This window comes from Megascapheus bottae, chromosome 23 (genome assembly GCF_031878675.1).
Source record: "Megascapheus bottae isolate mThoBot1 chromosome 23, mThoBot2.hap1, whole genome shotgun sequence".
Classification (NCBI taxonomy): domain Eukaryota; kingdom Metazoa; phylum Chordata; class Mammalia; order Rodentia; family Geomyidae; genus Megascapheus; species Megascapheus bottae.
The window spans coordinates 25,807,068-25,877,960 of NC_143531.1; the positions used below are offsets into that span (position 1 = coordinate 25,807,068).

Sequence of the window (70,893 nt, forward strand, 5' to 3'; positions counted from 1 at the left end):
GTCATCTTGGTTTTGATTTGGTTTGTCCATTTCTTTTTTTCATAGACAGGGTCTTGCAATGTCTTCCAGGTTGGCCTTGAACTTTTAGTCCTCCTGCTTCAACTTCCCAAATGCTGAAATTATTACAGGTAGACAGGTAACACTACATCAATTGTATTTCTTATTCTGAGATCTTTGTTTCATATAGAAAGACAATTTTTAATGTACTTTTTATCCCACCATCATTCTATCCAGGCTTTGTATGCAGTGCCTAGTTGCAAAGGGACTAACTTCCCGTACTGTCCCATCCCATGAGAGAGCAAAAACAGCCCCGGTAATTGGGTGAACGTAAATAAGAGACAGTTGTGTAACGGTGACTCTTCTCTAACACACAGGGGACCATCTTTTGGTAAGATTTTTTTTTTTTAAGATTAAAGGGTAATTAAGCCTACACTAGACAGGAACACACACACACCAAAGACCATGTTCAATTCGTGCACACAATCGGCGTGCACACAAGGCCCCTGTGACCATGGGAAGCCGGATTATCTGCAGCAGCTGGGCCGCACACACAGCATTCACTGCGAGTCTCTCAGAGACTTGTGGGGTCACTTATCTTGGTCCCTGGCCACTGGCCTTTGGTTCCCCCTGCTAATGAGCCCTTGACTCGACACATCAAAGCCAAGCCTAATGAAGATGCTTTGGTTTACAACGGACCTAAATCCACTTTAAAGCAACTTCCGAGAAGGGAGACGTTGGCCGGAAGGCCTCTGGGACCTCACAGATTCCAGGAGTCAGGAGGGGTGGGAAGCCACAGGCAGTGTGCTGCTGCATGCCCAGCGCTCCCTGGTGACAGGGACTCCCTGACTCCCCGTCTTCCTGGATGTACAAGCAGCACCATGGGAAGCGCCTTCTCCACCTCCAGTTCACAGTACTCTTCTGGGGACCAAATCCAAAGCCCATCTCCCTCCTGTACCTCCAGTTCTGGGCTTCAGAGAAACCAAAAATTCAGCCACACACCAGTGTCTCCCACCGACAATCCCAGCTCCTTAGGACGCTGAGGTCTGAGGGTCACAGTCTGAAACCAGCCTGGGTAGGAAAGCCTGTGAAACTCTTATCTCCAGAAAATGGAGGTGACCCTGGGCTCCAGTGGTAGAGTACTAGCCCTGAGCACCCAGAGGCCCAGGGACAGACCCCAGAGCCTGAGTTCAAGCTTCAGAGCTGGCAGGAAAGAGAACTCGGGGCCTGGGTGCTTCTTTCTGCTCAAGGCTAGCGATCTGCCGCTTGAACCACAGTGCCACCTTTTTTTTTTTTTTTCTCAGTAGCTTCTTGGAGATGAGCATCTCCTAGACTTTCCTGTGCAGGCTGGCTTTGAACTGTGGTCCTCAGATCTAGTCTCATGTGTAGCTAGGCTGACAGGCATGAGCTACCAGTCCCCAGTTCTGTTCTCTGTTTCTCTGACTCTGTCTCTCACATACCCGCCAAGAGGAAGCTACCTTTTCCTTTAATCTCTTGATTTTTTTTGCCAGTCCTGGACTTGAGCTCAGGGCCTGAGCACTGTCCTTGGACTTTCTCAAGGCCAGAGCTCTACCACTTGAGCCTCAGCACCATTTCCGGCTTTTTTTCTATGTATGTGGTACCGAGGAATCGAACCCTGGTCTTCGTGCATGCTAGGCAAGCACTCTACCACTAGGCCAAACTCCCGGCCCCTAAGCTCTTGATTTTTAATCAAAATATGCCTCTTTTTAAACACTGACAATGTTTGGCAGCAACAACAAACTTGGAAATAAATCTAATCAAAATCAAGCTTGATGTACTCGTGCATAAAACAAGTGTGACAGGTAGTCTCTGAGTGTTTGATATATCTACACTTAGGGGTCGTGTGTTTTTAGTTACGTGTAAAATCTGAAATGAGAAGCTCATGGACAAAATCAAGAGCAGTAGTTAGAACACTTGGAAAGAATCTAGGAAGAGTCTAGATTAGACTGGAGAAGGGTCTGGCTGCAGTCTCACACTCTTCCTCTGTTGTGGTCTACTCTGCAGTTATGCCACCAGAGGGCGCCCCAGAGCCCACTTCCCCCTGCATCCTGGATGAGATGGATTACTGTTTCACTGTCATCCCTTTCATTTTATTTTAATTTTTATTGTTAGTGTAAAGGTGATACACTGAGGGGTTACAGTTACATAAGCCAGGTAGAGAGTACATTTCCTTTTGGACAGCGTCTCCCTTTCCTACCATCTCTCTCTCCCAGCTTTTTCCTATCCACTGGTTGTCGAGTCCATTTCAACAGTGTTCCAGCAGGACCACTCCTGCATTTGTCCCGCTCCTCCTCCACTTCTGTGCCTCCCCCTTCCCTCCCAAAGACAGGTACACAAACAAGACCAAAAGAAAAACATTTTAATGAAGAAAAAAAAAGCTTTTGTTTCCATTTTCCGTTTGTTATCCCCTTAGAGCTTTTTTCCAACCCCCCAACACTAAAATGGCAATTAACCTTTTCCAGTGTGTTTATTTCACCTGTGTGTTTCTTTCTCTCCCACCATCAGTGAGAAGTTTCATATTCCACAGCAACCCAGGGGTGCCCCAACCTCAGACCCCCCCCAGTCCAATTCTCTATGTGGTGGGGGCTCCTGTTAGGACTTTCCATAGCCAGTGATGGCGCCAGTTCCTCAGAGGGAGGCTTGTGTTACCACCGCCCGCATTCTGATTAGAGGGACTACACTGCCTATCTTGAGCAGCAGGCACCTCATGGCTTGTATCCCTTTAGACACCTCCCAAATCTACCAACAGAAGGTGGCCTGGGCCCCAAAGATATCAGCATGTAGGTGGGGTCACAGGGAGATGCCTGCAGCCCTGCCTGGTGGTTTTCATGTGAGTTTTCTGTGAAGCAGCGAGCTCACAGCCCAAGGATGCGTGCGGAGATGCGAGTTGTGTTACTGTTGTGTGGTAAGTGACGCTTTTACATTGGATTTGACCTTATGGATTTGATGATGATGATGATGATGATGATGATGATGATGATGACAGTAATAGTACTGAGACATGAATATACAGAAGAGGCAAGGATGAGGGAGAGGAGGAATGGGAATAGGATAGAGAGGGTGAGTTTGTTCCGAGTGCAGTGTGTGCTTTGTATGGAGATAGCACGATGGAGCCCCCCATACTAAAAATGTACCCCAATTGAGAAATCAAACACTAAATTATGAACAAACCCCACTTCGGGTGTCTAAGTGAATAAACAGATAATGTCTCAAATGCTAGCCTGTGATCAGTGTGGTGGGCACAGTAAAGAGGGGAAGGTACTTGGGGTGTGTCAATACTTGGGGCTCCATCACAATTTCCGGGGGGGGGGGAATTCCCTTTGTTCCTAAGCATTTCTTGGAACTAAAACAATGTTTGCCAAATATGGGAAATATTTCAGCTTGAGTTATCAGGAGAGTCATTTCCAAATTAAAGACTCGCTGGCGAAGGTGATGGTAGATCTACAGCCCTTGGTTTTCAAAGGCTACGACCTACTTTGCCCGCTGGACGGGTAAGATAGAGACTTGAACTCTGAAGGCACAGGGAGAAGTTGGCTCTCTCTGTGTGGGTCTCCGGATTGAGGTCCAATGCAGAAAAACAACAACCACAAAACCTCTGGCATTGTCTTGGATGTCACACAGATTGGGGAGAAACTTAAATCAGCTCACTACAAGAAAGACATTGCATCGAGTTATAATTAAATAGTACTGAAATGAGCTTGGTTTAGTCTTCTTTCTGAGGGCACCCTGGCCTTGTGCCCCAGTGCACAGCTTCTGTGTTAGGAACAAGAAGCTGGCAAAGACCTGAAGTGACCCAGGTTAGAGGATCGAAGACCAGGAAACACATCTGTCACCGCAGGGAAGAGATGCAGCAAAAAAAACTAATATGTACACAGACAGAACTGGGTTCAAGTGTGTTGCCACTGCTCAAAGTCTTGGTGACACCACGATCCACGTCTGTGAAATGTCGGCAGCGTTGGCACTCAGCACCCAGTAACAGTGGAAAGTCTAAACTAGTGTTTAGTGCTGCAGTCTTGCCTAAGGCAAGGGTAATAGCTATAATAATGTTCATCATTACCAAGTACGAATAACATACTCTTAAAGTGTGTACTGGCCATGTTCATGAATGGTAAGCAAGAAAGAGACCTGGCTCTGTGGCTGCGGAGCACTGTATTTCTGTGCTACGTTATTTCTCTATTCATAGGGTGTTTTTCTAAGTTGATGCCATAGGCTAGCAGCCATATAGAGCTGAGGCAAACCCAGGCATGAGGGCATCTGTTTGATTTCATTTTCCTGCACTGTATACCCAGAATCGTATGAGATTGATAAACCATATAACACAGCACTCATTTTGGTGGTGGTGGTGGTGGTTTGCTTTTGGTTCTGGTTTTTAAGCACCCTCCACAAGCAGCTGTTGCTAATTTACATTCCTACCAGCAGGACGTGAGTCCCTGCTCTTGTATGCATTCTCCCGAGCCTTTTCCTTGTTTTTGATAGTCCTCATTCTAACCAGGGTGCCGCCCCTTGTCTTGATTGGTGTTCCTTTGATGACTGCCCCAGCTGTAGTTCTTCTTTTGAAATGTGTCCACTCAGACCAGTTTCCCATTTTAAAAGTGGATGCCTGGTTGTAGGATCGTGCAGTTTTCCAAATTGTTTATATACTCTGAATGTCCACCCTCTGTCGGAGGACTAGGCTGTACTGTCTCCTACTTCCTTCAATGCAGGCTGGTAGTGCATGTTGAAGTCATTCTCGCCCTTGTCTTTACAGGTTATATTCTTCCATTAGTCATTGCCCAAGGTGAGGAGTCTTCATCTATAGCAGGTAGGATCTATTGTTTTTATATAAAACAGATTTATAGCGATTACCATATCCACATATTTAATAAGTACTTATCTGGCAGGGTTGTGTGTGTGTATGTATATAGGTGTGTGACTAATGAACTACACTAAAACCAAAACTAAAGCTAAAAGACTGAAGAGAAACACCTTGTGTCACTTTGGACCATGGAATTGTGGGTAACCTTTCCCCTGCTTTTTAATCCTTCCTAAGCTTTCTGAAATTTTTGATGTAAATTTTTAAGAAATAACTAGATAGATCTGGGCACCAGCTAGAACTGCCTGCCCTCTGTAATCCTAGCTACTCAGGAGGCAAAGATTTTGAGAGGACCCCTCCCCCATCTCAACCAATAAGCAACAGTACCGTGGGGTGTACCTGTCCTCTCAGCAGTGAGGAAATGATAATAAGAGGATTGTAGTCTAAGCCAGATCAGTGCAGGGACGAGGCAAAATCCTACTCAGAATACAACGAAAGCAAAAAGGGATCTGATCATAGCTTGTGTGGTAAAGTGCAGTGCCTAGTCAGCAGGTGCAAGGGCCTGAGTTCACTCAAGTACCACCAAAAACAGAAAAAAGAGCTATATAGACAAGAGTAACAGTCGTTCGCTTGTCCCAGGAAGAAAGCTTTGGACTTCTTACAGTAAGTGTGTGAGAGGATTAAGTTCAGGTGCTGTGCTCAGTAGTATCTCTTTCCGTCCAGATGGAAAACCAGACCTGATATGAATAACAGAGAACTGTGTCCTCTTGACCTTCTGTGACCTTGACTTGTCAAGCTCCCTTTTCTATATCCACGCATGGAGCAAATTTAGCCCTTCCACCTTCCTATCTGTGACTTTAGGCATTAGGTAATGCATAATATTTAAAAATCCACTAATAAAGAACATGAGTTCAAGAGCTAGGAATTTGGCCTAGTGGTAGAGTGCTTGCCTAGCATGCAGGAAGACCCAGGTTCAATTCCTCAGTACCACATGCATGGAAAAAAGCTAGAAGTGGTGCTGAGGCTCAAGTGGTAGACCTCTAGTCTTGAGAAAGTCCAAGGACAGTGCTCAGGCCATGAGTTCAAGGCCCAGGACTGGCAAAAAAAGGAAGGAAGGAAGGAAGGAAGGAAGGAAGAAAGAAAGAAAGAAAGAAAGAAAGAAAGAAAGAAAGAAAGAAAGAGAGAAAGAAAGAAAGAGAGAAAGAAAGAAAGAGAGAGAGAAAATGAGTTCTGCATTTCACAAAACTGTCTGTCAGGAGAAAGCTTGCTTTCTTTTTGTTTTTGGTGTAATAGGGTTATAGCATATAATTTAAGATTTTATATATTTCTTTTAGAAAAATGAAAATTTGTAAAATCAGCCAGAAGTAGACTTGTGACTTAACTGATAGAGCTCTAGCCTTAAGGAACAAACAAACAAGCTCAAGGACAGTACCCAAGCTTTGAATTCAAGCCCCAGGACCGACACATACAAAAAACAGCATTGGAGTTCGTTCTGCAGTCAGTGTCCTCAGAGAATACTGTACAATGCCGGGTCTGTGTGCTTGCTGTTGTGGGCAGGTTTGGGCCAAGCGGTTGCTCTGTCTCCATGGACAAGTTTGCCCCCAAGGGGGAAGGGTGCCAAAATGAAGGCAAATAGGCACGTGCATATCTGTTTATGAATATGTGTACACGGGGAGAGTGTTCTGAAACAATCATAAGGTGTCCTAACCCTCAGGATGGTAGGGGGTGGAGTCTTTTGTGGGGAGGGGGTCATGGGGCCTGGGCACTGCCCTGAGCTCTTCAGCTCAAGGCTACCATCCTACCCTTCAGCCACAGCACCACTCCCCATTTTCTAGAGGTTAATTGGAGATAAGAGTCTCAGGTCCTTTTGTGCCCAGGCTGGCTTTGAACCTTGATCCTCAGATCTCAGCCTCCTGAGTAGCGAGGATTGCAGGCGTGAGCCACCGCGCCCGGCTGATGGTGGAGTCTTGTGGGGTTTTTCCTAAGCAACTCAGGTTAATTTCCCATTGTTCTCCAAAGCTGTCACAAGTCCTATAGATGATGCTCAGCAGTTCAAAGCCCAGGAAAGCCCTGCTCCCGTGTCACGTGCAGCAGCAGACCCCGGCGCCAGGACAAGCACAGGTGACTGGCAGCGGGCGTGAGAGGCGCGGGCTGTCAGCGTGCTGAGCCTGCGTCTGTGTGGGCTTGTTGAACCGGCACAGGGAGTGCCAGCGCGGGGAGCTGGGGACCAAGTTTCCAGGTCTAGACAGAATCCTTGCCATCCTGCCCGGCTTCGTCAAGCTGGTGCTCACAGTGTAGACCTCAGAGGCAGAGGCGCTCAGATCCTGAGGCAAACACGCCTGGCCTGTGCGTGTGAATTCACACGCGTGTGACGCCCCTTTGGCTGGGAGGATTTGTTAGGTGGCAGGAGGAAGCCACCGAAGCATGCTTGGCTGGTGAAGAACAGAAGTCCTGCTCACATGGCCGGGCTCTGTGTTGACAGGCCCACCCTCCAATCTCTCCCCACGCTGGGGGGAGAGGGTGTCCCCTCGGGAGGACAGCTTCTTGGGTGGGGATGGAATGGGTCCTGCTTTAATCCCAGCTCTCGGGGAGTGCAGTGGGAGGCTTGTCTGGTGGATCTGAACCCCAACCCAGCCAAGCCCCTCCACAACCACTGAACCTGGGACAGCTTTCGCAGCCACCATTCCCACCTTCGTTTCTCCCTCTACAAGTGCTACACACCACTGCTCGGCCCTGTGTGATGTGAGAATGAGAGTGACATTCCCCCGGCACACCCAGGGGTGAATCATACATAGTGTGTGACACACTTGCCTCTCTGGGGTCTGGGGAGGTGAGGGCCTTTCGTGGCTGCCGTCCTGTGACTCTCATGTTCCAGGAATCAGTTCAGTGACCTGAGCACAGCCTCCGGGCGCTTGGTGGTCACAGCACATCTGGACAGGGGGACAAAGCGTGACCAGGCTGTGTGGCTGCTTTCCTTCTGTCCCATGGCCTGAGCTCCTGGCCACCCCTCCCAGGCTCTTCTCACCTCACCCAGGGAAGGGTGGGCAGGGCCAGCAGGAGCTGCCAGAGCCTGCCATGGCACAGATAAGCAGAAACCAGGCAGCATCTGGATCGCTAACTGCAGCCATGGGTGGGCTGTGCTCTCATGGAGAAGCTCCTGCCTGGAGAAGGCCTCTGCACCAAGGCCTCCGAGAGAGAGAGAGAGAGAGAGAGAGAGAGAGAGAGAGAGAGAGAGAGAGAGAGAGAGAGAGACAGAGAGAGACAGAGAGAGACAGAGAGAGAGACAGAGAGAGAGAGAGAGAGAGACAGAGAGAGAGAGAGAGACAGAGAGACAGAGAGACAGAGAGACAGAGAGAGAGAGACAGAGAGAGAGAGAGAGACAGAGAGACAGAGAGACAGAGAGACAGAGAGACAGAGAGAGAGACAGAGAGAGACAGAGAGAGACAGAGAGAGACAGAGAGAGACAGAGAGAGACAGAGAGAGACAGAGAGAGACAGAGAGACAGAGACAGAGAGAGAGACAGAGAGAGAGAGAGAGAGAGGCAGAGAGAGACAGAGAGACAGAGAGACATGCATCTGACTCCACTGACCCAAACTGACCTCGTCTATCTTTTTGGTTCCATAGTAAATCCAAAATTATTCCTTTAAAGCAGTGCTTTCTGGTAACCATTTTCAAACATCTTCTGGCACTGGCAAGGTTCCCTTTTAGTAGAAAACAACATGAAGATGTGGCAGAAAATGTCCTGTGCAGGAAGCCAGTGGTGAGGTTTTATCCCAGCTCTGTTGTAAATCAACTGTCTCAGTTTTCTGCAAATTCACTTACCAGTTTTCAGGAGAATGCCAATGCCAGAAGAACTAACTGTACCACTTAGAAACGGTCATTTTCTCACGTGGCTGCTCCTGCAGGCATTTCCCCGTGGCCGGGTGTATCAGATGCCAGTCAGAAGCTGTGCCAGCTGAGCTTATCGCGTGCAGGCGGGCTTTCCCAGCTCTTGTTTTCCTTTCATTCTTTCTGTGTCCACTGTGTGTTCGAAATGGTGGCAGTGAGGGAAAGCCATGTGGTGTCCGGATCTCCACCCCTTCTCGTGCCCCTGACATACTGGAGGCCCACAAGTCACCCCCTCATCACCACACCACAGGAAGGGACAGCAAAGCCCTGTTAAGTCTCTGTCACCCCACGCTCAGGGTGGGGATGGGGAAGATGGGGGAGGGAGAGGGGGGAGAGGACGCTGATCCTCAGGCATTGGGGTCACCAACTGTGCTTTTGTCTTTCTGCATCAGGCTTAGCCTCACTCCATCTGCACCCAGACATCCATTTCTATCCACTTTCCTGTCAACAGGAAAACTTGGTCCTTCTTGAGGCCTAATTTTTATATGTGCTATGTTTTTGTTATCCAATGATGGGCTCTCGGGCATCTGATTCTGTAACGTGGCTACTGTAAACAGTGCTGCAAAGACATGGGCGTGCAGGACTCTGTGATGCTGGCACACTTACACTGCTCTGGATAAAGGTCTGGGAGGGATATAGCACGAGTTTATGGCAGTCACGTTTTGAAGAACCTCCATACCGATTTCCACAGTGGCAGCAGAACTTTCTCCATCCCTGCTCACAGGGTAGGGTTCCTTTGTCCCTGCATCCAGGCTAGCATTTATGCTCGGTTGTTTTCTTGATGGCAGCCATTCTGACTCAGGTGAGATGGAATTCATATGGGAAATATTTCAGGGTCACTGTCAGAATCTACGTCCTGCTCTTTAAATGTGGGTATATATGTTTTTATCTTTAAGGATTTAGCTTCAACTTCTGAATACTAGGTGTTCTTTCCCCAACAGGTAAAGAAAGTATTTTTTTTTCTTTTTCTGCCAGTCATGGGGCTTAAGCTCAGGGCCTGAGCACTGTCCGTGGGCTTTCCTCAAGGCTAGAGCTTTGCCACTTGAGCCATAGCATCACTTCTGGCCTTTTCTGTGCATGTGGTACCCAGGAATTGAATCCAGGGCTCCATGCATGCTAGGCAAGCGCTCTACCACTAGGCCAAACTCCCGGCCTCTACACATGAGCATTTTATAACTGAGTATGTGACCCCCAGGTATAAATATGCCTGTATAATTATGCCCAAGTATCTGACCCCTGGGTACACCTCCCCTCAGTGCTTTCTGGTACCTTCAGTTCCCCGAACTTGCCTGTCTCTTAGATGCTGGCATGCTGACGAGACAAGGGGAAACTGGTGAACAGAACGAGACTTCAGCATCTCCTGTGCCAGGTTTGTTCTCTCATTTTTACATAGTTGATCTACAGTCCAATTGTGATGCAGTTTTACACCCCAGAACCCCTGATTGAGGGAAAGAGGAACTAACTGCTTTGGGATAAGGAAGGATTTATAAAGTTTTACCTTAAACTGGTTTCTTTTCAAGATGGAAGCAAGACACACCTTAGATTATTGAAGAAATAGCAGAGGATGTGGGTTTACTTTGAGGCTGCTAGTGTACTGTTAACATAATTTCAAAGTCCCTTTAAGTGCATTTTATCCCGATTTGAACTAGCCAACCACTAGCAGATTGTAGGGGCAGGGCCTGCTGCCTTCCAAATCTAAAGGGCCTGGCCCTGATGCAGACAGAATCAATCAATTGCCTTATACAACCTCTGCTCTTTAATTTAAAAATGAAGCCAGTAGCTGGTCACTGGGTGGCTCCCGCCTCTCATCCTAGCTACTCAGGACGATCGCAGTTCAAAGCCAGCCAGGGTACTAAAGTCCATGAGCCTCTTACCTCCAATTAACCACCAGAAAACTGGAAGTGACGCTGTGGCTCCAGTGGTAGATCGGTAGTCTAGAGCTGAAAAGCTCAGGGACAGCTTCCAGGCCCAGAGTTCAAGCCCCAGGACAGACCAAAAACGAAGAACTGAAGCCAGTAAGTCTTTCCTCCAGTGTTCCTGTAAAGATTACAAAGAGACACTTGCACAAGAGCACAGCCCAGAGCCCCACACGTCCCTAGGGCCTCCATGAGCCCTGCTGCGGAGGGAGATAAGAGACAGACTGTCTTTCTAGAGAGATGGTGACTTTACCAGACCTGTTTAATAGTAACAAGGGGAGAAGGGCTTCTTAGGAGGGCTTAGGAAAGATACTTCAGAGTTAAATTAACCTGAGGGAAGACTTAAGAGTAGAGATAGAACGAACCATTGAGAAATGCAGGGAGATAAATGAACGTAATGTTTTTCTGTTTTTTTTTGTTTTTTTTTTGTTTTTTTTTTTTGTGGGTCATGAGGCTTGAACTTGGCCTGGGCACTGTCCCTGAGCTCTTCAGCTCAAGGCTACCACTTCTACCCTTGAGCCAAGCCCCACTTCCCGTTTTCTATAGGTTAATTGGAGATAAGACTCTCAGGTCCTTTTGTGCCTAAGCTGGCTTTGAGCTTTGATCCTCACATATCAGCCTCCTGAGTAGTAGTTAGGATTACAGGCGTGAGCCACCGTGCTGGGGGTGGATTTTAAGAAGACCCAGTGGCTAAAGGAGACAAGTTATGCCAAGTACTTAACAACTCATTACCTGGATTCTGGGTCCAGCACAATCTTACCTTGAAATGACCTCAGTGTGAAGCCAGGGAGAAGGTACCAGATTTGAAAGACCTAACGTACCTAACCACCCTGCACTGTATTGGCAGGCGAACAGAGTACATCACTACACTAACGCTTCCTGCATTCCTTCCTTCTCACAAGAACCTAGAGAAATCCACTTCATATCACACACAAAAATATGAACAGGCTCAGTAAATACATAATCTCTGAAGAATGACAGAAGCATAACCAAGCATCACCACATATATAATGCAGCATGCCTTATTATGTGTAATTAACACTTTTAAATAGCTATGTGTTGAAGACAAGTTTCGATATAGTTTGTTCATACTGACTTACTTTGAACTTTTGTCTTCTTTGAAGGGAGGAAACAAATGCAGCACAGTTTCTCAGAACCAGGTATGTGAATAGTTGTGGCAGATGCCAAGGGATAAACGTCCCATTTCAAATCGCATGTTCTGTGTTTCAGATCCCCAAGAATTAAGAAGTGTCTGTTTCCGTTTTAAGACAGAAAAACACGTGTCGTTAACTTCAGCCTCCTGAAGTTTTGAAATAATCATTTCTTTCCTTTTTAAAAACACTTTGGAAGTAGTAGTGCATAGTTTGATCTTTTTCCAACTCATTTTTTAGCTTTCTAATCAATCATGAGATCTTGAGAAAACATCACTTAGTTGATAAAATGAATTTTTCTTTTCCCTAATATTAAGCGAACAAGGAGCTTGCCTACAAACCATACAATTAAGTAGCATCATCTAAAAAAATTAGAGACTACTCACGTTCTCTCTCTCCCCCTCCCTCCCTCTCTCCTTCCCTCCCTCCTCCCATTCCTGTTTGGCCTGTGCATCCACTAGGGGGCGATATCACTTCCTGCTCCCCTCTAGGGCTGCCGGGGATGAGACAGCATGATAATTCCAGGAGGGGGGAAAGACTTTTCTAAAAGCTATTTTAGCTTTTGAAATCAAGAATGGGTCTTTCAGACCTAAAGTGACCAAGCAAATGTGTCCTTTTGTTGCCTCCTGTCCTTCAGTTCTGTGGACTTGGGATGCCAAGGTACCATGAGAATAGCACTTCCTCTCCGTCATTAAGTTTTCTTACTCACTTGTCAAGCAGATCAGTTTCCTTGCAAACCTGTGATATTCTATGATCTGTATGATTCCCCTGGATATACTACAATATATATTTTTTTTCATATTCAAATATCAGAGCCCTGAGATCTTGGTTCTTGCGAGGTGCTGGTGTTTCAAAACTGTAATCCTAGCTACTCAGGAGGCTAAGATCTGAGGACCACGTTTCAAAGCCAGCCTGGGCAGCAAAGTCCATGAGTCTCTTATCTGCAAGTAACCACCACAGAACTGGAGTGGCGCTACGGTTCAAGGGGTAGGGTGCTAGTCTTGAGCTGAATTGCTCAGGGACAACACCCAGGCCCTGAGTTCCAGCCCCACCACTGATGAAGAAAAAGAAAAAGAAAATGTTAGCTGGCACAGTGGCTCACACCTATAATCCTAGCTACTCAGGAGGCTGAGATCTGAGGATCAGGGTTCAAAGGCAGCCCAGGCACAAAAGGACCTGAGACTCTTATCTCCAAATAACCTTCTAGAAAACAGGAAGTGAGGCTTGGCTCCAGGGGTAGGGCCATAACCTTGAACTGAAGAGCTCAGGGACAACTCCCAGGCCCCTGGGAAGGGCCATAGCTTGAGCTGAAGAGCTCAGAGACAGTGCCCAGGCCCAGAGTTCAAGCCCCATGACTCCCCCCCCCCAAAAAAAATCTTGATTCTATCAATAAGTAGTTCTGTGTCCCTGAGTAAAAGACTTTTATCATTCAGAGTTGCAGTTTCTCATAAATTCATTGTTAAAATACCAGTGTCTAGAGATGACTATTGTACAGCACTCATGTATGTTCTATGATGTGGTGTTTGCCTCCTTTCACCTGTTAGAGTTTTCAACTGACGGGGGATGATTCCCGGCACAGGTGTGTGACTTGGCTTTTCCCTCTCCTCTCACAGTGATGATTGCCGTTGTTTTTGGAGTGATGGCTGGTATTATTGGGACCATCCTTTTACTTTTTCTTTGTATCAAAAAGCTGACAACAAAGGTGAGAGTTCAGTTTTGTGGGCGTTTCAGGCTTCCTGTGTGTGTGTGTGTGTGTGTGTGTGTGTGTGTGTGTGTGTGTGTGTGTGTAAACTTCAACTAAAATAAACTTTGCCAGGCACTAGTGGCTCATGCTTGTAATCCCAGCTATTTAGGAGGCTAAAATCTGAGAATCTTGGTTCAAAGCCAGCTCAGGAAAGAAAATCCATGAGATTCTTATTAACAATTGACTACCAAAAAGCTGGAGATGGAGCTGTGGCCCAAATGGTAAGAGTGTTAGGCTTGAGTGACGGTGCACAGGCCCTGAGTTCAAGCCCAAGGATTAGGACAAAAGAGAAAAGGAAGGCAGGCAGGCAGGCAGGCAGGCAGGCAGGAAGGAAGGGAATGGAAAAGAGGTGGTAGAGGGAGAAAGGAAATGAAACTTTAGATTTAGTCTTCACTTTAGAAAATTGTGGTGCTGATTATGTTCTGGGTTTTATTCACAGAAAAGTTCAGTGGATATGCAACCTACCTTCCAGCCTGACACAGATGTACCTTTGAATTCGGTTGTAACAGTTTTGGCAGGTGAGTGTGAATACTTGTCTGACTTTATGCCTCAGGGGATGGGAAATGGCTTAAACAGTTACTCTTCTTCCTGAGTTAGGACTAGAACTAACCAATCAGTATTTATCTTTTCTGAGTCTGGCTTATTTAACATTACCACCTCCAGTTCCATCCATCTTCCTACAAATGACATCATTTATTCATCTTTATGGCTGAATAATATTCCACGTTGTACTTTTCTGTATGCAGAAGGCACTAGAGTGGGTATGGTTTAATAATTCCAGATGTGGAACCAGGATGTATTTAAATACAAGAGCGAGCCTTGGCTAGCTATGTAATCTTGAGCAATGCACCACACCACTTTTGATATAATAATGGTAGTGTCAACATCACAGAGTTTAATGTGAATTAAATGTGCAATTATTGTTGTATTTGAGTATAACCGTATCTTCTACTGTTTTGTGTATCCCCTTTCAATTCTTACAGAAGAGTAGTGGGAGAGAATGTGTTTATCAAGAGCAACTACAAAGGAACAAAACTCAAAGAAGATTCAAAATTAAGTAAACTAAAAATAAACATGTCAACTGGGAGCCTCACTGAATTATCATTCCAAGAAGGAAATCTCAGCATAAAAACTTACAGAAGATAATTATCAAACACAAGTATCTGCTCATGAAACCTTCCATACTTTCATGCTTCCTTTTTTTTTGGGGGGGGGGGGGGGGTCATGGGGTTTGAACTTGGCCTGGGCACTGTCTGTCCCTGAACTCTTCAGCTCAAGGCTACCGCCCTACCCTTGAGCCAAGCCCTACTTCCTGTTTTCTAGAGGTTAATTGGAGATAAGAGTCTCAGGTCCTTTTGTGCCGGGCTGGCTTTGAACCCTGATCCTCAGATCTCAGCCTCCTGAGTAGTTAGGATTACAGGCATGAGCCACCACACCTGGCTCACTCTTGCTTTTGCATGAGCATAATTAATTGGAATTTGGACCCCAGTTTTCAGATGAAGTCATCTTTAACATGTTCTTTAACATTTTTCTTTATGCTGTTGTAGTTTATGTATTCTTAAAAAATTATCTTTATGGAGTGGTGCAAAGGGTATTCAATTCAATATGTCAGCTTATAAGTACAAGAAATCTTGATTTCACCCTCCCATTTTTTCCCACTTTTCTCTCCTCTTGCTATTGAATTTTATTATCTAATGACAGGCCTGTGACATCTTATGACACCTAAGTTTTCTTTTTCTAAACTTTGCTTTAAATAAAGTGATAATGACAGTCTCTCATTGTTAATAATGGTGATATTTTGTTCCCACTAATGAACCTTGTGCTTGAAAATAGTACCCATTATTTAATGCATAAGCTGCTTTTTACATGATTTTACAACTTCTGAGAGAGAGTTCTGCATGTGAGATGTAAAGAGATGCAATGGAGTTTCCCACAAATAATGCATGCACACCTAGATAGATAGAATCTCACCATGATGTACTTCACGGCAGGCATTTAAAACTAGCTTGGTCCCACTTTCAGAATTACTTGGAAAGCAAGTGAAATTATATGTGATCCTGTAAGTTATTCTTATAAATTCTCCCCCAACGCAAATTCAAGCATAAATTAATAATAGAAACATGCAATTATGGGTCAAATTCATTTGTTTTGTTTTTTAAGCATGCTAGAGGAGGGGTTTTATTTTTATATAAAAAAAATAAAACAGGTATACAACACATCTTGAACAGAATCACCACATCTTTCCCCCCATTTCCCCTTCTGAAAGTCACATCAAGTTTCCTCCTTCCTTTTTTATGCCCACATGTAATTATCCCATTTTTTTAAAATTTTTTATTTATTTTTTACCAGTCCTGGGCTTAAGCTCAGGGCCAGAGCCTGGTCCTTGGATTTTTCTCAAGGCTAGAGCTCTACCACTTGAGCCTCAGCACCACTTCTGGCTTTTTCTAAGTAAGTGGTACCAAGGAATTGAACTCAGGTCTTTGGGCATGCTAGGCAAGCACTCTACCACTAGGCCAAACTCCCGGTCCACGTAATTGTTTTTTGACAGTAGTTGTCCTCCTTGCCCTTCCCATTCTGTCCCCTCCCTTGCAAGTATCTACATCCCAGGCAGCTCGTGCTTCAAGCTGAGAAGTCTAAATTCTTAAACACCCAAAGACCAGAACTAGAATAGTCAGAGCAGCAGTACACATAGTAGCTATGCGCCAGAAAGACCTTGTCATCAACTGTAAATGAGTAAAACAAACTGGGCTACAGCCACACAATGAGAAACACCAGGCAGTGAAGGGAAGGAAGGCCACAACACACGGATGACTCTCAGGGGTATTGTGTGAAATGAGAGAATCCAGACATAAAAAGCACTGTATGTTTCCATTTCTATGCAATTCTCATAAGAATAAATGCGTCTACAGTGACACAAAGCAGATCTGAGGTTTCCAGAGCCTGAGAAACAGGGAAGACGATAGATTTACAAGGAGTAAGCTCCACATTTGTGGTGTACTAAAATGTATTCTGGTTATAATTAAGTTGGTGGTTACATGATTATATGAATTGGTCAAAAAAAAAACTCACCAAATTGTGCCTAATGTCAGTAAATTATCATAATAAAATTTAAGGTACACTGGATCGAAGCTGAAATTCTTCCATCTATCCTGTGCGCCTTGTATGCTAACATGTAGTTTGGTGACTGATGTCATCTTACAGCAAATTCTACTCAGGGTACACCCAGCAGATGATGGAGATGCTGTCCATAAATGTCACTGTAGGCAGAAAAGGAGCCAGAGAAATTCTATACCATTATATTATTATGACTTTTCTAATCCTTATACAATTATAGTATCCATTACCTAATCCTAAACCAGGCATTGATATCTCATGTCTACAATCTGAGCTACTAAGGAGATTAAGATCTGGGATCTGTTCAAAGACAACTGGAGCAGGAAAGTTTAAGACTCTTATCTTCAATGAACCACCAAAAAGCTGGAAGTGGGGCCAGGAGTTTGTAGTGTATGCCTAGCATGCACAAAGACCCAGGTTCGATTCCTCAGTACCACATACATAGAAAAGGCTGGTGCAAGAAATGGGAGTTGAAGAGATGCCCAATGATGGGAGCCGCAGATTTCCCAAGAACCCAGAAAATGCCTATGAGAACCCATCCATTTTTCTAACATCTGCCTACTCAGAACACTTACTGAATACTGTGAAGACACCCATCAAAAGTGTCCTGCTTCTCCCGTTCCAACCTGGAGGCATCAGAATCATTCCGTTTGCAAGAGCTGATGGAGCAGGTGTTGGTGCATGAAGAGGATGGCCCGGAGCTTTGAGTGGGCCCCCAGGTTCCTTCACTGAGCACAGGGCCAACTATGAACACAGGCAGTCTTAAGCTGCAGAGCAAATACAGCTCATTTCTTGAAAGAACTAAAGCAAAGGGTGAGAACTGATTTGGTATAGGGACTGGTTCAGAATCTCTTAAAAGTCTATGCTATATAATTAACACATGCATGCTCTGATATTACACTAAGCACTTTTTTCTTTCGTTGCCTCAAGACTAGTGCTCTACCACTTGAACCACAATTCCACTCCAGGTCTCCTGGAGTTTATAAAAGTCTCATGGACTTTCCTACCTGGTCTGGCTTTAAACCACAACCCTCAGATCTCAGCCTCCTGAGTAGCTATGATTACAGGAGTGAACCACCAATGCTCTACCACATTTGTTGTTGGTTTTCTTTCTTGTGTGTGTGGGTTTTTGAGACAGCACCTTTCTATGCATACGTAGACCTAGGCCTTAACTCCATCATTCTGCCTCAAAATCCTAAGAGCTGAAATTAGTCATGTACCACTATGCTTGGTGAATTAAACACATTTTAAAATTGATCTTACAAAGTCAAAAAGGTCCCTAGAAAAGTTACCTCTAGCATTAGCTAAGCTGCAAGGCTCAATTTGGTTATTACATGATTTCTTTCACTACACGTGTTGTTACATTTGAACCTTCAAACTCAAGATCGACACAAAACTGTTCCTGTGTTTCCCTCTGTACCTTTTCCTGCTAGTTTCTCCATTGCTTTTGTGAGTTCCATAAGGCTTTCAGCCTTACATTTTCAATCACTTTGGCTGTAGTGGTTTCACACACCTATTAAAACCTCAAACCTTGTATATAGTCGACTTGAGAAGCACGGGAGGAGCTCGAGTTACTGTGGAGCTAATTTTCAGAAAGGGTGTGGCTATGGCCCCGACACCCACCTCTTGGCAAGATTGGCAGAGTAAGAGTCACACTGCAGAAAACAGAAACCTTTAATGACTTGCGAGGAATAGTTAAAAACTTAAAAAAATTGAGAGGAAGACATCTACAGGAGACCATTTCCTAAGAAAGAAAGTGAAAAAAAAATTAAAAGAAATGGAAAGAATAGACCACTTTAAGGATTATAAAAGTTATATTTATTCACGATGCTACATTTATTGCATTCCCTTAGAAAAATGGAGAACTGTTTATGTACCCAATTTGCACATATAAAACTTTATACAAATTATATGTAGCACATAAAGGCCTCTGGTACAGCTAAAATCCTGACACTACAATTTGGGTATTCCTGCTTCAGGGTCTCCAGTTAATCAAGTCTGTTCCATAGGAAATAAAAACTAGAAGTATACTCAGTCCTACTAACACTTAGAAATTATTTTAAAATATAATAAAATAAAATTTGCATTTACTCTAAAAACTCAAAAATACTATAAGCTGGAAAGGGATACATTCTGTTACCAATTTTAACAGTATGACAAATTCACACCTTAGTTTGGCTGATTCTTTCAAAATAAAAAAAAAATCACCTCAGTTCCTACATTATCTTTCTAAGTTGTGGCTGTGTGGAAAGGTCATTTGTCAAAATATTTACCAAATACTTAAAAAAAATATTCCTTTTACAAAATGGTATAATACTAAACTGTCTTTGGCTATACAACTAAAAGGCCATTCGTCCAACAGAAGAGGGCATATTTACTCCGGAACCAACTACAGAAAAGAAAGCAGAACAGAAATATGCACAGAAACTATCATTTGCTTGTCTTTCCCCCTGTTCTACAATAAAGCAAGGAGAATGTAGTTTACATGATCTTATGATGAGACTCAACAACATTACAAAGAAATTACTGACATTTCTGCGAAGGCAAAGGGAGGTAAAGGCATTCCACCACTAAGCAGGAGTGAAGGACAAGCACTATCTGCAATGCCATGACCTGTCTGCTTGTTTTTAAGCCACACAAGCATAGAAATCACAGCTGGATAACAAAAAGCCACAAACTTCACAAATGGAACTATAATAGAAAAATAAATCAAATGAAACATTTATTAATAAATGAAGCCTATTTTATTACTTCAAGTTAATGATAAAAAAATTTTCAGCACAGCTGTTGCATTTAAAAAAGTGAAACTACATACTACATTTCTAGCTCAGTAAACAGATGAACCTGATGTCTTTGAATGACATAACAATTCAGCATTGTACAGTACATCTTATGAAGACCCGTAAATTAAAGAACTACTAGTTTAAAGTTAGTGATTATGAAACAAACACGCGTTCATAGCTTCAGCTTCTTTTTCCTTCCTCGACCATCAGGGGCTCCGTCCATCTTTCGTTTCTGTGTCTATAAACAAACACAAATATTAATTACGTCTCATGACAAGTCACAATAGCCATGACATTGTCTAGCCACATGGCTGTACATTACAGTGGCTGCTAAGTACAACACTCCAAGACATAATAAATCTTTCAACAACTAGCTAACCAATGTCCAAATTTCCCAAACTAACTATCCAGCGACAACTTTCCACCCTTAAAATGCTTGCCTCCACACTGCTAAGAGATAACGGGGCAGTGAGTGACACTTTAGAGGTTAGAAAGCTATTTCCTTGTCATAAATATCCTAAGACTATTGCATGTATTCCCAACAAGGAGTGTATATTCTGACATTCATAGGACATACTTTCCCCTGTTAGAAACCCCTAATAAGATTTTCCCTACATAGGGCAACCAAGTTTCAGTTTATAATCTCAGAAGACGTAACTGTAGTATTTGCAAACGATAGTGGCTATTAATATCAATGAAAGCCAAGAGTACAACTACTTTTTTAAAAAAGGCAGGGGGCTGGGAGCATGGCCTAGTCATAGAGTGCTCTCCTAGCATGCACAAAGCCTTGGGTTCAATTCCTTAGCGCCACATACTAAGAAAAAGCTGGAAGTGGCTCTGTGGCTCAAGAAGCATAGTGCTAGCCTTAAGCAAAAAGCGTCCAAGGACAGTGCCCAGGCCCTGAGTTCAAGCCAATACATATATTGTATAATCTTCAAGTCTTCCCCTGCTCATGAGCACTTACTGTAGGCTTTGGTCCACGCTTCTTCTTCTCGGCCTTTTCCTTCTCCTCCAGCTCCATGTTCTCCCTTTCAATCAAGGTGATGAGGGTGTTACACCGCCGCTGGAGCTCCTGTGTGATACAATCCACAGTAAACTTGTACCCGTCAGCATTTCATGATCTGTACCTTTCTTGCAGAACACAATTCAGGAGTTTAAAAAGTTCAAAACCGCTCAATTACTGAAGGAAAGGAGCCATCTCTTTTCCAGACACAAAAGGGATAAACAAAACCAGGCATCAAATCCACATAAGGCAAGTGTTTCTCCACACTGGGCCACTTGAAGGCACTCACAAACTGCTAAAATGTCAAACCCAGCAACACTAAAATGTATGTGGCATTAGCGGTTGGGACTAACGAATAAGCTTTTTAAGATACGTATGTGTTAGATATGCAAGCTGTGGATATGAGTTATTTTTTTTTAATAAGTATGCAATTTCTGATCAGTCACCTCAAAGCTAAAGAGTGACGGGTAAATAAATTCTGAATTCTGCTCTATTACATAAACTAGAGAACTCACCATTGCAGTTCTGGACTTAAGAAACCAATCAAATCTGAACTGAGGGGAGTTTCGAATACACTGTCGCAGTTCATCATAAACGTTCTCCTTGTCAAATCCGAGTTTGTGAAGCATGCAGATGAGAAATCGATCCTCCTCTTCAGTGTAGTTTTTCCCTTTGTTAGTGCCATACGATATTCTCAGCTGATGAAAAGGTGCTTTGTACCGGCCAATCTATGGAAACAAAATTTTGTCAATAACTATACATATCATCAGAATATTCTGCCTGAGAATCTCAATTGTACGTCTTCTTATAAAACTTTTATGGTGGTTAATTATTTTCTGGAGAAATATAGACTCAGAACTTCCTGATGTGACTTAGGAAGGACCTAAGCCTAGTTAGTGTCTTTGACCACACAGGCTCTTTAACATTTGACCATTTATCTCTGAAATAATTTTAAACCCTCATTCCTTTTCTTTTTTAAGTTACTTTAGAGCCACACATTTGTGGCTCACATTGTAAGATATGAAAATCATGGTTCTAACTAAGCCCAGGGAGACAAACCTGAGAAACTCCCATTTCTAACCAGTAAAAAAGACAGAAGTGGATGTGTAGCTCAAGTGGCAGAGCGCCAGTCTTGATGGAAAAAGCTAAAGAACAACACCAGCCTGAGTTAAAGTCCTGGTATCAGCATTCTTCCCACCCCCCAAATTACTGCAATTCATATTCACAGAGCAGTAACTACCATATTTATGCACATAGTAAGTACCTTTGTATCAAGTGCTTTTTTGATACTTATTCTTCTTTGGATTCTTGCCTCTCCCCTCTCTATCTGGGCCATAATCTTCTCTATGTCCTGGAGCTCATTGCATCTTTCCCAGAACACAGCTACCAAGGAACCAGTGGACAGATGGAGGGTACAAAGGAGAAAATTAAAACACTTGCAATATAGACACATGTATATATAATTTATTTGCTAAGGACTAAGAAACGCTTTCACTTATTCTACATTTAATAGTAGAAAAGAAGTAACTCATCTATAATTTTTCAGTTCTCTTAAATGTGAGAAAACAATTCTGCGTATTAAAGGTTTTCTTCCACCCCTTAAATATTGCTATTCTAAGAGTATGCATTCTTACCATGGCATAAACTATACATATTTAGTATGAAACAAAAATTGAAGTGCCATTGTTCAGTGACCAATTCTGGGTTTTGTGGATATAGTTAATTGGGCTAAAGAACAACAACAAATCTAGCTAGGTTCACACCTTTAATCTTAGCTACTATGATTCTGATTAAAGCTATTTGGCAACTGTTACCAAAAAATCTAGCAGTAAGCCAGGCGTGGTTGCTCAGGCCTGTAATCCTAGCTACTCAGGAGGCTAAGATCTGAGGATCAAGGTTCAAAGCCAGCCTGGGTACAAAAGGACCTAAGACTTTTTTTTTTTTGGTGGATTATGGGGCTTGAACTTGGCCTGGGTGTTGTCCCTGAGCTCTTCAGCTCAAGGCTACCAACTTACCCATGGAGCCATAGCCCTACTTCCTCTTCTCTAGTGATTAATTGGAGATAAGAGTCTCAAGGGGCTTGACTCAAGGGTAGGGTGGTAGTCTTGAGCTGAAGAGCTCAAGGCAATGCCCAGGCTCAGGGGTAGGGTGGTAACCTTGAGTTAAGAGCTCAGAGACAGCCAAGCCAGAGTTCAAGTCCCATGACCCACAGAAAGAAAAAAAAAAAATCTAGCACTAAAGGTACACTGGAGATACAGCTCAGAGACACTAGCCACGGGCAAAAAGTCAATTGAAAACTGAGCAATGGTAACTTATGCCTATAGTCCTAATTACTCCAGAGGCTTAGATCAAAATATCACAGTTCAAAGGCAGCCCAGGCAGAAAAATTTATAAGCCAAGCAGGAGTTCAAGACCTTAAGTTCAGGCCTGTGCCAGCATGTATACACATACATGAGCACACACACGCACAGGCACACACAAAATGTTTTCAAATAAAACAACCAGGTCATATTTTAATGAACATGCTAGGCTATCACAAAATTAGCTGATCAATTCAAAGTTAATAAAATAAGAAGTTTCTAAAAGTTGATAACCTCCAAAGGCTAACAACATTCTTGTATGTTCAAATAATAAAAGTATTACCTGAGTATTCAATAACTTCTTCTGGAGTTTTCCCTTCTACTTCTCTTGCTATGTTTTCAATATCATCACGACCCCACTTCTCATTGGCTTTGATGAACTGGTTAAAATCTCTCTTATTCCAATTAGTAAATCCCTACAAAGCAAAGAATGAAATGTTTAATCATAGCACATTATACCTGGAAAGAAAGCCATTACACTTTACCTATGCAGTTGAAAATTACAGATAAAAATTTTAACTACTCCTAGGTCCAAGTTATTAAGTTCTTTTCAGAGTGCTTAACTTGTATACATACACACTTTTACCAACACATTAGTGTTTATTGAAAGAAATAATACTGGCCAAAATGTGGCCTACCGGTGCTAGAATGTTTGCCTAGCATCCACAAAGTCCTGGGTTTGATTCCTCAGTACCACATACCCCCCCCACCCCCCCAAAAAAAGCCAGAAGTGGTGCTGTGGCTCAAGTGGTAGAGCACTATCTTTAAGAATGCCCTTGCGCAGTGCCCAGGTCCTGAGTTCAAGCCCTAGGACTGGCAAAAAATAAAATAAAATAAAAGGAATGCTGCATGCAAAGATGTCATAAGGAAGAGTAGCTATAAGCTGAAATGCAAAGATGCCCGTAAAAGAAAACTGAGAGCACAGAGCTTTCAAGGTAAATCAAGAGCTAGACTCTGTAATGAGTCTGGAAGGTTGACAATCGGTACCAGGAAGGTATTTTTAATTGAGAATGGTAACCATACAATGGGAAAGATGGGAACACTGAAAAGAAGGTGTCAAAAGAACACCAAAGACAAATCCAGAATCTTCTCAATCATGTTGACAAGTTACCAAACCAAACACAGAATTCACCCAAGTTTTACCATCTTCAGTGAGTCTGTTTTCCCTCATTAGCTTTCTTCCCTTTTTTTTTGTTGTTGTCAGTTGTGGGGCTTGAACTCAGGGCCTGGGCTCTGTCCCTGAGGTTCATTTTTGCACCAGGATGGTACTCTACCACTGAGCCACAGCTCCACTTTGGGTCTTCTGGTGGTCAACTGGCAGACTTCCTGTCTGAGCTGGTTTTGAACCACCATCCTCAGTTCTCAGCCTCTGGGGTAGTGATTGCAGGTGTGAGCTGCCAGCACCAGCTCTTACAGGGCCTCCTGCATGCTTGGCAAATGCTCTCCTATGGAGCTAATGCACCTTCACAGTACTAACACAACCTAACACAGTAACTGACAAAATAACTGTTAGTAACGTTGTGCTGACTGCAGCCTGTACCTGTGTCAACAGCTTCTCCTTCTCTTCTAACTCTTCATCATTAAGTGGTTCTGCCTCATCGATTTTGAGCTGCTCTTCCTTCTGTGCCTGTGCTGCATTGGGTAGGTCAGGACTTCGCGGTACCTGAGAACGATGCCAGCAATCAGCACATTTAAAGAACATGCAATGGATTAAAGTCCTAACAGACACACATTTCACAAGTTCAATCCAACCATGAAGGAAAACACACCAGTAACATGATAAAAACAGTAGAACAAGTGTTTTAATGAAAAACAATTCCACATGTTCAACATACACAACCAGGATAGCGCCGATACCCTTTTGGGCTCAAAGTACTAATGACCAGTGTCTACACCTTTCACGAAGCAGAATTTCACTTACCTTGTACCCAATAGTTTTTCTGTAGTACAGAATTTCTTTTTCTAACAATTCAAATAAACGTGGAGGGAAGAACTGGAAATCCTGAACATTGGGCTGTTTGGGAGGTCTAGGAGCCTAAGGAAAAATAAGCACAGCATTGTCCATTAAGATAAAAACAAACATACAACAAAAAAATACCCCTACTTATTTCTCTTTGTCATTTCATAAACCATGACAGCCAATTCTTAAGGAACTGAAAGCATGGCACAGTAAACACTGACCCAAAAGAACAAACAAACCGATCACCCCAAATTAACTTAAAATTTTACAGAAGAATGGAAGGGGGCAATCTATACAAAAACCACACAAAGTGTGAGTCTTGATCTTCCCTTGCTGTAACGATGCACTAACAGGCACGGACTCACCTTGGGTGCCTTCGGCTCGCTGACACGGAGCGCTTCCCTGAAGTACGCATCGACAGCATAGTTGGCCTTCCTCTCTCGCTTAGGAGGCTCAATCCACTCTGTGAATGCGATCTAGCAGGTGGGAAACAATTGGAATGGGCAGTGCTTATTATGCATGGAAACACACCACTCAGGCACACGATGTGCATAAATAATGCACTCATGAAATCCTGGACTACAGGTTCTACATTCAAAGGCGCAGACTTCCTTTTGCCCCAGTGAATAATTAATTCTGTTGGACGAGAGTGAAAAGTAAATCCAGGAAAGAAATCTGAAGACATACTTATCAATCAATGTTAACCAGAAAAACTCTAGGAGGAATTATATTTTTCTTCCTTTTTACTCACATGTCACCATTTCTTTCCATATTAGCATGTATTACTAATGATTAGGAAAAATTTGTCTTAACCCCTACCAATTCTATTGATAAGTATCTCAAATTATACTCTTTTGCACATAAGAAGGTAATTTGCAGTGTGCTATAAACTTCATTGCATAAACTTAAAATAAAAAAATCAAGCCACACACTGGTGGTTCATGCCTATAATCCTAGCTGCTGGGGAGAGGTTTCAGATCTGAGGATCAGGGTTTGAAGCCGGCCTTGGCAGTATGTATAATCCATGGGACTCCAATTAACTACTCAGAAAAAGCTGGGAAGTCATGTTGTGGCCTAAGTGGTAAAATGCTAACCTTGAAGAAGTTGAGGAACAGTGACCAGGCCCTGAGTTCAAACCCCAGGACTGATGTGGTGTGCAGATGCACACATACAATCAGTTTACCACACAAAAGTACTAAAGTAATGAAAAAATTAGATATGAACAAACAGAACTGATCGCTCTTAAAGACGAAATTACAAAAGCACTGCAAAACGAATGGAAATTCAAGTTCCCATTCTGACATACCTTTTGTTTTTCTCTGTAGTCTTCTCCTTCGAAGTTATAAACACTTGACTCGGTGTCCATTGTGAAGTTCCTAAGTGAGCTTTCACCCATCTTGGAGAGCTTTTCATTCATTTCCGCCGTCTAAAGGGGAAGCAAAATGACAACTGTGGAGGGGAAGAGCTGGGAGTTTACACTGCACAGCAATGCTTTTTTTACAGCGGGAGGACGGGAGGACCCCACAGGCAGAGTGGGCTGCACCCCAGACTGAGGGCAGCGTGTGTGTGGCGCTGTGGCTCACCTTCTTTGCGCCCCGTTCCAGAATGCCATCGATGTCCTCATCAGTGATTTCGCTCTCCTTCGAGGCAAACACATGAGTGGCACCATGTCGTATCATCTGAAGCATCTCATCTTTCCCAATTTTGTTCAGATTTTGATCAACAAGCCTCCCTGAAAATGACGGTTAACAACATTATCCAAACAAGCTTTATTTTACTGGAAGCATGGAATTTTCAATATGAAATGTAAGTTTACCTCAAATATCATTCCTGTTCACTGTTAGTTCACTTCTGATCATTTTCCTATTTTGTTAATGACAAATTTTCAATTAACTAGGACTTAAACTATTTCTAAAGCATGGGCATATTTTTTTTGTCAGTTGCGAGGCTTGAACGCTGGGCCTGGGCGCTGGTCCTGAGCACTTTAGCTTAAGGCTAGCATTCTATCACAGTACTGTTTTCAGTTTTCTAGTGATTAACTGGAGATAAAGATCTGGACTTCAGTGCCGGGCTGGCTTTGAACCATGATGTTCAGATCTGAGCCTCCTGAGTAGCTAGGATTACAGGTATGAGCCTTTATGTATTTATTTTCAGTCCCACTTGATGTGTATCAGCTCGATAAAATGTTTTGTGAGGTAAACACAGTATCTAAAATATTTAAAAATCAAATTAAGGAAAAAATTTCAACCCATGTGAAGCACTACAAACACTGTGATTCCTTTTCTGATGAGAAGGTGCTATTCCTAGTCTTAAAGTTAGCTTTTTCTTAGAAAAAAGTGAGAGGTAAAAAAGGTACATCAGACTTTATACAAAAACTGCAACAAGTAACAACCTGATAAAAACATTGTTCTAAAAAACGGAAAGCTTCTAAAACTCTGTTATTTTAATCAGAACATGCAGTGCCAGGAGCTGGGGTGGCTCATGCCTGTACGCCCTTGTCTACTCAGGAAGTGGAGATCTGGGGATTCTGGTCTGAAGATAGGCTGAGTAGACAGCTCTGAAGACACTTACCTTGAATTAACCAGCAAAGAGCCAGAGGAGATGTGGCTCAAGTGATAGGAACAAGAGCCGTGATTAGCAGTATTCTAGCTCCACTGTACACACACACACTCTCTCTCTTCCCCCCCAAAAATACCAGGAAAAAAAAAAAAGATACAAAAGTTTCTCCAATCAGCTTGATAAAGTTCAAAGCCTACCTTGCTGAATAACTATGGAGTCCAGTCTGAGTTTCATCTCAGCACGTTCCACTATTCTTTCTTCCACTGTGTTATCAGTTATAAAACGGAACACTCTGACGGTCTTTGTTTGTCCAATTCTGTGTGCTCGGTCCTAAGTGATTTACCAAGTTATTTTAAATACAATGAAACAGCCAAATAATAAGAAACTGCACACTGACAAAATTAAAATATTCCTAGTTTTTCAATTATGTCAGAACCTATAATAAAAGATTCTCAAAATAATTCATTTTCTCACGAGGAAAACATGTCTAAATATAAAGCACATCACAATGGAATCTTTCAGAAACCATCACATAAAACATATGCAGATTAATACAAGCAAAATTGTAACTTTTAAATTTGAAGATACATGATTCTATAAAAGCTGTTAGGTTTAAATTCAAAGTATGTTTCTACCTAAATCAAGTCTTACTTTCCATTTATCAGGGGAAAAAGTGACATAAAAATGGGCTCCACAAGCTACAACAATCCTAGTCATTTGTTTACATGTGTGAAAATACAACGAAGAAACCTTCTGAAGCAGTTTAAGGGGAAAATAGGATACAGAAGTGATGGGGTGAGGCTGGGGCACAACGTGACATGTGCAAATGTCACAGTGACCTCCTTGTACAAACAATGTATAATAACAGCATTTAAATCAAATGTTATAAATAAACTAATTTACAAGTAACTAAGTTACTCTGGATGCCATTTGTATTTTGCCTTGTCAATTTCACTAGCCACCCTTACAAAGAGTCAAGTTTTCATAAAATTGCTTTTTATGGACACTACCATCTAAAGAATCTGTACCTTTTCACATTCATTGATGGGTCATAAACCTCTCAATTTAAGAATTACCTTCCTGATCTAATCAGATGTCCCCCAAAAGGCTGTGAATTTTAAGCACCCCAAATGGCAGAGATCAAATCATTTCCCTTTTCTTCTAGGACAGAACTATACGCTCATTTTGCAGTTCCCTTGCAACTGCTTAGGCTTCTACATTTCTGTTCTGACCCATCAACGTGAGAGTGCTCTGAGATCTACTCCACTAAAAACTTCTGAGTAAGCCTCAGTCAGGATATATACAACAGGGAAGGTTCTGGATCTTGAGAACAATAAGATGGACATACCTGATTCAGATAAAAAACGGTATTCAACATACCCTCACTGCACCATTAGGTCAGGAAATATACATTTCATAGAAGTTAGAAGTGCAATGCTGTAAACTTAGTCAGAAGTAGAAGCGTAACCCTGTAAAATCATTTTGCCTAAAAATAACAAAATAATGTCTACTGAGCATAGATTAAATGTACTTAATTCTTACCATAGCCTGAAGATCCACTTGGGGATTCCAATCTGAGTCATATAAAATGACTACATCAGCAGTAGCGAGGTTGATGCCCAGGCCACCAGCACGCGTGCTTAACATGAAAACAAACTTGGTGCTGTTTGGCTCATTGTACGCAATGATGGAGTCCTGTGGACAGGAAACAAGACCAGTGTGGATGTGAGCTCTCTGTCTCATGCTGCCCAGGATGGGCTCAAACTCTTGCCTAAGCCTCCTAAATACCTGGGCGTGGGGGTGGGGGACAACACACCAGGCTCAACGTAGAGAATTTTACTAGAATTTTACTCACCTGTCTTTCATCATGGGGTGTCTGTCCATCCAACCGACAGTACTCGTAATTTCTCCACATGCAGTAATCTTCCAAAATGTCCAAAACTCTTGTCATCTGACTGAAGATTAGTACTCGTGAGCCTATTGGGATGAAAGCATATCATGAGACGCTTCCAAAGTAGAAAAATTCTAACTAACTCTTACCTTTAATTCTAGGATAGTTTGCCAAGAAAAAAAAAAAATGGCATCGTTAATGTTACCACCAAAATCAATCATTATCCATTACTTTTCCATCATGGCACAAATTGAAAAGGAATAGTCACATTCTTCTCCCATCTCTGCTACAGGAGCCTGAGAGAACCATTAGCTGGTTACCTCACCTGTCTTCTATCACCTGAGAAAACCTCTTTCATGCACATCGCCCTCTACATTCTCCAAAGCACATTCTGGTTCTGAAGACACAATCCAACCTATGGGCCACAAACGCATTTTACTTCTGGGTCAGTTGTGGGACTTAAACTCTGGGCCTGGGCGCTGTCCCTGAGCTCTTCAGCTCAAGGATACCGCCTTACCCCTTGAGCCACAGCGCCACTTCCAGCTTTATGGTGCTTAATTGGAGATAAGAGCCCTTTCTGTGCCAGGCTGGCCTTGAACCTCAATCCTCAGATTTCATCCTCCAGAAGTAGCTAGGATTATAGGTGTGAGCCACTACACCCAGCTTGCCTATTGTTTTTAAAGCCAGCCACATAATGCCTTCAAAACGTTTGAAGGTGAGAGGGTCATTGTGAAAAACAGCTGCTTGTGACATGATCTCTCAAAGGATGTGGCTGTCTCAGGTCACACATTCACACATGTGAATGCATGAGGAAGATCAAGTCTCCACCGCCCGGTGGTTCAATATAGTTTTCAATAACATCTAGGCATTTCTATCAAGTTTCTGCCACTCTTCCCCATCAATTAAATTTCTTTAATAATCAATCGTGCAAAGAAAAGCATTAGAAAATATACTTTTCATAAAAAGTTATAAAAATAGAATGATTGTGGCTCAAGTGATAAGAGCACCTGTCTAGCAAGCATGAAGCCCAAAGGCCCAGTGGTAGAGTGCTTGCCTAGCATGCACGAAGACCCGGGTTCAATTCCTTGATACCACATACATAGAAAAAAAGCCAGAAGTGGTGCTGAGGCTCAAGTGGTAGAGCCCAAGCCTTGAGAAAATCCAGGGACAGTGCTCAGGCCCTGAGCTCAAGCCTAGGACTGGCAAAAAAAAACCAAAAAACAAAAAAAAACACACCTCACCGACAATCTATATTTTTGATAGTCATTATAAAAGGAAACCACCTTGGACAATTATCTTTCCCACTCAAATTAATACATAGAAACACAAATGGAAATATGAAAACCAACTCTATTCTTAATATGGAATCAGCAAAATTTTGTAGAAGAGCCATGTAATAATTTCTAAATTACTGCATTGTTTAGGGTACATTTCAAATGTTCTAGAAGAAAAAGTGTAACATATACAAATTTTCAATGTTTGTTACTGCTGAAGCTGTCTTCACACCAAGTTCTACAGTTAAGTAATCTAAATATAGCTATGTACATTTTCACACAAAAAAAATTAAGCATAGTTAGAACTGTTCTAAGCTCATGTAAGTAACATTCAGTTAAAAATTTAAATAAATGGAAATCACCACCATGAACAAAAACCCCACCACTATCTAACAAAGCATCTGTGAACTGTATAAAGATATGCGTTCTTGGTATTAAACAATCGAACAAACACACATGAACTTTTTTCTAGGAAATCTGATATAAAATAAGAACTTGCCCCTAAATCCACAACTGTGGTTGCTGGTGCTATTAGCATTTATCACCTTCGAGAAGAATCAAGGCCTAAAATTCAAACAGAGGATCTTAGCCACAATGTATGTAATATGGCTTTGTGGTGTTGCTTTTGTTTTATTTTTTCTGCCAGTACTGGAGTTTGAACTCTGGGCCTTCCACCTGCTCAGCTTGTACTCTCTCCATCACTTTTGTCATTCCTCCAGCTCCACGATCACTGGTGACTCTGGAGACTGGAGTCTAAAGAACTTTCTGCCTGGATAGATTTCAGAGCTCAATCTTCCAACCACATCCTCCGGTGTAGCTGGGATCTACACAGGTTTTTAATATTTGACACTTCGATATTAGAAAGTGAAAGTTTCAAGCAGTCATTTCACAGGATTTCACAGTTCCTTCTCAATTTGCTACCAAGATGACAGATACCTTGCTCTTTTAACTTGGGAAGCAACTTGTCCAGTACCACCATCTTGCCGCTGTTGGTAACCAGATGCATGTCCGTTGTGTAAGGGGGGCCAGGTTCAGCTCCGTCAAAGAGGTATGGGTGATTACAACATTTCCTCAGCTGCATCAGGATATTCAGTAACCTCATTTTGTCCATCTTCCCTGCTGAGTTTAGGATGTCTATATCCTTCATTAATATCCTAGTATACCTATCGACAAGAAGCTTATTTTGAGAGAGGGCTCAAACGTTTCCTGACCAATCTCTGACACTTTACATACTTACCCTTGTCCCCACCTCAGCCCACAAATACCTACAATACAAAATTTATTAAATGCTGTAACAGATGGGATTGGCTTCACATGACCCAAGAGGAAGACAGTTTTCCATGACAATGGCATGATAGAAAAAAAGTTACCTACGGGTAACTTTTCTCACAACTTATGCCAGGTAAGTAATTATGACTGTGTCATACACCAGGTAGTCTGTGAGGCTCTTCTCTGCAACTGACCACCATAAAACCAGTTGAAGCTCAATTAGTAAGAGCACTAGCCTTGAATGAAAAAGAGGGCCTCTAAATTTAAGCTCTATTTACATAGCAAAGATATGGAACCAACCCAGATGCCCCTCAGTTGATAATGGATCAACAAGATGTGGTATTTATACACAATGGAATTCTATGCTGCTGTCAGAAAGAATGACATCGCCCCATTTGTAAGGATATGGAAAGACTTCGAAAAAATTATATTAAGTGAAGTAAGCCAGACTCAAAGGAACATAGGCTCAATGATTTCCCTTAATTGTCCTAATCAGAAGAAACCTTGGGCTCTCCTAGCAGAGATTTATAATAGAGCAAAACCTAGATACATAAAGCCATATACTATGATGCTAAATGAAAGGACCTCCAAGATATGTTTGTGAAGTAATGCACTTTCTATCTGGTGAATATAATGTAACCCTTCTATTAACTGCAATAAAAAATATAGGGGAAAAATAAATTTAAGCTCTAGTACTGGCTCCAAAATAACTAAATAAATACAAATAAAAATTCAAATCCCAAATTGGGTTCTTTTACAGATCGTTCATAAATTACATCCTACATTTAATTTTTAGGTACATGAATCCATAGTCACTATGCTTCCATCCATATTCATTCAAGACTTTATAAATATGGTGGGTAAACCCGAAGTCACTCTGATCAATTCAGGTTCAATTCAGTCAACAGGAACTCCATAAACACAGAAACTAAAACATCGTACCAATCAACTGCTGCACGAGTAAAAATGAGAAAATAGTGATGTCACACATCACAAAACACATACCATTCCCTTTGCATTTTGCTGAGACCTACATAGATTTTGACTTCCTTCTTGGGAGGCAAACTCTTCTCCACATCAGCCTTAATTCGACGAAGAAGAAATGGACGCAAAACCTTGAGAAATATAAAAAGTAAAGACATGACGTTACCTGTAATGTTATTATTTCAAAATCTTAAAAATTTTATGTTAAATACATGGAAAAGAAATGTCTCTGCTTAAATATTAAGTGACTTTTAAGACTTCTCCATTACAAATTTCTGATTTACTACTGAACACCCAGAAAGTAATAACACAATTATATTACTCTCATAAAATACTAAAAATGATATACTTCAAGTATGTTTCAGAATTAGACTTTGTCACTTGCACACAGACTGACAATGCTTCAGAAATGGGTAGGTGACAACAACCTTTTCTCCCCATCCTCTAAGACTTATCCAGACCAAAATATCAATAGACCCCGAAGTCCCTGTGGTAGGCCATGAAAAGACCTCACATAAGGTGCTTGGGCAAGGTCCTGATTCATCTTCCCCAGAAGGATATCTCAAGGATGGTAAGATAAATTTCTTTCCTAACCGTTTTGTGTGAACTTCTGTCTATCCTAACAAACATCTACAGAATGGACCCAAGCCAGTAATTCTTTTATTAGTTGTTTCCTATCTGCCACTGGAATTATGAGTAACTCTTCCACTTTCCCATTACATTTTTCCCGACAAGTTAAAATCCATCCCAGTTTCTAGGAGTTAAAACCACTACACATCGCTTCTGTACCCACTTGACAATCCAACAGTTAAGTGGCAAATTGCAACCTGATCTGATGCTGTAATCAACACCTTTTTTCTTGAGGGTTAATTTTTAATTTTTTTTTTGCCAGTCCTGGGCTTGAGCTTAGGGCCTGAGCACTGCCCTCAGACTTTTTCAAGGCTACAGCTCTACCACTTGAGCACTTCTAGCTCTTTTCTATGTATGTGGGACAGAGGAATTGAACCCAGGTCTTCATGCATGCTAGGCAAGCACTCTACCACTAAGCCAAACTCCTGGCCCTGAACACTTTTTTTCTTAACAGGAAAACTACTGACCCATTTAAATCTCTGCATCCTTCCAAAGTAACAGAATATACTTTGACACGGCTCCAAAATACTTACCATATGAAGCCTCTCAACTAGCTTCTGATCTCCAAGGCAGTTGTTGGTATCAAACCAGGAATCAAAGTCCTACATTAACAAAAAAAAATCTTAAGGTCAGAGATAGTAATCATTACCTCATAAGTATTTACTGGTACCAATGGCTCTCACCTGTAACCTCAGCTATTCAAGAGGCTGAGACCTGAGGATTGTGGTTGTCAGGAACAATACCAACTCCTGACCTCCTACCCTCCCCCCAAAATAAATAAAGGTGATAGATATGAATTCATCATGAAGGGTCTAAAAACAAGTTTAATAGGAATAATTAGAATCCTCAATACAATGTTTCTTGAACATTGTCCATTCATTAGTATTTAGGTAGAATTTCAAACAAGACAATTTTTTCTTTATTCTTACTTCAATCTGACCTAACGTCTTTGTGTATGTACTGGTATTAGGCCTTGAATTCAGAACCTGGCACTTCAGCTCAAGGATGTCATTCTACCACTTGAGCCACAGGGCTACCTTCAGTTTTTAGGTGGTTAACTAGAAATTACAGTCTCACCAACTCTCTTGTCCAGTAGCTCCAATCATAATCCTCAGATCTCAGCATTCGGAGTAGGTAGGACTTACGTACATACCTTAAGTATCTTTTTATAACACAAATTTCTCTATTCTTTTTTTTTTAACCAGTCCTGGGCTTGAGCTAAGGGCCTGAGCTCCTTGGACTTTCTCAAGGCTAGAGCTCTACCACCTGAGCCTCAGCACCATTTTTGGCTTTTTTCTATGTATGTGGTACTGAGGAATCGAACCCGGGTTTTCATGCATGCTAAGCAAGCACTCTACCACTAGGCCAAACTCCCGGCCCGGCCCCTCTACATTTGTTTTTTAAAGAAGATCCGAGCAGCCGGGCACCAAAAAAAAAAAAAAAAAAAAGATCCTTAATAAACCAAAGTGACTATCTTTCTAGAACTTACTTCTATGCATGTACTAACACAGAATTGTCAGTTTTTTTTTATATACACTCCAGGTGAGGAAATCCAAGTTTCACAGTGAACTCTTACCCAACAAAATCCAATCACTCATACCACAGACTCTTGGTATATAAAGTACACGTTGCTAGGTGTGACTAATAATTAAGTACTGCTACTAAATCTTACCAGGCAAGTAATCTATCAAGTAAAGGCTATACTGTCTGGTGTTTAGATGTGAAAGAGTTAGTTCAAAACACAAGCTTTAGGGGCCAGGAGTTTGGCCTAGTGGTAGAGTGCTTGCCTAGCATGCATGAAGACCTGGGCTCGATTCCTCGGTACCACATAGAAAAAATCCGGAAGTGGTGCTGTGGCTCAAGTGGTAGAGCTCTAGTGTTGAGAAAGTCCAAGGACAGTGCTCAAGCCCAGGGCTGGCCAAAAAAAAAAAACAAAAACAAAAAAAACCCAAAAACCACACAAGCTTTGAAATTAGCAATTCACTTGAAAATTGCTAGAAAACTAAGTAGTCTACCTGAAACCCTTACTTACAGAGTTTAGACACAAGACCAGTGAAACCACTGTGCCAATGGAGAAAATGATGAGGTAAATGAGGCTGAAAAGTAAATCCGCAGATTACATCATCAAATTCATCATGAAAAATGAATGAAATATAAGGCAAACTAAGTTCTACCATAAAAACAAATGGAAACTGAGTGCCAGTAGGCTCATGACTGTAATGTTAGCTCAGGAGGTTGAGATCTAAGGATTATGGTTCAAAGCCAGCCCGGGCACAAAAGTCTGTGAGACTCTTATCTCCAGCTAACCACTAGAAAACGATGAGGTGCTGTGGCTCTAAGTGGTAGAGTGCGAGCCTTGAGCTTACGAGCTCAGGGATAGCATCCAGACTCTTAAGTTCAAACCCTAGATCCAACTATAACAACCACCACAAAAAAAAATTAAATTTAAATAAAAAAATAAGATAAAATTAAAAAACCGCAAATGGAATCAGGTCAGATGGGTGCACACCTGTGGTTCAGGTACACAGGAAACCGGTCAGGAGGATCAGGGTTACAGGCCAGTGAGGGAAAAAGATAGCAAATAAGCACCTAAGTAAACAGCTATATAGGAGGCTGAGGTAATAGGAGTCCAGTGCAGGCCAGTCCTGACCCAAAACACAAGATCATGTAAAACAACAATAACTACAAAAAACACTACAGCAAGAAGGCCTGGAAACAAAGTTCAAATGACAGAAGACTAGTCTAGCAAACTCAACGTTGAGAGTTATAACCCCAATTTTTTTTTCACTGAAGAAAAAGCAAGAGAAATCACTCAACAAAAGAGAAAGCCATTAGGAATACTTACATCAGCTGAATTAAACACATCTGGTAACAAAAAATTCAGAAGCGACCACAGCTCATGTAAGTTGTTCTGAAGAGGTGTTCCAGTGAGTAACAGCCGATTTGTGGTCTTGAATTCCCGCACTATTTCTGACAGCTGAAAGAGTCAAATTATGAGAACATTTTGAATATGGGTCAGTCTCTGATACAAAGGCACACTTCGCACAGGGAAGTAACACATTACCTTAGATTTTTCATTTTTGATCCTGTGAGCTTCATCTATAACCAAGTATCGCCAGTTAAATTTTTTGAACACAGACTTCTCCTTAATAAGCATCTCATACGATGTCACACACACATCCCATTCTCCTGGTAATAAAACGTCCCTAACAAAAGCAGCCTGCATAGCAAGAGAAAGAAGATTCACCACTCAGGAATAAGACATTGTAAGTAATTAAAGTCATAAAGGGAGTGAAAATAATTTTAGCTATATTACATACGATTCAGAACTAGCTCTGCTACCATGAAAATAACTTTATTAACAGTTAGAAAGAGAAAGAGAACAAGTGAGTGAGACAGAGACAGCAAGAGTGAGAGTGAGAGAAACGTTAACCAGAACAAAACTCTGTAGCACCCAGATGCTGGTGGCTGACATATGTAATCTTAGAATGATTAGGCAATTGAACTTCACATTAAAAAGCAATTTGATAGAATCCTCTAAGTATCTATAAAAGGAAAAAAGAATCTAGAGCAAATCATGTTGAGTGAGACAAGTCAAGACCAAAGGAACAAAAGGGGCCAAGGTATCCTTAATATGTGGCTATTAGATCCAAACAATACAAGAGCAAGGACTCAATATTTGCGTACCCAATGCTATAGACATGGTATTGGAAATATAAACGTAATTACATGGACATAAAAACCTATGACTCTATAGACATGTTTTATTTCATAAATTAATGTGTATGATATATAAGCCCTTAGCCTAATTTTGATTATGTTCTAAAAACTAAGTGCCAGTGATTGTATATAGATTCCCTTCTTGAACACTTGTTTGTTAAACATGTCATTTGATGTAAAAATCAGTGTTAATAAATTCTTTAATAAAAAAAGGAAAAAAAATTATAGACACATCAGATAGCTAAATGAAGGGAAAACAAGTCATTTATAATACCTTGTGAATAATTCCAAGTCTGCACTCTATATTAAATGTTTACTTCTATGTCTTTTTTTTAAACAATTATCAAGTAATCAACGCTTTAACTTATTTTGGTTGGTATCCTAACAGCTCATCAAATTAACCTCAAAATCTGGCTCCTGACAGTTCTAGGTATTTCACACACTGAAAGCACTTTAAAAAAACAAGATTATACTTCTAATACAAACCTTTCCAAAGAAAAGGATATTCCTACAGATTTGTATTAGCTGTTATTTACAAATAGTCACTCTCCCCCCAAAAAACACTTATAAGTTCCCAAAGCTTACATTTATAAATGTTGAAAATTGTTTCCCTTTTTTCTATTCTCCCATCCCAAGTCCCAACTCAAATTCCTTTAATATCCAAAGTACAATGAAATACTACAAACTTACTCTTTGTTCTTTATCTCCTATCAAACACACAGATCTAAGCGTCGGTACCCATCTCTTGAATTCACTCATCCAGTTGTGTAATGTAGACTTAGGAACCAAAACCATATGAGGACCAGGAATGTTTCTATAGTGTTTCATGTATCCAAGAAGAGAAATTGTTTGAAGAGTCTTTCCCAGACCCTAAAAAAATTCAACACATACATGAAGCAAAGAAAGACACAAAAACTATTTTGTATTAATGCCTCCATAAACACTAAGTAGACATTTAAAAGAAATGTTGTGTTTACATAGCAGCTAACATATGTCATGAAGCTGACAGACAGGAAAAATGTCAGATGCTTTGTCACCCAATCCTCACACGTCTGTGACTATCACAAAAGGTCAAGAAAAGCAAGCCGATCCCAAAGAGCCCAGCAGACCCAGAATTACAATGCATACTTCATCCAAACTACCAAGTGCCTTACCACTGGAGACATAAGGAACCCTTTTCCACCTTAATTAATTAACTAGGAAGTAGCAGACAAAGAGATTATGTTTTATGAAGCAGAAGTGCATGTTACCTGGAAAATATTAACATTTATAGGTGATACACAGTATGGCCCACCTTTTTTTAAAATTTTTATTTTTATTGTAATTAATAAAAGGGTTACATGATATTTGCCAGATAGAAGGTGCATTAATTCACATACATTGATACCCTTATGGCCCACTTTTTATATACAGACACAAAAGAGAGATGCTCAAGTTTTGTGCTACAATACTGGGCACCACCACATATTGGTGACTCAGGTCTGTAATCCTGGACACTCAGAAGGCTGAGCTCTGAGGACTGCTATTCAAAACCAGCCTGGCAGCCTAATCCAAAACACTGAAAATGTGTTCTTTTAAAGTCTTTTCTCTGACTGAAGGGTTAAGACTGATCAACAGGCACTGCACATGCCAGGTCTATAATTGTAGCTACGTAGGAGGCTGAGATCAGAAGGTAACAGCTTGAAGCCAGACTGGGCAGGAAAGTCTAAGAGACTCTCACATTCAATTAACCATGAAAAAAGTCAAAAGGGAGCTGTGGCTACTAAACTTGAGTATAAAAGCTATGATAAGATCTAACCCTGAGTTCAAGTCCCAGGACCAACACACATAAAAAAAGATGTACTGTACACATGAAATGAATTGAAACCCCTTCATATAACTATGTAAACATGTAAAGAAAAGAACCTTACTCTCATAAACAATTCTTCACAAGTGAAGCTCTCACTAGGAAAGTAGAGCAATCTGTCCATAGTAGTTTGAAGGAAAATTAGTTAGCAGCCCTAGATTGTAATTTACAAAACCGTGAATCTTCTAAAAACTTAATATAAATAGCATCTTTACAAAATATGGCTGTAAACTATTGAACACATACCATTTCATCCGCAAGGATACCATTGATGCCATTCTCATACAAAGAAATGAGCCAATTCAATCCTCGGACCTGATAATCTCTTAGTTTACCCCATTTGACATCTAAGAACAAAAGAAAACACATAATGCAGATTTTTAAAACATGAACTATCACATCTTCCATTTTCAGAAATTCTGTACTAAGTGAGCCATGTAATTTCCAGGTTGTCATGAGGAATAGTGATGGGCAGGACAGGAAGGCAGACACAATGGCTTGAGGGGACCAACTGGAGAGATACTAGTCTCCAACTCACTGGCAAAAAGCTGGACCTGGCTGGGTACTGATACATCACGCCTATAATTCTAGCTTCTCAGGAAGATGAGATCTGAGAATCCCGGTTCAGAGAAAGAAAGCCCAAGAGTCTTATCTCCAGGTACCCATCAATCAAGAAGCTTATTCATGAGCAATACAAATGTATGAGATTACTAATTTCCCTTGGTAAGTGACAGCCAAGACAAATATCCAAAGACAGTATTGACATATTTAACATACACGAGGGAGAATCTTCAAATCGGGTGCACACGTTGGTTGCTTTGGAGCTTTCTGTTAATAGTTCTTCATCTTCCTCTTGCTCTGTCCTACGGTGTCGATAGCTAGAAAAACGAAAACAAAATCAACCAATGTGAATCTTGCCTTTTCCGCTGAGCTAAGAGGTACCATCTGAACCTATTTATTTATTTTGTGGGTCATGGGGCTTGAACTTAGCTTGGGTGCTGTCCCTGAGCGATTCAGCTCAAGGCTACCTACCCTTGAGCCAAGCCCCACTTCCTGAAGAGTCTCAGGTCTTCTAGTAATTAATTGGAGATAAGAGTCTCAGGTCCTTTTGTGCCCGGGCTAGCTTTGAACCTTACTCCTCAGATTTCAGCCTCCTGAGTAACTAGGATTACAGGCATGAGCCACTGTGCCTGGCATCCACAGCATTTTAATGGATACCGGAGGACCATTCCCTTGCAGAGAACAGAGCTTTCTTCAGATCTTCTCTGTAAGGTCTCCAGCTTGTCACGCATGGTCTAATCAGAATGTGTCTCCGTATTACTTCTTGTACTCTTCTGACTCTAACTCTATGAAACTGAGAGCAAATATCTACTCAAATTTTTATTCTAATAAACTGGGAGCAAACTTTAATATTTTTATAAAATCTCTCTCATAATATGGTTGTAAAACTAAGAGGTGCAAAACTGCTGTGGTGTAAGATATCATGATACCAGCACACCAGACTAGACTTCAAAGTACCACCTTTAATGTATATTTGTGATTTGGGAGACTAGAACATACATCTGAGTCAGAGCCACGTTCAAGCCTGATTATTCCACCTACTTTTAAGAGATGCAGAATAAGACACTTAACTTCTGCATTTGTAATTTCTCTAAGGAACGGCACAGCATCTGAATCCCATGTTCAATATACTCATTAAGATGCAGAAAGCATCTAATGTTATACAAGACATTATACCTATTTGAAATACCTGTACACTTACAGCTACACTATGCCATTCTAGGCAGGGCAAACTACAATACCTTTTAACTTTTAATGAGAATAACCCAAACTTAATTTGGATGATTTACGAAGTGTACACTGTTACTCACTCGCCAACTGAGAGCAAGTTCTGCTTCTCATCCTTCTTTATTCGTGGACGCCCAGGTTTCATCTTTAAAGGGGAGGTTGGAGTCTTCTGAGCAGCAGGCTGAATGAAATGTGCAAACAACTCTGTCTGCTTTAATAAATACTCAAATCGGTTTGCTCGGTCGGTTTGCTGCAACAACAAAAAAAGTTAATACACATTTCGTCAAAACTTCAGAAACCAAATTCAACTTGCCCCTACGTGATGACCTTAGATTAAAAAAAAACCAAACAAACAAAAAACAAGCAATTAAAATCTGCAACATAACCGAGGCTCAAAAGCACACTGCCAAATGATAGGCACCAAATTCTAATGTATGCTATAGGACTTTACTAATTGCATATGAAATGCTAACTGACACAGCCTGGGAACAGGAATGACAGCAAAGGGGCAGAAGCAAACTTTGAGATAACAAAAACTGTAATATTATGGCGTATAAATGACTGTGTTTACTGGCCAAAATTCAGTAAATTACAAACCAAAAACTTTATGTAAATTACCCTTTATCAGTACCAATGAGATAGCTTTAAGACATTGAGCTGTGGGCATGGCTGGGTCATGACTAATCCTAGCCAAGATATGAGGGCTCAAAAGCCAGCTCGGGCAAGGTCTGAGACTCCTATTTCCAAATAAGTGTCCCAAAAAAACCCCAGAAGTTGAGCAGTAGCTCAAGTGGTAGAGTGCTGGAGCATTGAGCAAAAAAGCTCAGGGACTGCACCCAGGACCTGAATTCAAGCTCCAGGACCCCCGTAACAAAAAAAGGATAATGAAGTACCACATGAGTGGTAGTAAAGTCTAGCTGCTCAGGAGGAGTAAAGATTTGAGGATCAAAAGATCAAAGTTTGAAGCCAGACCTCTGAGATTCTTATCTCCAATTAACCAATTAGCTGGAAATAGAAGCATTTGTTTTCCAAGAGTTAGTTCAAAACCCAGTATCACTAAGAAGTATGAAGTACTGGCATAGACATCTTAGGTATATATTAAAGGGAACTTCTATCCATCGAGTGAACAAGTAGTAGCTGTATTCACTAGTTAACAGCTAGGAGATATGTGATGTGAAGATTATGAAGTCAGCTTTGGATATTTCAAGTGTGAGGTACCCAGAGATTAAAATATAAATATTCAACAAGCCAATAAAAATATTGAGAGAAGGCATCTAGGCTAGAGACGAAGGATTTGAAAGCTTCATCAAGTGAAAGCTTGAACAACTCAAACTGTCCAGAAGAAATGTTCGGAATTGGGGCCGGGAGTTTGGCCTAGTGGTTAAAGTGCTTGCCTAGCATGCATGAAGACCCGGGTTCGATTCCTCGGTACCACATACATAGAAAAAAGCCGGAAGTGGTGCTGAGGCTCAAGTGGTAGAGCTTTAGCCTTGAGAAAGTCCAAGGACAGTGCTCAGGCCCTGAGCTCAAGCCCAGGACTGGCAAAAAAAAAAAAAAGAAATGTTCGGAATTTAACAAGGAAGGATGAAGTAAAAAGGATATCATCAAAGAGGGAGAAAAGGCCTCTTAAGGAAAGTAAAGACTTCTGAGGAGTGGTAAATAAATCCAACACAAGTAAGCTCAAGAATGAACTTAAACTTGTGCCTCAGATTAGATTTGCTAGAAGAGCATGTCGGAATCTAAATTACAGAGTGGGAGTGGGGAGCCCTTTTCTACCAAAGGCCATTTGGATATTCATGACATCACTGAGGTCATAAAAAAGCACCAATCAGGCGTATGAGCCAAGGGCAGCTGACAAGAGAATACATTTCCCTGTTTTGTCATGTACCAAATGATTCCAAGAGACTTAGAACCTCAGCCACCACTTGCAGTAGAGAATGAACTAGATTTACTTTCAAACTATAATCACTTTGAAGTAATGTTCATACTAAAAAAACAGAGCTGCAAATGATTTTCTTTTAAGTTTGACTGTAAGAAAGGGTATTTAAAGAAGCCTGTAAAAGTATTTAAAAAGGTATGTAAAAGAAATCCTGTATATAAGGAAACAAAAGCCATATAACGAGTGACTGTTGTCCTTAATGTACTATGTTATCTCTCATCTCTTTTGCCATCCTTTGGTTATCTCATATTGTTATAATATTTCACTTTGTTATCTGATATATTTTATATGTGCTTAATTGGTTATTTGAAATTGGATAGGGAAGAGGGGAAATCATGATAAGTGGGGGGAAGGGGGGAAGGGAAATGGGGACCATGTCATGAGAAAGGGTATCAAGGTCTATGAAGTAATGCACCGTCCATCTGGTGAATATAATGTAACCCTTCTATTAATCACAATAAAAAATTATAAAAAAAAGAAATCCTGTATACAATCATTTGTACTTTAAATTGTATTGCATATGTATTACATATATCATCTTTGTATGTACACTTACATGTGTACATAAAACATACATCTATATCACAATTCTAAAATTTTGAAGCTGTTTATTGATTTTGAAGTGAAGGAAAGGTAAAAGCACATCCCAAAATATGGGTGTAAAGAGCTACCCTGTCGGTGAGTGTTAGAAGTGTTGAAAACAGGAAGATTATATACCCGCTGTTCTTACTTTTAGCAATATATTATGTAACATTATTAATGAACACATTGTAATCCCCTTCCCCCCATGCTGTGGCCCTTACCACTTGAGCCACAGCTCCACTCCTGGCTTTTTCAGGGTTAACCAGAGACAAAAAGTCTCACAGACTAGTGCAGGCTGGTAAACCACAATACCCAGATCTCAGCCTCCTAAGTAGCTAGGACTATAGGTGAGAGCCACCAGTACCTAGCACACTTTAACTCTTTTTTAAAAAGAGTTTAATCCATATAAGGTACTCCCAACAGAGTCTGTTACATAGGAAATATTCAATGTCACATTACTGTTATAAGGAATGGGGTATAATTTGGGTGTGTAAGGAGTAAAGATCTATTCACAGGATGGGACCATAGCTCACAAATCACCTGCCTACCATGTAGGAGTGTGGTTCTCCAGCACCTCAACAAGACAAAGGAAAGAATGCTGTGGACAAGGCGCACACCACTTACTCCTTAAAGCCAGCACTATGTAATACTACTCAATTCTTTAGCTCACTTGGTTTGTTTGTTTTTTGGAGTGGGGGAGGTGGCAGTTCTGGGGCTTGAACTCAAGGCCTGGGCCCTGTACTTGAACTTCTTTTGTTCAAGACTAGCACTCTATGACTTAAGCCACAGCACCACTTCTGGCCTTTTCTGTTTATATAGTACTGAGGAATTGAACCCAGGGCTTTGTGCGTGGGAAGTAAGCACTCTACCACTAAACCACATTTCCAGACCTTTCACCTCATTTCTCGATTTTACAATAAAATTATATAATTATATCACATTTTATAAATTCACATATTATTTCTATTTGCCATATACAAATAAGAGAAATAATAATATTCTGAGTTATACATATTTTAGATAGCTATGCTCTATCAACACTGACAGAGATGTTTTCTACATTTAATCTAAGAAGTGTTTTTTTTGTTTGTTTGTTTTTTTGGTCAGTCATGGGCTTGAACTCTGGGCCTGGGCCTTGTCCCTGAGCTTTTCAGCTCAAGGCTAGTGCTCTACCACTTGAGCTACAGTGCCACTTCTGGTTTTTGGTGGTTAATTGGAGATAAGAGTCTCATGGTCTTCTTCTCTGAAGACGAAATAAGAATGGCCTATAGACACATGAAGAAATGCTCAACATCTCTGGCCATAAAAGAAATGCAAATCAAAACCACTCTAAGATTCCACCTCACTCCAGTTAGAAGGGCCATGATCAAGAAATCTAATAACAACAGATGCTGGAGGGGATGTGGCCAGGAGGGATCACTACTACACTGTTGGTGGGAGTGTAAACTCGTTCAACCTCTTTGGAAAGCAGTGTGGCAGTTCTTCAAAAGACTAAACATAGAGCTCCCCTATGACGCAGCAATTCTACTGCTTGGCATTTACCCACTCGTCCAGAAACAAGGACATACTAAATCCACTAGCACAACGATGTTCACTGCAGTACTATTTACCATAGCAAAGATATGGAACCAACCCAGATGCCCCTCAGTTGATGACTGGATCAACAAGATGTGGTATTTATACACAATGGAATTCTATGCTGCTGTCAGAAAGAATGACATCGTCTCATTTGTAAGGATATGGAATGACTTAGAAAAAATCATATTAAGTGAAGTAAGCCAGACTCAAAGGAACATAGGCTCAATGGTTTCCCTCATTTGTCATAATCAGTAGAAACCTTGGGCTCTCCTAGCAGAGATTTACAACAGAGCAAAATCTAGATACATAAGGCCATATGGTATGATGCTAAATGAAAGGACTTCCAGAATATAGAAACAAAAGCCATATAATGAGTGATTGTTGTCCTTAATGTACTATGTTATCTCTCATCTCTTTTGCTGTCCCTTGGTTATCTCATATGGTTACAGTATTTTACCTTGTTATCTGTTATATTGTATGTATGTTTCTCTGGTTATTTGAAATAGGATTGGGAAGGGAGGAAAACAAGATGAGGGGTGGGGGAGGGAAATGGGGACCAAGACATGAGAAAGGGTATCAATGTTTGTGAAGTAATGAACCTTCTATCTGGTGAATATAATGCAACCCTTCTATTAACTACAATAAAAATTATATGAAAAAAAGAGTCTTATTGTCTTTTTGTGCTTGGGTTGGCTTTGCATCTTGATCCTCAGATCTTAGCCTCATAGACATGAGCCACCTGTACCTAGCTCAGATGTCTGTAACATACCATTTTCTCTTCATAAGTAGGATCTGGTTCTTGAATTTCTTTCTGCTTTCCAGGTGATGCGTCATCAAATATTTCCTGGTAGGAAGGAAAAAGGATGGAATGATTCAAAATTTCTGTCCAAAATACATTCTAAATAATGTGATTGCAGCCTCAACCTCCCTGGATATTTAAAGGCCTAACCAGACAGGAAACCTGGTGAGAAATGACTAAAAACTGCAAGGATAACAACACATCTACCTCAATTACGGAACCTGTACAACTGTTGCCAAGATTAAGAGAAAATGTAATCATCAACATTATCCTAAATGTCTTTCAGCATAAATCCTATGAACGAATCTGCATCTTGTCTAACAGTGCCTAGACCCACTGTGCTGGTATACAAATGTACACACGGAAGGGCATTAGTCACTTTCACCATCCAGATTACTACATAAGGTCTAGCATGTAAATCAAGTGTCTTTTTGTATTTTTTTACACCAGTCCTGACACTTGATCTCAGGGCCTGGGCACTGTCCTTGAGCTCTCCTTCTCAAAGCTATGACTCTACCACTGAGTCACAGCATCACTTCCAGCTTTTTCTGTGCATGAAGTTCTGTGGAGTGGAACCCACGGCTTTGTGTATGCTAGGCTTTGCACTACTACGAGGCCACGCTCCCAGCCCTCAAATACTATCACTTGATTCCGATATTAGTAATGCACCTTATCATTTTTGCATGTGTGCTAATCCTGGCTCTGGAACTCAGGGCCTGTGTGCCATCCTGGAGCTTCTGGGCTCAAGACTGGGGCTCTATTACTTGAGCCACAGCTCCAATTCTGCTTTTTTTGTGGGGGGGGGGGATTAACTGGAGATAGGGTCTCACGAACTTTTCTGCCTGGCTTGGCTTCAAACCCTAATCATCAGATCTCAGCCTCATCTGTCAGTAAATGTTATCCATGTATATGCATTCATCCTGACATTCAAATGCCACAAACAACAAAACTTGGCAACAGACACTAAAGTTCCACTCATTCATTAAAAAATTTAAAAAGCTAACAAAATGTATCTTTTTAATCATGTACAATGATGTGCTTATTGCCAAGGAAGAAATGATTAAAAACCTGAGGAGCAGGGTCTGCTCAATGTTCAAATGATCTAATTCCATGTTGAACTTCATAGCTAGGACTTGTAAGCCCCAGGGACTGTTGGGCTCATCATAAACTCTGTTATCAAGAGGTAAAAAGTGACAAAGCCAATCATCTCACCCACTTTACAAAGTTCTTTCTGAAATACAACAGATATGCCCTTTCTAGGTGAATAGAAGTTCCATCCAGCAGCAGTCATTAGTTCTTCCATGGTTTAGCTTAGTGTGGCTGGCATATAGTGTGCCTATCTACCCGTGTCATTGATAGTGAGAAGTGAGAATGAATGTGTGAATAGGCTGAACATTGTCAAAAACTGAACAAGAAATGGGATTTCTCTCCTTACTTAGTGCGGATCTAAGAGGAAAAAATTAACACAATACATTGGAAAAAGCACTACTTCTGCTAAAATCAGCTCTATTATTAAAAATTTCATATATGCTCAATTTATTCTGATGTTGCAAAGAATCACCTTAAGTTCTATTTTCAAACAAGAAAAAGGCATATTAAAATCTTTTTTTCCCAACTGCAAACCATTAAGATGATCAGATATATTGTGCATGTGTGCTCAAATCTAGTTTTTAGTAAATCTCAGGTTTTGTTTTATTTTGTTTTTGGCCAGTCCTGGGGCTTGAATTCAGGGCTTGGGCAGTGTCCTTGGGCTTTCTCAAGGCTAGCACTCTACTACTTGAGCCACAGTACTACTTGCGGCTTTTTTCAATGTATGTGGTACCCAGGACTCAAACCCGGGTCTTTGTGCATGCTAGGCAAGCACTCTACCACTAGGCCAAACTCCCGGCCCAATCTGTCATTCTGAATTAAGAAAATAAAAAAAAATAAAGGGTAAATTTGTTATAAAAGAGTCACAAATCCACCAAAAAAGGGAGAAAAATTGAGAGTTGCAAATGAATTTCGAAAAAATAAAATTATTGATATGCCTACACTAACTAGGCAAAAATACTAAGTTATTTTTCACTAAATGAGATTACCAAGCAACTACTTTTAAAGCACAAGCAAAGACAAGATATGGGGGGGGGGGGGAGAGGCATTTTTAGCACCAGGCCAGACTTCTATCACAGATTCTATTTCTCATCGGGCAAATATCTATTTTGAATTTTAGAAACAGCAACTCAAAGCCACAGTATTTTGCTTGAGCTTTAAATTTCTGTCCTTTCTGACATTTAAAACAGGCCTCTAGGGAGAGGTTATTCAAGATTTGAATTGCAGACTTCGGAAAAGCTCTTAAGAAATTTTGCATTTACACACAATTGCCTTCAACTTCACAGATTTTTTTCAGACCCCTTAAATCACAAAGCTATAATCCAAAACAGCCACATAATCGGAAAGAACTATTTATATTTAATACCTTCAAAGGCAAGAAAATGCAACACTGAATACATTAAATCCAAAACTGAGGGGCTGGGAATGTGGCTTGGACTTCGGAAAAGCTCTTAAGAAATTTTGCATTTACACACAATTGCCTTCAACTTCACAGATTTTTTTCAGACCCCTTAAATCACAAAGCTATAATCCAAAACAGCCACATAATCGGAAAGAACTATTTATATTTAATACCTTCAAAGGCAAGAAAATGCAACACTGAATACATTAAATCCAAAACTGAGGGGCTGGGAATGTGGCTTGGTGGTAGAGTGCTTGCCGAGCATGCCTGGAGCCCTGAACTCTATCACATAAAGGGAAAACTGGCTCTGTGGCTCAAGTGGTGGAGGGTAGCCCTGAGCAAAAGCAGCTCAGGGACAGTGCCCAGGCGCCGAGTTCAAGCCCCAGGACTGGCGGTAAGTAAATAACTATCCAAGGCTGACACTGTCAAATACCTCTGAGCATCACTAGGTTCCCGGAGCATCTATCCTTACTAGAAGGTATTTCAAAGGCGGGTACTATTGCTTCAGCCCGTCAGGTGCTCCCCAGAGAATTGCATCAATGCCTCAGCAATGGAGAACCTTCCTACCACGTCCTCCAACTGTCAATTCTGCGCTAAAGGCCGCTTTTGACAGCAGTGATTACTTTTCCTTCCGAGGAGGAAAAACCTCAAAGCAGGTCGAAGGCTAAGCATCCAAGTTGGAAGCAAGGCCTAAGAAGACACCCGGGGAGACCGGCCTGGCGGCGCCCCCTCTTCGTCTCTCCCCCACAGCCCTGGTCACCCAAGGGCTCGAGAGCAGAGTGGCATCCATTTCCTTCAAAAAAAAAAAAAAAAAAAAGATCACCAAGTCCCGACAGACAGACGCGCGCTCACTGCGGGCCCACCCACCGCACCCACCCCACCCACCCCCGCCCCGAGGCGGCTGTCAGGCCGCCGGGCTCCCGGGGCCGGGCGCGGGAGGGGCCTGAGGTCCGATCATCCCCCGCCAAGCGTCCCCCGCGCGCACGGGGCCACCCAGCGCTCGCCATTGTCTGTCCCCACCGCCGAGCGACCCGGAGGAAGCAGCCGGGGGCGCCCCGGGGCCCCCAGGGGCTCCTCCCTCTCCAACCCCGGCTCCAACTTCGGCATCCACTTAGGACCCCGATTCGGGGGGGGGGGGGCGCTGGGCGTCAGGGAGGGACGGGAGGAGCGATCCGAGGGCGTCGGGTGAAGAGAAGCGCTCGGACCCCCAGACCCCCAAGACGTAGAGGCCGGGCGCCCGCTCCGAGCGCCCTGCGCCGGGGCGCGGGGTGGAGCGCGAGAGCCCCGCCGGGGAAGCATCTCCCGGGGCCCAACGGGTCCCCAGCAGGCCGGGGAACGGCTCGGCGTCCGAACCCCCGGACGCGGGGCCGAGCGGAGCCCGCGGGGCGCCGCGGCCTCTCCCGCAGCCCCAGCCGCGCTCACCTCCATCTCGGCGTCCGCGGGGCTCCCGGCGGCGGCCGCCGGGCCCGCCGCGCCTTCGGGGCCGCCTTTGTTGCCGCCGGTGGTCCCGCCGCTGGCGGCCGGCGCGCTCTCGGGAGGCGGGGGCGGCGGAGGCTCGGCCGCGGACGACATGATGTTCCGTCTGCGTCACCCGCTGCAGCCGGGAGGCCGGGCCGGCGGCGATGCAGGCGGCCTAGGCCCGGGCGGCGACGTCGCCGCGGCCCGGTGGGGGCGCGAGACCCACCCGGAAGCTCGCCCGCGCCGCGATCCGCGACCCGCGATCCGCGACGGGCCTGGCCCGGCCCGGCGGCCCCTGGCGTGGTCCGCCTGCTCCGCGGGACTCGCGGCTCGGCCGGCGCTCACCCCACGGCGGGAACCGCGTCGAGAGGGTGGGCGGGGCCACCGGGGTCACGGAGGTCAGGGAGGGCGGGCTGGCCGAGAGGAGGGCGGAGGGCTGCGGGAAGGGGGACGGACACTCGCGGGGCCGCGGCGGGGAACGCGCTCGCGTCGTCGTCTCCCTCTCGCAGAAATCATCTATCTCCCAGCTCCCTGGACAACCACCTACGCCACGGGCGCCCAACCATCGCGAGACTGCAGCCGACCTCGCCGGCTGGGTCCTCAGTGCGCGTGCGCCCACCCCGCCCCTCGCTCTCTCTCTCCCCCCCCCCGACCCCGCCTCCTCGGGCCCTCCGAGGGCTCCGGAGCGGGAGTGGGCGGGGACTCGGGCCGGGCCGGCCCACGCGGCCCAGCGCGTCGCCCGGGCGTGACGTCAGCGCCGGCTCCCGCGCCTTCTCGGCGCCGCCGCGCCCCGGCCCGGCCCGCCACGTTTGGCGGGTCCGGCTTCCGCCGTCGGGACTTGGCGGCCACTCTCCCCGGGCCCGGCGCTGCCCGGATCCGGAGGCCTCGGCCGGGCCGCGCACGCGTGTGCCGCCGTGGCCGGGAGGAGGGCGCGGCGGGCCGAGCGCGCAGCCTCCGCGCGTACGTGAGTCCCGGGCGCCGGGCCAGCCCCGGCCCCCCGACCCACCCGGCAAGCGGAGAGCCGAGGGCCGCGGTCCGAAGCCCGCCGGGGCGGCCGAGTCCACTTCACCACAGCAGGCGCGCGCGGCCCGGTGGCTCCCGTCCCCCCCCCCCGCCCCAGCCTCGGGCAGAGCGGCCGAGCGACCCGGAGAGGCCGCGCTCTGAGGCCCAGGACCGGCGCTGACAATGAAATTGAAGAGAAGCGAAGGATGCACGGCACACGCCGGTCAACAGACCAGAAAACAGCCTGCGCTTCCAGCTCCCGCGGCGGCGGACCCGGGGGCCTTGAGAGAGCCCAGGGACAGTGCCGGGCCGGGAGTTCAAGACCCAGGGTTGGCCAAAAATAAATTGAAACTACAACGACCCCTGTTTCACCAATACGTGAGCCGGCCTAATTGCCCGTCGACAGATGGATCAAGAAAACGTGGTATATGTATGTACACAGTGGACTGTGCCGCCACGAAGGCCAGTGAAATGGCATCTCCACTGCTTTTCATTAAAATGGATGGATCATTTGCTGATAAGCTAAACCCTCAAAGACAAAGGCCCCATCCTCAGAATGTAGGTCTGTACATACGAACAGGAACACATGAGCCTAAATGGAATATTATTGGGGGGGGGGGGCCTTGAAGGGAGATGAGGACGATGTCGGGGAAAGTGGATCAAAGTACCTAGTATAAATGTTAGAACCAAACCCATTCTTCCACTGTTGGAAGTCAAGCTCTAGTTACCCACACGCTGTTCCTACTTCAGGAGCTGGGGCTTAGCTTCTGCTATCACCTCAAATTCCTGTGATGACATTGTGACCTGGAAGGTGATAGTTTCAGGAGGTGAAGCCTTTGGGGAGGTGATTAGGTCATAAGGACTGTGCAGAATGGGATGAAGGTTCTTATAAAATAGGCCATGTGAGGACACCAAGAGAAGGCCTCCTTTCTCAACAAGGAAGTGGATACCAAGTGTGCTGGCATTTGATGCTGGCATGAGTGACTCCATTTTGGTCTGTGAGATCCAGTGCAGAAACTGAGCCCAAGTCAGTGGCCTCTGATAAACGTCAACACTATATTACACACACACACACACACACATTGCCAGCCCTGGGCTTTGAAATCAGGGCCTGAGCACTTGGGCTTTCTCAAGGATAGAGCCCTACCACTTGAGCCACAGCACCACTTCCAGCTTTTTCTTTGTATATTGTACCAAGGAATTGAACCCAGGTCTTCGGGCATACTAGGCAAGACTCTACCACTAGGCCAGATTCTTGGCCTGCCATATTTTTTTTTCAAGTCTTGGAGGAGAAAAAAAATGATTAGGGCTAAATATTAGCCTCAGAGCTGACCCAGTGACGACGGTTTCTATGGTCATAGAATGGGAAAGGGAGGAGCTAAAACTCTTGGTAGCTCCCAGTTCTTTAGTTAAAGATGCAAAGGTGATAAGGGACTGGTTTTTAGAGGGAAAAACCTTTTCTCTGGTCAAGGAGAGATGAGCACTAACCAACAGGAGCCTGAGGGACAGGCCTCAGGGAAAAGCTTCTTCCCTCCTCTAGGGGCTGGAGCTCCAGGCAGGCAGAGTGATCTATTCACCAATTCCAAGCCACAAAATTAGAGAGGATGTGAAATGGAAGCTGTGTTCCTGGCTCACTGGTAAGGGAAAAATTTAAAAGAGGAATGAGGGCTGGGACTTGGCCTAGTGGTAGAGTGCTCGTCTAGCATGCACAAAGCCCTAGGTTCCATTCCTCAGTACCACATACAAGGCCAGAAGTGGTGCTGTGGCTCAAGTGGTAGAGCAATCTCAAGGACAGTGCCCAGGTCCTGAGTTTAAGTCCCATGACTGGCAAAAAAATAATAAAAATAAGAATGAGAAGGGGAAAAATAATAAAGAAACCATTGGAAACCAAGCACTTCCAAAGCAGAGTGAAGAGAGATTTGGTCCAGAAGAAAAGCTGCTCTTCATGAGCTGACTGCTGGAGAGCGAGAAAACCTGGAGGACTAGAACCTGCTGTCCTCTTGGCTGGTGGGGCACACAAATTTCCTACCTCACAAAGCAGGCCTTTAGTTTTACCTAGGCCAGTCTGGAGTGGTGCGTAAGTACTACAATGAGTGGAAATCTTACCGGATCATCCTCCAGGCAGATGAGGATCTCAGTATGCCATTTCCAAAGGAAAGGCCAATGTCCTGTGAACCTTGTTCAGATTTTAAGAGAACTATGTGTCACACTGGAGGATGATAATATTGGACGTCATTTACCTTGGCCCCTGTGGGCTACACAGGAGGCTGAGATCTGAGAATCAGAGTTTGAAGTTGACTCTTAATAGACAGAGATGAGACTCTAATTTCCAAATACCCAATAAAAAGCAAGAACTGAGGCATGGCTCAAGAGATCGCGTTTGAGCAGCTGAAACCAAGACAGCACGAAGGCTTGAATTCAAGACCCAGTGCTGGCACAATAACTACGAAACAAGTTGTCTAAATGAAATGGGTGTATTTCGTAGTATATGAATTATATCTCAATAGAAAAGTAACTTAATAGCTGCTCTAATCAAATAAAATATGCTTTAGGAAAAAATAATCAAAAAGCACCAAGGACACACGCAATTACAAAGTCAAGTGGACACCTCTGAAGATTTAAAGAAAGAACCAATACAGCCAAGCTGATTATACTGACTTACTGAAGTATGGGGCAGATTTTCTGATATCAAGAAACTTCTAATTCTATGAAGGTACAGTTTTATATGTAGCCCCTTTGTCAAACGTTCTGTGAAGATCCAGTTTTAATCACAAGAGGGCGCTGTCCACCAAACATCAACTTGGTAGTTGCTGTAAATGTGCTAAATCTGAGGGGAAAAAAAAGCATTATATCTAGGCAAACCTAACTTAAAATTCTCACATTCGTACTCAAATGTACACAGACATATTTATATAGGTATACCTATGTATATAAGCCTTTTAAATGTGTATATTTTGTATATATTGCTGATTTATATTATTGTATATGTTTATAAACGCATATTGGGGAGGGAAGGAAGAAGAGGGGAAGGGATGGAGAAGGAGGAAGAACAGGATGGATGGAGAAAGATTTAAGAAAGGCACTAGAATAGCAAAGACAGGTAAGTCTGTAACGTTTAGGTTAGACCAGCAGCCTGGAACTCAGTTTTGTTTTGTTTTTCTTTTAACGGTACTGGGGATTGAACCCAGGACATTGTACCTGCTAAGCAAGCACACTGCCTCTGAGTTACAAAACTAATTGTTCTTATTTTTTCTCCTAAGGCCTTAAACTGACTCAGCGTGGCCCAGCATGTTCCACGGGGTAATCTGCTCCACGCAATTCTATGCTCTTGTGTAAAGGGATTAAGAACTACAGTGAATCCCTTGACTAGCTGGTTGGTTAGGAACGCATTAGACATTATACTGAGTCTGATGAAAAACAGATGGAAGAAAAGACAACCTAAATTAATTTCTACCCAGAGCCAAATGTCAAACTATTTGCTAAATAAAAACAACGATCTCAATGATGTGGCAGTCAATTTTCCTCACATCAAGTCCATGATACTCATTTACACTCTGACTTTTGATTGGATGGCTGGCTGTTTGTAAAACAATACATGATCAGATCTTATGACTGTCATGGTTTTGTTTGGATGCTGTCTCGGGTTAACTTGGTTGAGTGTTGCAAGTCTTCACCGGGGTCCTGATTCTTCCCTGACAGTGGAGGGCAGCACCTACCAGAAGAACCCTAAGAAAGGACTGGGTAGGACACACCCCTTCACTAGCTGTGCAGTTTATGTAGCTGTAAATAACGGTGAAGTGATTCCAAATAGGAATGCCTACATTCTAAATGGGCCAAAATAAGCAGGCACAAAGAATGTCTGGGACACTTTAAGAATTACACTCAATTCCTAAGACGTAGTATACTAAAAATAGTTGATAGTTTAATAAATTTTGAAATACTGTTTTATCTAAAAGAGGAAAAGACAAGTTGCCAGTAGTTTTGTTTTTTTTTGTTTTTTTTGTTTTTTTTTTTTTTTAGGCAAAGGCAAAATAAACTGGGGGCAGTAGGGTACTTGGGAGATGGATGCAGGAGGGGTGTGAGTTCAGAGCCAGTCCAGAGACATTAGCTCAAAATACCCAAATCTAAACCTATCAAGAGTCCTCTGCTGCCCCCAATACTGGTTTCCATTTCCTTTATTTCTTATTTAATTTCTGACAGCACTGGAGTTTGAACTCGAGGCTTCTCACTTGTGAGGTAGGTACTGTATTGCTGAGTGATACCCCCAGTCCTTTTTTATACTACTTATTTTGAGACAGGATTGTCTTTTTTTTTTGTCAGTGGTGGGGCTTGAACTCAGGGCCTGGGCGCTGTCTCTGAGCTAGCTCTACCACTTTGAGCCACAGCTCTTCTGTTCTGGTGGTTAATTGGAGGAGAGTCTTACAGACTTTTGTGCCCTAGCTGGCCAAGATTATAGGTGTGAGCTACAAGTGCCTGGCTTATGTTGTGGTTTTATTAACAAACAGTTCACGCATCAAGCTCAAAGTTTTTTCTTTTATTTAAAAATTCACGTCAAAATTCAGTTCTGAGTTTTAGTTTAAAAAGAAGCAAACATTTAAAAGCATCAAATGTTACTAGTCTACAATTGTCTTGTTATGAACACTTAGTTTATGGAATAGGGAAATAACCCTAGTACATTGATTAGGCACAATACTATGGCCAATGGGCCCCAAAGTGGGGTCCATTTGTATGCTCAGGCAACAATTAAGAGGGCTGCTGGAGGTAATGCCTCGATGCCAGGCTATGTGACCTCTACCTCTCCTCTATAAGCTGTCAGGGAGTTTCAAAACCAATACCTCATAATTTAGGTTAGACAAACAAAACTCAAGTGACCACCCCTGCTCTCTAAATTGTGTTGCAAAGCCAAGACAGGCGAATGTCACCATGGCTCCCTGTAACTGGCGGTCCAGACCACAGCACAGTGTTCCAGGAGAGGCAGAGTGATACCACTCCTCTGATGGCTGCGAGGGGCCCAGGATGGTAAGAGTTCACATTATAGCACGGCTCCAGTATGTTGTGAATTGGGACAGTGAATATCGATCACAGTAAAAAATTCTTAGTTTTCTTGGTTTTTTGACTGGAAAAGCAATAGGTGCTACATGGGCGAGTTGTTTACATATCATCTGTCTTCTTTGAAAATGCAGATATAAAACATTAATTGCATAGGGATTTAAATATAAGGCCAAAAAGGATAGTTGTTTTTTTTTTTTTTAAATCACAGAAAGGGCACTATGGTGTCATAAGATCATTTCATTCATAGAGGAAGCATCTGAATGACTAATGAAAAAAAAAATCACAGTATGTGGCTGGAACTAAGAGTGAATGTCAACTGATTCACGAATCCCAAACTGGAAACACAACTAAACCTTGGTGTCTAAACCTGATCAGTGTATTTGCACATGAGCGCCAGTACGTACCTGATTCGTTATAGAACTACCTTCTGCAAATAACATTTAATACATGTTAACAAGTATACAAGCACAACATCACTGCACTCTATCGATGCCTTGCAGGCGTGAGAGTGTAATTACATTTAGTCTGTCAAAGGTGCAAGATCCCACCCAGCGGAATCTTCACTCAATGAACCAAAACACTGTAATTAACGAAAGATAACGAAAGTCCCACCATTAACAACTAAGTGTACAGGAACCAGAGAACTAGATCCTGACCCCAGTAATAGACATTATCTTCATAATCTATGGAAGGCAAGGAAAGGTTAAGTCCAACCATACTACGCCTGTAGTTTAAGCTGAGTTACCATCTAAGTTGTCAGACTACTCTTCCTAATGGTGTCAAGAATATAGCTTTGACAGCAAGTTCCAAATCTTTAAAAACAAAAACAACTAGCTTAGTTCTCTTAGTATTGTACATAGAGCAGTGTGAAAAAAAATGGAAGAACTCTGTTAAGGTTCACTGGGAATACCTAAGCCAATGTTTTCAATGGAAAAGTGCATAAATACAGTGATACTACGAGTGCAGTTAACCACGGGAGTCAAATGTGACCGCGTCCCCACATTATTTACGAGCTGTGGACTGTTGACATGGCGCAAGCACCGGGTACAGTCCAAACTGCCCCATGTTGTGTAAGGCCCTCTGACGTCAGCTCTGCTCACTTGAGGATCAAATCCACCTAGAGATGAAGTGTCAAGACCGACTCCCTCTCCACATGGGCTTCATCTTTACAATGCACTTCGCATCTGCGTGGGCCGGCAGCCAGCGGGAGGTTTTCATTTCACGCTCTTGGTTGGTGTTTCCGACTCAGTGGACTGCCTGCCATCTGTCCACGCTTCCCGCGTGCTCTTCAGAGCCAGGGTCTTCTGCTGGTCCACCACCACGTAGTCCACTCTCTCGTCCGCTACGCTGCTGCCTGAGCCGCTGCTCTTTTGCTACATACAGAAAAAATACAAATATAAAGGGGAAAAAGAAACAGACAAGAGTGCCACAAGCAAGGGGGGTTTCTGAGTGAAGCTCAGCTTTCAAATGGACAGAGTCACAGATGCTCTGTAACTAAATATCCTTGAGATTCGACTGGGTCTCCCTAAGTGAGATTGCTTCAGCTAAACAGTAGTGTCATTTCCCTAAATCTAGCTGCTCTCTCTCTCTCTTAAAAAGTGTGTGTGTATATGTGTGTGTGTGTAGAGAGAGAGAGAGCGAGGGGCGGAGAGACAGAGAGAGACAGAGACAGAGAGACAGAGACAGAGAGAGAGACAGAGAGAGAGGGGGGGGAATAATGGGACCTAAACTCCAAGGCAGGTACTCTCTGTTTTTTTCTTTTAGGTTGGTGCTTTACCACTTGGGCCATCTCTCCACTCCCTGCTCTTAGCTGGTTAAATGAAGAGTCTCAGGGACGTTATTGCACAGGCGGTCTTCAAAATGTTATCCTCCGATTACTGCCTCCTGAGTAACTAGGAGAGGCACTCAGCTACTCAAATGTGAAATACTATCATTTAAAATACCGTATAGAATGCTTCACACGAATGCTCCACTCGCAGGAGCTGAGATGGTGGAGACACTGTGTGCTGGAGCCAGAGGCAGGGAATGACACTACCTCCTGGCCCCTGGGAAAAGGGAATACAAACCCTTTCTGGAGGAAACCTGCATCCTGGGGATTCAGCCACGAATAAACTCCCAGGGAATGCACTGTGAGTGTGGCTTAACAAACACAAAATTCGGACTCCCCCGGACTTAAGATTTTATCATTATAGCTTCAGAGACTCACAAAATATTTAAGAGACAAAAGAAGAGCAGAGGGAGAAGTTAGGAAAGTCAGTGTGGTATGGATAAAGAGAACCAACTTGAACTTCATTTTAGAAATATAAGAAACCTGAAGCTCGGTGGGAATGCTTGCCTCCTGTGTGCAGGGCTCTGAGTCCCCTCCGCAGCATCTGCCCACCCTTCACCCGAGCAATCAAATCAAGTAAATACTAGACTTCACCAATTTTCAGTTAAACCTCATAAAGTTTCCTCAACAATGAGGATTCTTTAAGGCCTCGGCATTCTGCAGGTACAGAACAAGGTTTCACTCACCTTCCGTGGGGGTGTAGATTTCCCGGAATCTAAATCTAGATCTAAGTATTCCACTTGCTTGTCCCCTTTGGGCTTCACCATAGGACTGCTTCCTCCATCCAGACTGTGATTGCCGAAAAGACTCTGAGAGCATCACATATACACACACGTGGAAAAACAAAACCAAAACCAAAAACCAGTGGTCAAACATCCACGAAATGGTCAAATATTCATGAAACATACTTCCTTCCCGTCTGTGCCTTTATTTCTTTGAGATCAGGCCCTCTTGCTATCTTCCCCATCATGATCCCCAACTCCTAGATGCAGCTGATCCTCTGATCTCAGCCTTTCGAGGAGTTGTGATTACAGGTATGCATTGCCCTACCCCCCACCTAGTACTTATTTGCCATCCACCGAAGCCTACCTGTTTCCATAGAATCTGTTGTCAGGAAATGACTGTTTAGAAAATCATACTTTTAGGACTAAAATAGTAAGAGTGGATCACAACCTGAAAGTAGTTTCAAAAAAATTACTTAAAAAAAGTTTACATTCAGGGCCGGGAGTGTAGCCTAGTGGTAGAGTGCTTGCCTAACAGGCACGAAGCCATGGTTTTGATTCCTCGGTGCCACATACACAGCAAAGGCCAGGGGAGGTTCTGCGGCTCAAGTGGAAGAGCACTAGCCTCGACAAAGTCCAAGGACAGTGCCCAGGCCCTCAATTCAAGCTCCAGGACTAGCAAAAAAAGAAAAAGTTTAAATTTGGTTCGACTATGACACAAATGTCAAGCCTCAGGTGGCTGTAAAAAGAAATTCAATCTAAACTGGTGTATGCATATGTGAGCGCATGTGCCAGTACTGGGCCCTGAACTCAGGGCCTTGCTTGCCTTTTTCCATTCAAGGCAGTTCTGTAACAGTATTATGTACTCAACTCCCATGAACACGTGAGCCACACAACAGAGGGCAAGGACGATGCATCTGCCATGACTCCCTGGATTGACTACTTTTCTGATACAGTTCTGGGCTTGAGCTCAGGCTCTCTCACTCTTGTTCATCATTTTTTGCTCAAGGCTGGCATTCTACCACTGGAGCCGCACCTCCATTTCTGACTTTTTGCTGGTTAATTGGAGAAAAGAGTCTCTTGGACTTTTCTACCAGGGGACTGGGGGGGGGGGGCCAGGGAGGGACCTGGCTTTGAACCTACATCCTTAGATCTCTGCACTATGCTTAGACTTGTGAACAAAGAAATACACCAGGTTTTCTAAAGTCATCATGATTTATTTTCTGTTTCTCTGGTTTTCAGTTTATTTGCTGTTTCTGTTTCTGTATCTAATCTAGCTGATATTCTTATCCACTACAACACAAATAACAGAACAAGCAGTAAATCTGGTATCAAGAAAAGCAAAAGCAAAATGTGTTTAGCAGTTAAATTTCTCAAACATCTGAACTATTTATTTTCTGCCAACTGCCTGATTTCTGGAAAACAAAATGCCTGCTGCTGTTGGGAAAGTTCTCATGCGTATGTCACATAGCAACTAGAAACATACTATGTTTGTTCTTTTTTTTTTTTTAAATGCAAGGATAAGTTACTGAAAGATCACAGAACACCTTCTGTGTGAGAAAACTTCACCCTAAGACTGTAATGCCACTGGCCTGGAGAATTACAGTATAATCTGCTTCCAGTATACTTTTTAGAAGAATATCAAAATTACAGTATATCTCAGATAAATATAACTGGAAAATGTCTCTACAACTGCAGTAGTATGGGTCTGAAATGTCACTCCAAGTCTCATACGATGAAAGCTTGGTTCTCAGAATGGCATTATTGCGAAGTGTGGGAACTTGCTTATTTACAGGCTTGAAATCAGGGCCTGGGCACAGACTCTTGGCTTTTTTCCTCAAGGCTGGTGCTCTACCACTTGAGCCACAGCTCCACTTGAGGTTTTTTGGTAGTTAATTGGAGAAAAGTGTCTCATGGACTTTCCTGCTGGGACTGGTCTTAAACTGCAATCCTCAGATCTCAGCTTCCTGAGGAGCTAGGATTACAGGTATGAGACACCAGAACCCAGCAAGCTGGTGAATGGGGGGCAGTAGGGTGGAAGGAAGTCTTTAGGAGGTGGGGGGGGGCCTAGAAGAAGACTATGAGACCCTGGCACCTCCTCACTCTACTCTGCTTCCTGGGCATGAAGTGATTAGGTTTGCTCTGCCAATCTCTCCTGCCTCAATATACCAACATGGACCCAAAGCAGTGAGGTCAACCAACCACAGATTTGAACTTCCAAACCCCTGAGCCAAAAACAAGCAAGCTCTTCTGCTTGTTAGCTGATTGCCTCGGTCCCTGGTACAGTGGAGAAACACAAACACAAATTCCTGTTTTTCTAACGCTCTACCAGTGGAAGAGGGCACTATGTCCTTTCCTGGTTTTAGAATTCTGTGACTTTTTAGAAAGTCTCTGACTTTCCCTGCATATAGCAGGCAAGACAGAAGGGGAAGACAATGATAATAGGGCAGCTCGGGACAGGAGAAGAGAGGAAGCCTGCCTACCGGGTCTTCCCCGGCCAGGGCTGGGTTCATGGGGACGTAGTTCTCTTCACTGTCGTGGGAGTCACTGCTGGATGTGGTGCTGTGCACGGAATCCGGCCGCGGCGACATGGGGAACCTGGAGGAGCTAAGAGCACAGCTGTCACCCCAAAAAGCCAAGTCCTCATTCTTCACACAACTAACGTTCAGAACCGTGTTAAAGAAAACACTTTGAACATGGAATTATCTTATGCAATACAGAGTTATTCTACTGAGACTGACCACAGTAGAAACAAAAACACACATTTGTTTTAAATATAAAAGAATACAGATCTTTCTTACATGGGCTGTAACAAGGCTATCACCACATATCATAAAAACTCCCAGGGATGCAGCACTGTACAGAGAGGAGAATGACCTTTTATTGATCCTGCGGTACTGAGGATTGAAATCAAGGTCTCTGCTGGATCACCCCAACATCCACATTTTAGAACCTTAATGAAAAGTGCTGGGATTTTTGTTGTTGGTGTTTGGTGGTACTAGGGCTTGAACTCAGGACCTTCCACGTAGGCAGACACCCTACCACCAACCTAGGCCTCCCGCTGTGTTTTTCACTGGTTATTTCTTTTTCCTTAACAAGTGTTTTGCTTATTTGATTTTGTTTCTTGTTTCCATGTCATGAGTTCATTTTGATAAATATTATTGTATGTGATCAGATTCTTGGTCAATTGTGCCTTTGTGTTCATTCCCTAACACAAGGTTTTTCTTTGCCAGACTTGGAGTTCGAACTCCAAGGCTGGACACTGCCCGTAAGCAAATTCTGCTCAAGGCTAGAGCTCTACCAGTTGCGCCACAGTGCCACTCTGGCTTTTTCTGTGATTAGCTGGAAGAAAGGGTCTCACAGACTTTCCTGCCTGGGCGGCTTTGAACCATGATCCTCAGATCTCCGCCTCCTGAGTAGCTTCAATAACGTGTGTAAGCCACCAACACCAAGTTGACACTGGTTATTTTTAAGATAGGATCTTGGATCTATATACTTGGACTATGATCCACCTATTTCTTTTTAGCACACACCACCACTTCACCTTGTCTCCATTAAGGAAGTCTTACAGACTTTCCTGCCTGGACGGGCCTAGGCTTTTTCAGTTTGGGCACTGGGAGAATCAGGGTTTGAACTCAGTGCCCGGGTGCTGGCCCTTTGCTGGTTTGGCTCAAGACTAGTGTACCACTCGAGCCGCAGGTCTACTTCTTCTAGGCTGGCCTTGAACGACAGATTTCTCCCTTCTCAGCCCTGTCACAAGGATGAGCTACTGATTCCTGCCTATGAAATAGTTTTTACTTTGCAGAACTTCCAAAAGGAGGCTTCTCCATACCATTCTTGGAAACCATTTTTTTTTTCTGGACATTTTCCTTGATAATGACAATTCTAGAATGATAGTCATCATATTCAAAGTGATCCATTCTAACAAAGTACTTACTCTCGAGCAAAACTCCTGGTGATTGGAGACCTAACTGGAGCCTGTAGTTCCTCCCACTCTGGCAAAGGTTTTATTTCTAAAGGTGCTGGCTTGGCTGAAAAGAAAAACAAGTAGCTTTTAATATACACAACCTTGGAAAACAAACCGAACCCCTTCTCTCTTTCTCAATTTCTAGTTACTGGCTAGAATACATCTAAGCCCAGCTAATCTCACAGATGAACTCAAGTTCACGGGTGTCACGTGCTAAGGTTAGAGCGAAAGAGTGGCAAAATGCTAAATTAGGTGATGTTTTGTGGTTCTTCACTCAAAGCCTACAGCTGTACTGCACTGTAACACCTTGCTTTGAAATGAAAGTAGATAATTGTATGGATAAAAATGAAATGAAAACAAAAAGAAAGAGTAGTGTGACCAAATTCTTCCATAGTTACTTGACTTATACTTTTATTTCATTCATTTATTCAGCACTAATTTAATCCTCACACCACTATGGGATGATCTTTGTGAAAGTGTTCCAATTATTCAATACTTGAGCATCTCCTTTACACAACAACCAGATACGTACAATGATGAATGGGCAGTGTGAGAGACAGAATAAGCTAAAAGAAAAACCAAACCTTTGGTAAAACCAAGAGTTAATAAGCAAATATTTTAGAACAATTCCTATCCAAACTTGAAACAAACAAAACAAAAGAATTTAATTGTAGCTTTAGATTTAAATTCAGCACTGGGAAATTTTCATAATTACTTTGAAACAATCACCTTATACTTTTAGCTTACTTTAACTCAGGAATTTACTACTAAATTAAAGTAATGCTCATACTTTTATTTATAAGGGGTCTTCACTTATTTTCTCATTACCACAGTAGACTATACTAAACAGGTACTCTCCTCTTCTGGTTTCTTAAGGAGGGGTCTTATGGGATCTGGGCCTTTTTAGTCAAGACTAATTGAAATCCTTTTCAGAAATGTATGGAGTAAACAACAACAACAACAACAACAAAAGAAACTCAAAATAATACAATCTGTATTAATTATATTTCAGAAGATTGTAGAAACATAAATCTCAGTTATGCTTCATCTTGCCACTTCAAGGAAAAATGCTCATGTTTTCCATTTTTCCTCAGTCTTTGTTCACAAGTGTAATTTTAATCAACTATGCTATAATTAGCATGAAACTGCAAAATAAATGTTCATTTCAAAGGTCTTAAACAGACTCTCAGAGGCTTAAAACTGAGTGTTTTTGTCAACTCAAATATAAGAAAGACTAGATGTATTAGAAACAAGTTAAAGAAGCTCTCCTTATCTATATACTTAAATGTACAGAATATTACGGCACTACAAGCTTTTTCTTTAATGTTTTACTTTTTTTTTAACCACCAAAAGGCTAATAGTTTAGCTCTCAATTTCTAAGCAATGACATCCTTAATAAATGGAGATAATCCTTTAGTCTTAGAACAAAATTCATGCATATATATTATATATGTATATATTATATACACATATACACATGCACAGAGAGGAAACACCTGTGATTCACAAGACATTCACCAGCTTAAATTAAATGATCGTTGTCCAAGTAAAGGGAATAATGCAAAAGACAAAGCTGACTACAACGTATCCAACATTTAACGTGCTGCAGATAAAGGGATGACATACAAACTCCTCTTGTGTCATGAGAGGCATTCACTGTAGAAAGACCATGCTGGGGGACTTTATTTACAACAGCAGTTGTAAAGTAATGTAATATATATATATATTTTTTTAACTTTCTAAGAAAATCATTACAAAATAAAATGAACTCCCAACACCCCAGAAAGCATGCAGTGCTAAAGTACATACCCTTTCTTCTTGTAGCAAAGCCACCTATGATTTGTGAATCGGTTCGCTCTAAACCATGGGGTTTAGGTCTTAAAATTTTAGGACTTTGACCTAATTGGTAAAAAGAAGACTCTCTTAATAGACTGTTATTTTTAAGGGGGAAAATGGATTCTATAAAAAGGAAATTTCAAAGAATAAAAAAAGCAACCAGAGCCCTGTGCAGAAATGTTATCTCTCAAAAACATGTGGGAAAAACTCCAGTTCTCTCACACAGGATTCATGCTTGGCACAACGAAGGGACACTGCATGCCACCGCGGAATAAGCAACAGTTATAAAAGGTGTTAGGTTGACTGGATCCCCAGCCTGGCTACTAATCTTGATGGGAGGAAAAACAGATCCAAGAAAAATTCTGCAGTCCTTCAGACCAGTATCACTGGTATGTTTTCTTTTTTTTCCTGGGGCTTGACCTCAGGACCTGGGCACTGTCCCTGACCTTCTTTTTTTGCTCAAGACTAGCCCTCTCATTTAAGACACAGCACCACTTCTGGTCTTTTCTATTTACATGGTGCTGAGGAATAGAACCCAGAGCTTCAAGCATGCTACCACTAAGCCATATTCCCAGCCCGGAACCCAGTATTTTAAAAAGAATTAAGCAGCTGTACAAAGATGTTTCAATTCCAGAAGTTTATGATATAGCCTAATCAATGAGTTTCACCCCTCCCCGCATTCTGCGCAATCCATCCCTACCCTCCTTAGTACTTCAGTGTTTATACAGTGTAGATCCTATTTAATGACTACTTGATCACCCAGCCACTCTCCACTTGGGTAACGCCCCTCTCATAGACACCCTCCTCCCTCCTGAAGCGAAGAGACAGCACCTAGGCCCTGCATTCAAGCTCCAGTACTGGTACGGGCACGTGTGCACACACACACACGTACATGGCCTAGGAGTAGAATGCTTGCCTAGCATGCACGTAGCCCTGGGTTTGATTCCTCAGTACCACATACAGAAGCTGGAAGTGGTGTTGTGACTCAAGTAGTAGGTCATTAGCTTTGAGAAAGCCCAACGATAGTGCCCAGGCCCTGACTTCAAGCCCCAGGACTGGCAAAGAAAGAAAGAAAGAAAGAAAGAAAGAAAGAAAGAAAGAAAGAAAGAAAGAAAGAAAGAAAGAAAGAAAGAAAGAAAGAAAGAAAGAAAGAAGGAAAGAAAGAGAGAGAAGAGAGAGAGAGAGAGAGAGAGAGAGAGAGAGACAGAGAGAGAGAGAGAGACAGAGAGAGAGAGAGAGAGAGACAGAGAGAGAGAGAATAGTTGGTCTTTAAAAACAGAATTGCATAGCATAATCCGCTAGCCTCCCTTGCCCTGGGCCCCTAAATCATATTTTCTCCCTTCAAGGCCCCCAGTGTCCATCAGAAATGGATGACTTCACCTAGGAAGTGCCTCTAAATATTGGATCACTGTGAACAGGGCTTTTCGGGCACGAGGAGCCTCAACGAGTCCCCACTCTTATGTGCTGGAAGAGGGGCAGCCCAGGGTGCTTTTCTGGTCTGGAGGCCTTGTCAAGCTACAGATACCACTGGAAGAGTCCAACAAACGCACACCTGTATTAGCTGCCTGCTGGACACAAATCACATTGTATTGTTGTGTGTCCCGTCCTTGAGATCTAAGTGCCCTCAGATCTCCAAAACTCACTGCAAACCCACCCTCCACTCCCCAGGTGAGGAAAAGAACCAGAAAAAGGGCTTTTTGTTACTCTCCCACTTGATCCTGTCCCAATCCTGGCGTTGGAAAACTGGGCAAAGCTCCCCAAGGCAGATGACTTTTAAAAGGTGTGATTTTGACATCATTTTACACTGAAGAGTATAATTATTTTTTTCTACTGTATTCTTTCATCACAATGAGCTGCCTAGAGACAGCCTGCAAAAAACCCTGTAATGGAGTCAAGCATGGATCCGGGCATGGGAGAGGGAGATCAGGCACCGTAAGGCATTTGGCACGCCTTCCTTTTCTTGGTACTTTCTTCCCTCCTTTCTGGCCACCTACCCACTGGCAAACACAGCCAGTCTTATGCCTTCTCTGAAAGGATCTTGCATAAGGTTTCCTCTAAGGAGAAGTTCCAGAAACTTCCTTCCCTCCTACTACGGCTTAATTGCCATGGGAGCTCTCAACCCTGGCTCAGGGGAGCTTCGTGCACAGTGCCAAGAATTCACCTCAACCACAGTCTCTTCCTGGCCATTAAGAACTATAAGTTTACTTTTCCCCCTCTTCTGCTAGACCTGCCGCGAGCTTCTGAGGGGAGGCGACTTGCCGGCCTTGAGTTTGGCCAAAGGGATAAAAGTACTTCGTAGACCTACATGGAATAGTGAGGAGTCAGTTTCTCTCAGCACTGGTAGAGTTCAATCAGCTCACTCTGAGAGCTTTGCTGGTCCTTTCAGAGGAAAAAGTGAACAACTGGATGCTACTTTAAAAGTTGTTTATCCCAAACTGGGTTAACACTATGGTGAATTCACATTTCAAACAGGCAAATATGATCCTTTTTTTTTTTTTTTTTTTTTTGGTCAGTTATGTGACTTGAACTTGAGCCTGGGTAAGGCTAGTATTCTACCACTTGAGCCACTGTGCCACTTTCCAGTTTTCTGGTAGTAAGAGTTTACAAACTTGCATGGCTGGGCTGGCTTTGAACCATGATCCTTAGATCTCAGCCTCCTGAGTAGCTAGGATTACAGGGGTGAGCCCCCAGCCCCCAGCTTTTTTGAAGTTTATTTATACCAGAGTTGGGGGGGGGTGCACACACATGCATGTGTGCGCATGCCGATACAGGAGCTTGAACTCAGGTCCTTTATCTCTCTTGGCTTTTCCACTCCAGGCTTGTGCTCTGGTGATAGAGCCACTCTTGCACTTCTGGCTTTTTAAGTGGTTAACTGGAGATAAGAGTCTTGATTTTATCTGCCCAGGCTGGCTTTGAACATCGGTCCTCAGGTATGAGCTACTGGTGTTTCACTGATAGGTATTCCTATAACTACTGCTCACAGGCACTCAATGAAATGAGAATTTTATTTATTTTCTGTACTATTATGTGTTTAATGTAACTTAAATGATTTCCTCTTCCAAAGTTTTATAGATTATGCCCTTTGTAGTAAACATCTCCAAAATGAAGATGAAAGAAAAGTAATTCATACAATTACCCTCCACTAATTCCAACAGGCAATCAAGACAGCCTAAGAAAAATGTGTATTCTTGTTCTAATAGGTTCACCATATAAAGAGGAATATAATAATAATTATAAACCATAAAAGGTCAAGAATACATAGAGACCTCTCCTTACATTAAGAAGACGATACTATAAAACTGTTTCCCGTATCTATTTTATTCATTTATTTTTATTTTGCCAGTCTTGAGGCTTAAAATTCATGGCCTGGGCACGGTTCCTGAGCTGCTTTGCTCAAGGCTAGTACTCTATCACTTGAGCCACTTCCAGTTTTCCGATGGTTAACCGGAGGTAAGAGTCTCGTGGACTTTAGAGCCTGGGCTGGCTTTGAACTGAGATCCTCAGATCTCAGCCTCCCAAGTAGCTAGGATTATAGGCGTCAGCAACCAGCACTCAGCCAGGGCTGGCTTTAAACCAAGGCCCTCAGATTTCACCTTCCCATTTAGCTAGGATTATAGGTGTCAGCCATTGGCTTAGGTGAGTTTATTGAGTAAATACAGCTTATTTATATAAGAGAAGCCACAATAGGTACCTTATTGAAATTTCCTATACTTTACAAAATCACTTTTTCCATTAGAAATATACACCTTTGACATCGTAAAAACACAAATCTCCATTGCCAGTGATTTAATCCCCTTTCCCAGTATTTCACACAAGCTTAAAAGGTCTCTTCTATTAATACAGTATGTGCAAAATTTCATTCAAAACAAGTACTACAGTGACATAGTTTATGAAAATATGGCTAGCACAAACTGGGTGACAGGCAAGATATCTGTGCGTTGGTATTCAGAGACCTCTGTGGCTTCTACTACCCAGAAACATTCGAAAGCCTCATTTGTCCTCCACACCACCACAGCTATTGGCTAAAACAGGGCAGAAACAAGGTTCAAACACCTCCTGCTTGCTGCAGGGCCAATGAAAGGACAGAACCACGGAGCACAGTGGTTCTAGGCACTGAACTCGTTGTCAAGCTTGAAGTAATCAAGCTGTATCTGGTAGAAGTAGATTTTCTTATTTTAGATAATCACCACCCCAATCGTGGCCCTCTGTGGCCTGGGCAGGCTGGGTGCTGCTGGTGTCCCAAGAAACTCATCTTTACAGCTGTGGGCTCAAAGGTGGCCACTTGTCCCAGCAGCGGCCAGTGTGCGGGCTGACCTGCAACCCACTATGTGGACTAGGTGAAGAGACACGCCAGGTGGATCACATGACCCGTGAGCCACCTGAGGTGAGGAAATGATGAATGGGGTGTTAGAACCGGATGCATAAAAAAGGAGGCAGGAGGCAGGGGCGGGTCCCAGAGACACACTGCCAGCCAAAGCTCTCGGAAAGCAGAGCTCATTTAACAGAGTGGAAGAAAACAGAAAAGAAGAGGGGAAGGGAGAGGACACAGCCAAGCAAGAACTGCCCACGAGACAGTGCACAGAGGACAGGATGGGGGCCTCAAACTGCCTCTGCTCCTGCTTCCAGTTCAGCCAAGAGTAACCCTACTTAAAAAAAACAAGCCAACTCTTTTTCCTGAGTCTGAGTCTGAAGTTCTCTTGTCTGCAACCAAACTTGGCAGCAGGGGCCACACTGTCAGCCCCGGTGACTGAGCTGTGTACACCACGGCTGTACATTAAGAAACTTGCCAGTGCAGGGGCACCCTAGCTCAGGAGAGTCACCAGAAAGCATGCCGAAATACAGCTCGCTGGGGTCAGTGTTCAGACGACTTCAGCCAAAATTTCAAAACCTTGAACAGATGTTATCCAAGGTGACTAACCAGTTTCTTTTCTAGCCAGACACCGGTGGCTCACACCTGTAATCCTTAGCTATTCCGGAGGCTCAGATATGAGAATCTTGGTTCAAAGCCAGCCATGAGACTCTTATCTCCAAATGACCACCAGAAAACTGGAAGTGGTGCTGTGGCTCAAGTGGTAGAGCACTAACTAGCCTTGAGCTAGAGAGCTCAGGGACAAGGCCCAGGCCCAGAGTTCAAGTCCCATGACCAACAAAAAAAGGTTTTTTGTTTTGTAGGTTTTTTTGTTTTTTTTGCAGAGCTCTTCAGCCAGGTACTACCTTAAGAGTTTTTCCTTTTTCTCTCTTGTCTGGTCTCTTCTCAGTGTGTGTGTGCGTGTGTGTGCGTGCGTGCGCGTGCGTGTGTGTGTGTGTGTGTGTGTGTGTGTGTGTGTGTGTGTGTTTCTGCTAATGGTTGAACTCAGGGCCTAGGCACTGCCCTTGGGCTTTCTCAAGGCTAGCACTCTACCATATGAGCCACTTCCAGCCTTTTCTGTGTATATATAGTACTGAAGAATCATAGTAGGAAAGTACTCTACCGCTCCTGCCCCACTTAGCTTTTCTTTGCTCAAGACTGGCACTCTACCACCTGAGCCACATCTCCATTTCTAGCTTTTTAATAGTCTCATTGACTGTCCTGCTCAGGCTGCTTTCGAATCACAATCCTCAGATTGTATCCTCCTGAGTAGCTGGAATTATAGGTGTGAGCCACCAGTGCTCACCTTCCTTTTCTTTTTGTTTCTTCTTTCCTCTCTTTTCTTTCTCCCCTACCTTCTTTCTTTCCAGTACTGGTATTCAAACTCAGAGCCTTATACTTCTAGCAAAATGGTTTACACTGGAGCCGTACTTTTTTGCCCCCGTCTACTTTAGAATTTAATATTACGTACAAATTCCAGTGTAAAAGAAGAGACCAGGAGAATTTATTTATTCCCTAGCTAGGAAGAAGAATTCTTTACAGTTGTTATATGCATTTTAAGGCATTCTTACTATTCTCAAATAATTACATTGAGTACATTAATAATCTTAACTCTGCTGTTACTAAATACTCTGGAGAAAAGGTCACAAAATAAAAACTAGAAGCTGTATCTAGTTTGCAGAAATGTTGGATTTACACTATAATTTTTTTAACCCACAAATGATCTGATAACAATTTTTTAAAATCAAGAGATGATACTTACAAACACCTAGATTTCTATCTTCTCTTGGGAGGCCATAATTAATCCCAAAGTTTCACAAATCACCAAGGGATTGCAGGCAGGTAGGCAGGCATTAAAGCACTTTGGTTAGGCTAGGTGAGGCAGATCCAGCGCCTCCTGACTCTTCTCCCATGCTGCCTGCAGCAGCCTCTGGGTAGTTTCGTTTGTAACCTCTACTCTAGAAATTGAGCTCTGAATCTCACCTGGCCATCCACCTATGAACCTATAAATAGCAGGATGGCTTAACTTAGGTTGGTGACCCAGATAATATGCAATGTTTCAGAATGTCTAGACCCAAAGCAATTCTATTGCGTAGCAACCGTTAATTGCAGAACTAACTTTGCACTCTGCCACCATTCTCGTACCTGCCAAATTTCCTTTACCTTTTCTGTCCGGCTTGAGGTTCCTGTCCACTGGAGGTGGTTCACAGTCTGCCACAGGGACTGGCCTTCTGGGAGGGGTCTTTGGGCTGGACCTGAAGCCCATATGAGCGGGAGGAGGGACTTGCATTCCAAAGGAAGAGAAATCAAATGTTCCTGGAGTCATTGGCACATAATTTGCTTCCTGAATTGGTTCGGTAAAGCTACTGGAATGTTGTCTTGGTGGCGAGTTGGGATTCATCGGGACGTAGTTTTCATCCAGCTCCTCACTGGACGCGCTCCCCACGGTCAACACATTTCTGATTTTCTAAAACACACACACGTTTTGTCTTTTAGTAAGCAGTCACTGTCTGACACACAAGCACAATAGAGAGGCTGATTCTTTTTTTCTGACGTTCAGCTTAAGTTTTATTGTAAAGGTGATGCACTGAGGGGTTTCAG

At 42.9% G+C, this 70,893-nt stretch overlaps 3 protein-coding genes and 1 long non-coding RNA gene across 8 annotated transcripts in view; 2 read left to right on the forward strand and 2 right to left on the reverse strand.

Moving 5' to 3' along the window:
* The first annotated feature begins 2,860 nt into the window (after positions 1–2,860).
* Positions 2,861–14,596, forward strand: Gypa (glycophorin A (MNS blood group)). 2 transcript variants are annotated; one of them, XM_090356599.1, is made up of 8 exons: positions 2,861–2,923; positions 4,766–4,819; positions 6,830–6,931; positions 9,999–10,067; positions 11,739–11,774; positions 13,379–13,467; positions 13,949–14,027; positions 14,493–14,596. In XM_090356599.1, exons 1-8 carry the CDS (start codon positions 2,887–2,889, stop codon positions 14,498–14,500), a joined length of 474 nt encoding a protein of 157 aa, XP_090212725.1. In that variant the 5' UTR covers positions 2,861–2,886; the 3' UTR covers positions 14,501–14,596. The 2 variants fall into 2 exon arrangements, with proteins under 2 accessions (XP_090212725.1, XP_090212726.1); XM_090356600.1 differs by lacking the exon at positions 6,830–6,931.
* Positions 14,597–18,418: 3,822 nt separating this feature from the next.
* On the reverse strand, positions 18,419–49,826 carry Smarca5 (SNF2 related chromatin remodeling ATPase 5). The gene is made up of 24 exons (XM_090356898.1): positions 49,502–49,826; positions 45,559–45,633; positions 40,774–40,940; positions 39,680–39,780; positions 39,149–39,249; positions 37,747–37,926; positions 36,401–36,556; positions 36,182–36,313; positions 33,870–33,938; positions 32,728–32,837; positions 31,390–31,616; positions 29,144–29,265; positions 28,831–28,983; positions 27,486–27,618; positions 26,313–26,461; positions 26,036–26,155; positions 25,095–25,205; positions 24,691–24,804; positions 24,310–24,432; positions 23,053–23,185; positions 21,674–21,792; positions 20,925–21,137; positions 20,371–20,478; positions 18,419–19,644 (listed from the first exon to the last, which is right to left on the reverse strand). The coding sequence occupies exons 1-24, from the start codon at positions 49,649–49,651 to the stop codon at positions 19,579–19,581; spliced, it is 3,132 nt and encodes a 1,043-aa protein (XP_090213024.1). The 5' UTR covers positions 49,652–49,826; the 3' UTR covers positions 18,419–19,578.
* Positions 49,827–50,342: 516 nt separating this feature from the next.
* On the forward strand, positions 50,343–54,038 carry LOC150047478 (uncharacterized). Of its 2 annotated transcripts, XR_016539444.1 has the most exons (4): positions 50,343–51,097; positions 52,080–52,176; positions 53,092–53,252; positions 53,800–54,038. It is a non-coding gene; the product is annotated as an uncharacterized LOC150047478 (long non-coding RNA). The 2 variants fall into 2 exon arrangements; XR_016539443.1 differs by lacking the exon at positions 52,080–52,176 and having other exon boundaries at positions 50,354–51,097.
* Positions 54,039–56,487: 2,449 nt separating this feature from the next.
* The window catches only part of Gab1 (GRB2 associated binding protein 1), an 85,227-nt gene continuing 70,821 nt past the window's right edge, over positions 56,488–70,893 (reverse strand). For 2 of the 3 annotated variants that reach the window (XM_090356904.1, XM_090356902.1), the window contains 6 exons: positions 70,456–70,759; positions 63,918–64,007; positions 62,079–62,172; positions 60,625–60,748; positions 58,106–58,228; positions 56,488–56,964 (listed from right to left, as the gene is read on the reverse strand). In XM_090356904.1, coding sequence (XP_090213030.1) covers positions 56,806–56,964; positions 58,106–58,228; positions 60,625–60,748; positions 62,079–62,172; positions 63,918–64,007; positions 70,456–70,759 — 894 coding nt within the window. In that variant the 3' untranslated portion in view covers positions 56,488–56,805. The remainder of the gene's footprint in view (positions 56,965–58,105; positions 58,229–60,624; positions 60,749–62,078; positions 62,173–63,917; positions 64,008–70,455; positions 70,760–70,893) is intronic. The other variant, XM_090356903.1, reaches the window with a different exon arrangement.

Excerpts from the sequence above, each read along its gene's own strand:
- Gypa (XM_090356599.1), top strand. The coding sequence starts at position 2,887 with ATGCGTGCGGAGATGCGAGTTGTGTTACTGTTGTGTG. Across the intron at positions 4,820-6,829 it reads GGAGTCTTCATCTATAGCAG|CTGTCACAAGTCCTATAGAT; the intron begins GTAGGATCTATT and ends TGTTCTCCAAAG. Across the intron at positions 6,932-9,998 it reads CGGCGCCAGGACAAGCACAG|ATGCTGGCATGCTGACGAGA; the intron begins GTGACTGGCAGC and ends CCTGTCTCTTAG.
- Smarca5 (XM_090356898.1), bottom strand. The coding sequence starts at position 49,651 with ATGTCGTCCGCGGCCGAGCCTCCGCCGCCCCCGCCTCCCGAGAGCGCG. Across the intron at positions 37,927-39,148 it reads GTATCCTTGCGGATGAAATG|GGTCTGGGAAAGACTCTTCA; the intron begins GTATGTGTTCAA and ends GAATTTTTTTAG. Across the intron at positions 24,805-25,094 it reads GCGAGCCGAAGGCACCCAAG|GCTCCTAGACCTCCCAAACA; the intron begins GTGAGTCCGTGC and ends ATTTTTCCTTAG.